The sequence below is a fragment of the Lutjanus erythropterus genome, chromosome 24 (genome assembly GCF_056507025.1).
Source record: "Lutjanus erythropterus isolate fLutEry1 chromosome 24, fLutEry1.hap2, whole genome shotgun sequence".
Taxonomy (NCBI): Eukaryota; Metazoa; Chordata; class Actinopteri; order Lutjaniformes; family Lutjanidae; genus Lutjanus; species Lutjanus erythropterus.
Window position 1 is genome coordinate 5,105,136 of NC_139340.1, and position 72,089 is coordinate 5,177,224.

Below are 72,089 nucleotides of genomic sequence, written 5' to 3' on the forward strand. Positions count from 1 at the left end.
ATACACAAATAAAGATGTAATTGTAAATAAAACGCCTCATATTCATTCTGTTCTGTGAAATAAATGAAAATTGGAGCATATTTGATTGAGTGAGTGGGTCTCCTCAGCCTGAGACTTTTGAGAAATCCTTTTCTGAAAGTGCAGGTCCAAGGTGACTCTGGCCCGCTCAATGGATATCACAAAGCCCTGCGCTGATCTCCAGTCACTTCATAAGTCGTCTTACAGATATCCATCATGTCCACACTCGGCCCCTGACGGCGCAGAATGAGGCCTCATGTGGAGGGCGGTCAGATAAATCACCACACTTTCATTTTTTTTTTCTGAGGCTGCTGTAGCATTCATCAGGCTCTCTGTGGACATAAAGAAAGGTGGAGAGACGCTTGGTGTTTTCTAAAATCCTGCAGCATCTGGGGCGTGATTGAAGCGTGTGAGTCCAACACGAACGCATGAGCTGAATAAGATAACAGTTCATGAATTAATGGTGAAAACACTGAAATGTGAAGCGGTAAAGTGAAGACCCTGGATGTCGGTTGAGCGTGGTCTTTTGAGATTTCCACAGTGAGCATAAAATACAAATAATGAGCAGAAAAAAGGTTGGAAACAATCTGAACTGAATTTGATCCATTGTTCAGAGGCGTAGCTGCACTGACACCTGATTTTTACCTGATTAATTAGGGCGATGCATTTTAATTACAGCGGTAAAAGGAGCGACTCCTCTCCTGTTGTCTTTCTCCAGCTGTTGGTCTAATTAGCTGCCTTGTTGGAAACTTTCGGTGCTGCCTTGAAAAAAGCTCCCTGAGGCATGGCTGAGGGCGAACAGAGAGGCAACACATGCTGCTGAGGACTGATTTTACAACTTTGCATGGTAGAGCAGATCAAAGCAAAGTTTTCTTTCAGCTTTGAGGTCAATGCATTCGGGCATCTTAAAGTGTTTGATTTGAAATTTCTGTATTTGATGTTGGATTTAGTGGGTTGCATCGAGAATTAAGTCCAAACTGTCAGTGGAATACAACAGCGTCACTTGGGATTTTCCAGTTGTTGTAGCTTCCCTAAACAGACAATGTGACAGTCACACAGCCATTGGTCACGTCGGACGGGTTGAAACTCTTCTGTCACTTTTTACTTGAACAGATGAATTCAAAACTGTGAGTGCCTTCGAGGGGTTACTGGCTGTGCTGGCATGATTAATTCCTTCAAAATAACAAAAAGCAAAGAAGCCAACCAAATTGCATCACTGACGTCCAAGTCATAATTACGACTTGGAAACTCCAGTTGTCTTGATGATGCTTATAAATGATTAAAATTAGACTCTTGGATAGATGTGTTGGAATGGGAACAAGAAGGTAGGAAGAGTGTCCTGATGAAGGTCTTGTCTGCCCATATCAGGGAGGCAACATAATTTATTCCAGGTTTTATCTCTAGTGACCCATGTTCAAAAAACAATGCCCTCTTGGATGCCCCTAGAGGAGACAAAACATGATAAAATATCCCTTGAGAGTAGCTCTCCAGTGGACAAAACATGACTGGTACCCTTCCAGTGGATAAAAACATGATAAAGTGCCCTTTATTGTGGCTCTTCAGTGAGCAAAACTTGATTGTTGCCCTTCTAGTAGACAAAATATGATAATGTGCTGTCTAGGGTGCTTTTCCAGTGGAGAAAACATGATAAAGTGTCCTCTACACACCTGATTCAAATGAACAGCTTGTCATCAAGACTCTGCAGAAGCCTTATAACAACCTGATCATTTGAATCAGGTGTGTTGGAGCAGGGAAACATCTAAAACATGCAGGACAGTGAGCTCTGAGGATCAGGGTCGGAAAACACTGCTAAGGTACCCTTCAAGTGGACAGAAAGTGCACTTTGGGGTGCCTTCCTTGCGGAGAAACATGCAAAGTGCCCTTTAGCATGCCTTTGGGGGTGCTTTTTCCAGTGGAGAAAACATGATGATGATGAAGTGCCCTAGGGTGCCATTCCAGTAGACTAAATATGATAAAGTGCCCTCTAAGGTGGCTTTGCAGTTGAGGAAAACATGGCGAAGTGCCCTCTAGGGTGCCCTTCAAGTGGACAAAACATAACAAAGTGCACTCTGGGGTACCCTTCTACTGGAGAAAACATGCAAAATGCCTTTTAGTGTGCCTTTGCAGTGGACAAAACATATCCAGTGAACAAAATGTGATGTAGTGTCTTCTAGGGTGCTCTTCTGGTCTGTATTCCCACACACTCTCCCCTCACTTTACCCAGCAAATCCAAAGGTAAAATACATTAAAAATACATTTTGCTGCTGACTCTGTTCACAGCAGCATGCTGGGCTCATATACCCACCCAAAAAATTAGAACTAACCCTTTAAATAAGTTTCAATCACTACTGACACTGTGGTTTAACAAGGTAACAAATTAACAATGAATTGTCTTGCAATTCCCACGTTGTGAGAGGGGAAAAGTCATTTAAATATCAATATATCAAATAAAACAATTTCAGTTTAAAAATGAATAGGAGGTAATGACAGTGTGAGGTTCAAATAGCATCATAAATAGTTTCCAGCTTTAATGAAACTCAGCACTTTAGTTCAGCCATCACAAATAAATCTTCACATGCAGGGAAGCTTCTCTCCGGGGCTGCCTTTCCAATCTTCTGCGTATTTCGGGACATTTTGTCTTCCTCATGTCGTCTTTTCAAGTCAGCTGTAGAACAACTTCACCCTCTCACGCTGACAGCAGCTTTACACAGCTGAGAGGACAAATCGTTTGAGTGGGTTTGTCAATGAGATGAAAGAGGAAGGTCTATTAGACTGATGAAAGCTGTTTCTCTCCATGTTGGAGCTTCTTCTGAGTCTCAAAGACCCCTGTTTCATATATATATCTATACTCCCACACAGCCTTTTTATGCTTTTGAACAGTGTGATTATCATTTAAATCTCCATCAGATGAGCTTTCATCAAACTCAATAATTTCTTAATGCATTTTATTGATGGAAAATTCACTTTTTGGAACATTTTACTGTGCAATTATCATCTTTTTTGCATGCATAAGATTAAACAACCTTCTCTATTTCAAACAAGCTCAAACTGTTTTTATTATTAATGGTTCCACCCAACAGACCACAGCAGTTGCAGAGGGAGTTCAGCTCGCTGACAGCATTTATTCACCAAACCCTCAATGAACCGCAGCTCATTAGCGAAGGGCCGTCCTGCTGCATGAGCCATTTCCCCCTCAGCTCCACTCAGATTTATTTATAGGGTCTGTTAAACTCACACGACGTGTTGATCATTACTGACTCCAAAGGCAGTTTAATTGCCTTTATTTGCTGTTTTTATGAACGGTTTGTTGAAATGCAGTTTTATTTTCATCACTGATAATGGAAGCAGCACCCAAAGCTGTGAAATTTGATTTAATTGCAGCTTTTAGTTATACTGTATGTGTTGCCTCTGTTGGAAATGTGACGGAGGTATGCAATGTGTCCTATTAAAGTAAATCAGAGATGAATTTAGTCAATCAGTCAGTGCATACTCCCCATTTAGATTATTGCAGAATAACTGGAAAACATCAGGAGCAACAGGAGATTCAGTAAAAAGAAAGAAAAGGTTGAGAGTGAAGACATTCTCATATCAGGATTTCATCTAAAATGGTCAGGTGCCCACAGGTACCCAACCATAAAACAATGCATGCAACACCATAATATGTTTCCTTGTGTGGTGAAATGATTTTGTAATATTTTTAACATGTATATCTACAAATATAGTAATATCAAGCCAAATCAGTCAACAGGATTTTTTTTGTGAAAACCTGCAACACTACCTTGAACCCCATTTCCTGCCAAACAGTGTGACACCACGGTTTGATTTGGCAGTGATGTAGGCGGGCTGAAAGATGAAGCTGGTGACATAAAGGTGAAAACAGCCAGAGGAAGACGCCAAATTGTGTTCAACACATGGTCAAAGGCTAAATCGGATGTCTGGGAGGATTCTGTTGTGCTCAAAAACGGTGAGAATAATGTAGTCAGCGACTCTGCTGCTTGTGAAAAGTTTCAAAAAGTATTAGCTTTTGGTACCCCCTGTTTCACTATGGAAACAGATAGACGGCTGCAGTGTTTTCACATCACTGGTGAGTACTGGCTCAGCTGGCTTGCGATACCAAATGAAGTATGGTGTACCAGGGACTATCTGTAGTGGAAATTTTTTAAAAAGTGAGTCGAGTGGAGTCTTACTCTACATCATGCATTTTTGTGCTCCTTGATTAATGTCTTTATATAGCTGCAATTTATTATAAATCTGTGCTAGACTATATGTTATGTAACCTACAATATGTGATCCTGTTGTTCGGGCCAGGAAAGTCCTGTGGAAGAGACTTCTTTCCTTTTTATTATCAGGCAGAAAAGGCCCATAGATGGATGAGTAATGGTTGTGTCATAGAATCTATCAACCTAGAAAGAGAAGACTATAAAGAAAAGAAATTGTGATATGTGCGTCTTTCTGTTAGAGTCTCTTGAGGAATCTAAGACTCAAAAAGCAGCCATCTGTTGGATCAGATCAGCCCTAAACCCACGCGAGGGACTTCTTTCTGCAGCCATGGAGCATAAAAACAATAAAAACATATTAAAACAATGAAACAATAGATAGAGTTGAAAGGTTTTATTAAGTGTGTTTACTGCAAAAAAACAAGATTTTCCTTTATTTGTCCCACAACAGGGAAATCTTTGGTGTTACGGCAGCAAAGTGGATTGCAAAAATATAAAGATCATCACCCATAAAAAATAAAAATATAACCAAGAAGAGATATAAAAATATGAACAATTTAAAGGAACGGAAATTTAAAAAGTTGAGCTAACACTATTGCACAGAAGGAATATTGATAGAATGATGATTATACACCTGATTATTGCTCACAAGAGGAAACTTTTTAAACACAGGGTAGTCTGGAAAATGACTTTTGGGATATCTGACTTTTCTGCGTTCCCATGAGGTTAAAATGTCTTTTTTTTTTTAAGACCAAACGCTTGCAAAACTAATTACATTTTTATCTGTCTCATCTGTACTTCTTGTGCTTCTTAGCAAATAACATGTTGTTGTTTCATGTTACTTCAGTCTTAGTGTCAGAGCTTAAATACTCAATCTAAGTAGATAAATATCTTAAGGTTTTGGGAAAATTCAGTCTCAGAAAGTGCAGCAGACTTATTTCCTTTTGTTCCGGCCAGTTTTCGGGCTGTTATCATGTCTGATCACGGCACAACAGTTTGTCGAAGTAATGAGCTGACATCCATCTGTTTTCATCCATCTGTCTATCCAGTTTGTGCCACTTCTCTGATCCGCCGCTTTGTTCTGGGGGGAATATGATCCCTGCAAAACAAAACAACAACAAAACACAACCAGAAAACACAAGAGAATCACGAGTAATCGGTTACTCAGATCCTTTACTTGAGTAAAAATACTGATACCACACTAAAAATACTCCATTACAAGGAAAATTCCTGCAAGAAAAGCTAAGCAGAAGTAACTTTTTAGGATTTTACTGTAGTTGGTTTAGATGGAGCTCAGTCCAAACCTCAACATTATGAATAAATGAAGATAATACAGTTGTATACCTTTCTTACAGCACAGGTGTTATCAATGATACTAATTAAGGTTCCATGAGGTCAAACAGAGTCAGGATGCTGCTAATTTGCATGTTGGCTCTGCTGCACTAAATTAAATGGGACATTAATTAGTATCATTGGATACATCTGTGTTAACTCTAATATTTCATATTAAAATGACTGCTGTGAAAAAGGTTTCTGGAAAAAAAAATCATCACATTTGAGAAGCTGGCACATGAAAAAATGAATGCAAGGACGCCCTTCTGCATGTGCGTGTTGCACCGGATATTTCTGGATCCTCTGTCATTTGCGTTGACCTGCGGCTGCTAAGTCAGCAGCAGTTGCTGTTCGGTGTGTGAGCCTCGCCCACTGCACTTTCACAGGGGGTTTCTGAGGTGGAGGGTATGTCAGATTCTCTTGCTTGTGATTTAGCCAGTGATATTTTGCTTTTTTTTCATTTAGCACTATAAACTGTGGAGTTCCAAAGGGTAGTGTTTGGGTCCACTTTCATTTTTCTGTCAGCTGCAGCACCCACTAGCAGTTTTTCAGAAGCGTTTCACCAGCAGTGCACTTTCACGTTGACTTGCTCAGATCGTGCTGATTTGCTCCTCTTTCCTTGCCTTTTATGCTTCTACCATGGATAAGTAGGTTGTGCAGATAAATAGTTTCTTTTGTGTCTGTCTTTATGATCGTGAGTCTGCACAGGATCTTTTATTTTGAAAATTGACTGGATTCTTTTTGCTTTTCTCTGTCTGACTTCCTGCCTGTGCTAATTGAAACAGCGTCTGTCAAAAATAGACTCTGCCACTATCATAAATGGTGTTAGATTAGTCTGAAAAACTGAATTTTCAGAGGGAAATATCAGTAGCATGTAGCATGATAACAGTAGCATGAAATTGAAACTCAGGTTAAGTACAAATACCCCACACCTGCACCTAATTAGGCTACAGCACTTGAGTAAATACAGTACAATAAAAATGCAGCAGCTGGGGCTGATGTGGTACATGAACAGTGTTTGTGGCCCCGCCCCCACCTCGTGACGTCACTCGCTCTCCTCCAGCGCAGCGGCTCTCCTCCAGTCCTCCGGCAGACCGGAGCAGAGACGGACGGGAGTCTGAGTACTATCGCGTTTTTCACCGTTAAAAACTTCTGGGACTGGAAACTACATCTTAATTTAAGCTTTCTATACTTTTGTCCTTTTTGTTTTTTGCATTTTTAACTCAAATGACGCGAGAAAAAAACAGGAAAAAGAAGAAGAAGTGACGGCATCAGGTCTTGTTCTTCACCTTCTGCTCACTTCGCACCTACTCTGAGCGTTCGGGCTTCCAGCCAACAGGAGGTCAGTTCACCCTGCAGTCAAATTTACACTTAATTACTTGAACTTATCTTTTAAACAACTCATTTGCTGATTCTGATCGATAATTTCACAAAACAATATACGGAGATAAATTCGGCTTCATTCAAATTAAAAATCACTGTAGCATTCGTATTATATCGCTGTAGTTATTTATTTATGATGCTTTACAGTGTTTTTATGGTTCGGGCTTCCAGCCAGCAGGAGGTCAGTTCACATTACAATCATATTTACACTTAATTACGCCTGATTATCTTTTGAGCAACTCATTAGCTCGTTTCTTCGCTCATTTTCGAAGAACAATGCGCGGAGAGGAATTCGGCTTCACTCCAATGAAAAATATCTGTAATATTTCTGCAGTATGTATTCTCTTGTAGTATAATGATTCTTCATGGTGTTATTTTGAGTCTTGGCTGCTTTACAGTGAGCTTATAGTCCCATGTTTTGTGCATTATGACAATTTTTTGGTAGTTAATGACATTTGATGGTTTTCTGTAGTGATGATTTAATGTTTTATTCTGATTTAATGTTGCCTTGTATGGAGGATTTCACTGGCCAAAACTAAATATTTAAACAGTCATAAAATAAATAATATATAATAATTAAAAGACTATAGATAATACAAATGTAATTAAAATAAATATGTAATTGAAACCACAAATTAAATGAGACATTAAATATATAAATGTATTATACACATTTGTATATTTATTTATTCTGTGTTTATTCTGTCTTATACGGAGGTTGAGAAGGCCCAAAACTGATTGTATGAATAATTATACAATGAATTGCTTTGTATAGTCATTTATTTAATTAATTATACAAGCATTATTTAGATATTTAGATATCTGTTAACCATTTAATGACTTTATTTATTTATTTATTTATTTAGATATTTAGTTTTGGCCTTTTAAACCCTCCATACACCAGTAATGAGCCTTATAGTTCCTTTTAGTGTGTTATGGTGCTTTATGTGGTATCACTCTCATATTAATTCCACTAAAGCTCTTGTTGCCATATTTGACCAATCTTTCTCCATATTTTATTAATCTATGTAATTATGTTGCTGTTAAAATGTATAAATATTCATACATTGGCACGAAAACACAAGTTGTTGCAGATGAAGGGAAAAAACAATACAATTGGAGTGTGTTTGTCACGTGTGTGTGCCTCTCCGTCACCTCCTCAGCCCTGCCAATAAGGTCATCTGATAAGCTGAAAATCCTCCCTGTGTCCCTCTATCAGGCAGCCTCAAGGTTTGCACACACACACACACACACACACACACATTGTCTTATAGCCCGCAGTCATCCGCGACTCTATTTAATTAGATGGAGCCTGATTTTCTGTTTTGTGTGTGTGTGTGTGTGTGTGTGTTTTGCTGTGGCAGGGTATTTTCAACACACACACAATTACACACACGCTCTCAGGGACTGGGTTTAAGAGGAATGTTGGTTTTTCCGATGGCTCTATTTTCCGCGTCTTCTCCTTTTTTTTTTCTTGTCCTCTTCCTCTCCTGTTGTTCCTCATCCCCTCCTCCGTCTGGTTTTCTCCTCTCCATCTTGTATTCCTCTTCCTCCTCTTTATGCCATCTCTTTGCGCCTCATGTGCCTCTTTTGCTTCCCTCTTCCTCCTTCTTGTTCATATATCCTTTCCTTCCTCATCTTCCTCACCCATGTACTGCCGCCTCCTCTTCCCCCTCCTCTTTTCCCTCCTGTTTCCTCTTCCAAACTCCTTATGAAGACTTATTTTCCCCTTCTCTCCTCTTCAGCTGCCTCCTCATCCTCTTTTTGTCCCATAACAATAATTCACTGTGCACACTCTCATACACACACACACTCAAACACACACTCTGTTGTCTGTTACTTCACCTGCCCTCCCTGCCCTCGAGGCTAAGCCTGAAAACTAGCTTGTCATCGTTTTCCAGCTCTGTGCGAAGGTGCACTCCATTTTGTAATTAATGGCCGCTCAGCACAACACACAAACACAGTTTTTAACTTAAAGGGAGAGTTCACCCAAAAATGAAAATTCTGTCATTATCTAATCACCCTCATGCTGATTGAAGGTCAGGTTTAGTTTCTTAGTCCACAAAACACTGCTGGAGTTTCACAGGAAAACAGTGTTGCAGAATCTCCCAAACAACTGAAGTGAATGGTGACCAGTTTTCAAATTAAATAAAACAACTGAATTTGCATTTTTGGGTGAACTATCCCTTTAAGTAAAAGTCACAATACCACAGTGTAGAAATACTCTGTTACAAGTAAAAGTCCTGCATTCAATATAAAAGTATTAGCATCAGTAAAATGCCAAATTATTTATTCATCCAGCGGCAGAAAATAACTTTTTAGGGGGACTAGTAGTGTGTGTGTGTGTGTGTGTGTGTGTGGTGCACTAGCCTCTCATCTCACTGTTAAACAGCAAGCAGCAGGCTCTGAACCCCGGGGATGCTCTCCTCTGGGGCGCTCTGGGCTCATGAAGCGTTTGAGACAAGTCATGGCGGCGAGAGGGGCCGCAGTCTTGGCGAGGCTTGCGCCATGGACAGGGAGCGCTGTGTGGTGTGAGGTTTCGCAGGGAAACGTGCCTACTGCTGGAGCTTTGCTAGTCTCACATAGCCAGACCTTTTTCCATGGCGCCCAGCTCTGCACATGCTCATTCTGCTTTTGAGGAAAAAAAAAACCCTCCTTGTTTGCATTTCTTTAACCAATCACAAACTTCTCGTGCGGAGTTAAGCGCAGGATTGTGATCAGTCCTGACAAAACATAGCAAAAGGTTTATTTAAAATTATTTTAATATGACAGTGTTTATATACACATCGCTGAATCTAGAAATCGTAGCAAAATGGTGCACAACATTGTCAGATTGAACGTAAAGGATGCAGCGATGGTGCTGCTGCAAAATAGTGCAGATGAGGAACATTTGATGACTACTTCCCTGCAAAAGATAAGGTAACAGCTGCTAGCTTGTTTACCTGTGTACGATTAGCATCCCAAGTGCTAATTTGCCATTTTCAGTGTGTAGGTTGCAGCTTAAAAAGCAGATGCTGCCACGCAGCAAACCAAGCAAAGAAACTAAGCAAACAATGACAGGCTTTTACCAGAACTGTGAATCTGGTAAATCAGACTAGAGCTTTGCTGGAGTTTTGTAACAGGATGCTCTAAGAACTTGGTATTTTTCCTGGGTGGCGGTGGTTTTGCAGGATGTTGCAGTGCACACTTCAGCAAGCTCATGGACAAAAAGTTGGCCTGAGTGGCAATGTATAGACTAATTTTATCTTTAAAGATGGGAAAATTAGACAAACTAGACAAATATGACACGCATACAATATGCGATCAGTTTACTTGATGTTTGTTAGCCTTTGGGTGAGATACTACATCGATATCAGCCCACACATCTTAGTATAGAGATGATGCGGTTCTTGCAAATAGGTGGTTTAGTCTGATGAGTCGTAGATTTTTGCTTTGGATATGCAGAAACTGCACACTACACAATATAAATGTAATTCCTGTGCAATACAAGGCTGGATATTAGGAATCCTCACTTCTGGTTTTTATTAGTGAAGTCAGCTCAGTTATTCAGCGAGAAGTGTAAACTAACATATGTTTATCAGAAGATTTGCACGCAGGATCTTGATCATGAATGTCTAGTCGTCAGGAAAATGTAGTGTAATCACTCATCAGCTGCCTCTGAGGCTTCAGAAATCACAGTGGGAGCTCAGGATAATTACTATAATCAGGATGTTATACTTGTTATAATGAGTTCAGTCTAAATAATTACTGTACATCAACACAGCCAGCAACAAACTAAAAGCTCAATACTGCATGAGAACAAGATGTTGATTCTGGCCTGTAGTGCTGTTTATCCATATAGATCATTTTGGTGTGTGTTGCAGAGTTTTGGAGATCAGCTGTAGAGATTTCTGCCTTTTCTGTAAAATAATGAGATCAAATTGCACTCAGCTTGTGCAAACCAAAAAAAAAAAAAATAGATTTGAAAAAATTCCAGAAATCAAGATAATCTCAAAATAAGTATGGGTCCCCAGCGTTATGAAACAGCTGGACACTAACTTGCATAATGAACATAATTAGCAATAATTAGGATAATCACCTAATCACCTGGACAATATTTCAGTAACTGTTTGGCTGAGTTGGGGAATAATGGTGTGGTTTTGGGGGTTATTAAGGATGCTGAACATTTTCAGAATTCAAAATGGTTGTTTAAACTGTAAGTAGCCTTATTCCAAAGCTTGAGAACGCTGAACTCAAAGGTTCTTCTGTTTGAAACCTGTTGCAGGACTCATGTGTTCAACTTGTTAAACATATTTTACTCGTGTTATACTCCCTTTTTCTCTTTTTTGAGGTTATTTAGTATTTAGTAATCCCCTAATTCACCTATCCAACATATGCAAGTTGGCATCCAGCGGTTTTATAATGCTGGGGATGCATACTTTACATTTATAATCCACAGACCTTGCTGTGGCAATTTAGTCCCATTATATTTGAGAGAAGGCAGACATCTCTTCAGCTGATATCTCCAAAAATCTGCAACTCACACCAAAAAAATCCAGGTGGATAAATAGCACTGCAGGCCAGGGGAAAAATACTGTATATATTTTTCAGTTTTGGGGTGAACCGACCCTTTAATTATGAAATAATTGATTTAATAATGTCATGTAGAACATAATAATGATGTAAAATATAAAATAAACATTATTTGTAGTCCCTCAAACACCATTAAACCTTCAGTTTTGGAAAATTTTTTTGGAGAAATAAGTCAAACCGATGATGTAATATACCCTCATTATCTAATAACGCCAATAAATGTCCCTTTTAACTAGTTGAAACGTTATAAAACTGCATCACATTAGCCATAATGATTTAACAACACTGGCTTGTGTTCTCACTTCATTAATCAACATTATTACTTCATCAGTCAGAAATATGCTAAACCCCTTTCATGGAATTATAAACGCCGGATGATGTGACAATTAGCTGCTTTTGCATTTTCCCTGAATTTATTACATTAATACATTTCCAGCCCATTTGCAGAGTTTTATCACATCATCCATCTGTTAATGCTTTATGAATCGCTGCTCGGCTTTTTTCCTTGCCATAAAAAGAGGCGTTGGAGGTAAATGATTGCATTCAAAACACTTAATGCTCAAGATGAAACTATCTGCTGCCCTGAAGTTGAACTGTTGACGTGTTCAAAATGCCGCTTCCGCTTTCTGAGGGCAAACGTCTCTTCTTAAACCGTCTGCCGCTGAAGAATCTCCTCCAGCGGCACTAAAACTCAGCACTTAGCGGGCTCATTTACCTGGAAATTCTTCTTGAGGGGAGAGAGGTAGCGATTGTAATATTTTACGGATGAATTTCTCCAGCGATGAACGGTGGCGGTCGGGGGGCAGAGCGGTGCTGCACACTAATGTACTTGACCACGTGCCAAGACGAGCCTTTTTTAGTTGTTTTTTTCTGCAGGTTTGCAGGGTAAAAAAAAATAAAACTATGAACATGTAAAACAGCCACAGGAATATGATGTTCCTCTGTGTGGGAGGGAAGATGGGATCAAGTCAGTCAAAACTATTTTATTCACTTATTCTAAAAACTTTGTCTAAAATGTGAGGAAATTAACTGGAAAGCTCAACATTAAGCACCACTTCAAGCCCTTTAGAAGTGCAATTATGTGACTTCATGTTGCCTCTTTGCGAGGAAAAAACTGTCAGCTTCAAAGGAAAAACATTTTTCATAACTCATCATAAGCTTGAACTTTGATAATTCAGATATTTCCTGACTGGAAGGCATATCAGCGCTTTCTTTAAAGAAACGAGCAAAGATGCTGCAGCATCACTCTCTGCAGTAACACCACTGTCTCCCTGACAAAATACTCAGCTGCATGCATGTGTACCATGCAGATTTCAAAGTGATCTGGTCTGTGGTCTGTCTTCATTTTACCTCTGCTTACTCTCTTTCCATCATAGTTAAATTGCCTTTCATTTATCTCGTATTTTAAGCATTTTAAATGCGTGCTAAAGGGTTAAATTAAGGCATGGATGCATCGCCATACAATGAAAGACAGAACTTGTTTGCCTTCTTTTCCTCTCTTTTGTTGTATTGGTATTAAAGTAAAAATAATGTGGTATTTAACTGTAGAGTAGAAAATAAATGGTTTCATTTACAGGACAGTTTTGCTCATTAATTATATTTTGGTGGTAATTTCGTCCTTTCCTGTGCCGAGATCTGATTAATTAAAGTTTTGTTTAATTGCAAAAGCTGCCCTGGCATTCTTGAAAACATGTACAGTGGCCTGCAGAGGACAATCATGAGGTGACTCCACTCATCATGGGTCTCAGTCCCGCCATCATTTCTACTTTCGCTGTGGTTTAACAGTCTCCCAAGGTCATTCTCCCCCTGAGCTCCTGTTCCTTTCTTCTGCTGGCTCACCGCCGCTACATCGCAGGTGTAAACAAACACATGTCCAAATGCATGCTGGGAACAGAGCTGCATCGCTGCAGGCCACAAACAGGGCAGGGCGGTTCAGTACCAGCCTGACTCAAGTAGACCTAATGTGTTTTTGTCCCTGAGGTCAGGACTGAATTAAGGCTGCACTCAGTTTCCTGCAAAATAGATGAAAGAGCTGACCTTTAATGGAGTTTAAAGTCACAACAAGGCTGAGCTGTGATGGTGTTTTGATGGTTTTTTACTTTTTTTGGGTTGAAAGAGGCCAGAAGGAGTCTGTAGCAGTACAGAAAAAGAGACTTATCGGTGATCAGGAGTAGACCTGCAACGATTAAATCAGACCTGAGCAAAATGCGGCCCGGGGCTGGATGTGGTCCACTGAAAGGTTTCATGTGATTTCTTAAATATGAGGATTTGCTGATTTTTTTTTTGTCTTATATGACAGACAATGAAGAGTCTTCGGTTTTGGACTGTTGGTTGGACAAAATCTGGAGACATTCCTTTGGACTTAAAGAAATTTTGATGAGTATTTCTCACAATTTTATAGACAAAATCATTCGATTAATCGTGAAAATAGTCGGCACATTAATCTATAGTGAATATAAACATTAGTTGCAGCCATATTATTTTAGCCACTTAAAAAAGGTCCACCTAAAAATCATTTTAAGCGTACGTAATATTTAGAATATTTTCAGCACTTTACCTGGCTGTCAGACAGCCTTTTCCAACTGGAACCACTGTTATAAGAGCCAAGTATCACTCTCTCCAAACCAAACCAAACTCCAGAGGCAAAATCAATCATTTTACCTTGCAGAACACAGCTCTTCTACTGCCTCCTCAATCTGTTAGTTTTTTGTGTTATTGTGCAACTTTGGTGAATCTAAACTATATTCAAAGCACCAAAGACACTCAGTAACAGAGAAACTTAACAGATTGAGGCAGCAACTCTTCTTCTTCAAGGTAAAATAAGTGATTTTACCTATGTAGTTTGGTTGGTTTGTAGAGAGTGCATTGCTTAACTTCCTGCACCACTTCTCCTGCTGCTTCTCCAATCTGGGGGCATGTCAACCGCCATCTACTGCAGCTCATACACCGACTATCAATATGTACCTCATATAACCCCACTTCAAATAATCTGAACTGTCCCTTTTATTGTGAAAATGGTCATTAGTTGCACAGGAAGTCGCATAACGTGCAAGAAACGCATTATGCAAAGAATAAAGGAGTCAGATTTTGGAGATTTCATCAAAGGATCAGGATTTTTAATATTAAAACCCTCAACAGAATCAGCTAACAAGCCTTTAAAGTTGTTTTCATTTCATTTTATTAAACTCATCGTGAGGAATCGGTACTCAGACTGAGTATGGCGCTGTCTTTGGGGTTGTTTGATCTTGATTTAAGAGACTTTTAGCCCTTCAGCCTCCCTCTTTGATCAGGGATTAGTACCCGTTTGAATGCTTGCACAGGATATTCAGCAGTAGATTAAATTTAAACTTTACATACTTTTGGTTTAAGGTTTGACATGATATGTTTTGTTTTCCAGCCACACACTGGCAGGCCTGTGCCGCCGCTGCCTCCTTCTCTGTCCTGTAATCTGCTCATTTTAAACAGCTGTGATGGAAAAACGATAAACTCTCAGTGAGCATATGGCTGCTGGAGACGGTTATTATAGCAACATTCATCCAGGGATTAGGTCCGTCCGACTCTCGGCTAATTAAACTTTCGACTCCCTGGCGTCCTCACCGCTCCTCCACTCTGTCAGCCTGACTGAAATGAGTTAATAACGCAGAGTATTTCACCGACTCGGATGTTAATGCACCAGTGGGGGGAAGAAACGTTCCAATTTTGAGGAAGGCTAACCCACAAACCCTCCAGCAGTTTCCTGAGATCCCCTGAAAGTTTCCTTTTCAGCGTCTCCTCTCCCTCTGTTATTGAAATTTCTCCGCTAACGTGAACTAAAACAAAAGCAAGGAGGAGTTCATTTCCCCAGATGCTGCGTATACTTTATCTTGTTATCCAGCGTCTCTAAAATATAAAGCATCTTGTCTTGTTTTCTCAGAAAAAGTTGCATGACTGCATCACAGTCGTGTTTCACTTTGGTCGCACTTTATTTTACAGTACGCCAATGAAATGTAACAAGCTGTACTTTATATCAAATTAGACAAAAACTATCAATAAAACTATATGTTCTTTATACAACAGTATGAGACCCTATTGGAAAATAATAACAGTGGAAAACACTTTATAGTACAGTTCTGTTGTAATGTGTCCCTAATTACCCTCTAATAAACTGTAATAAGGGTCCAATAACTGGCTAATACTGTTTTATACAGATCATATTAGTTTTTGTCTAATTTCATACTAAATAAAGCGTGTTCGGTTCTGTTTGTGTACTGTAAAATAAAGTGTGACCAGTGTTTTTATAATCGCCTGTATCAGTTTTCCTTCTGCAATACAGGAGCCGAAGTTTTCAGCCTCCTGGAGGTTCGGCCTTGATCTGCAGGGGTCGTTTGGAGGAACCCAGTTTGCTCTGAACTGAAGCTCCTGCTGCGTCTCCCGTCGCAGCGAACAGCAGCTTCCAATTCCTCGTTTTCTCTTTTCTTTTTCTTTTTTTCCCTGCTTGTATCTGTCAGAAGCCGTCCTCACCTCCTGCTGCATTCAGCGGGTCTCGCCTCGGCGTTATATCAAAGCTGGTGACAGTGTCTTTGTCTGCCGGCTTGTTATTGATCGCAGCCTCGCTCCCGCTGCCCGCTGAGTGCTCATTTTCGAGCGGGAGGAGGGGTTTTTATCGACGGGGCGACTCGCTCCCCCGATGAGCAGAGAGGGTGCAGGAAAATGAAATGTCACCTCGGAGGAGTTTGACTGGCTTTCAGCACGAGCTCCCAGGTGAACAGATGCAGCCATTAAACAAGCCACACTTTCTCTGCACTGCACGCTCTGCATCCCAGAGTGCACCTCTACTACAGTTTCCTTCAACCACCGGAGAGGAAGAGCTCTGAAGCAATCCTAGTTTTTCACTTTTTTGTCATTTTTAAGGCACAAGAGACAACAGCAGAGGTTCAAATAAAAACTAAACTTCTGTCGTGCAAAACTGGTTCATAGTAAAGCAACGAAAGCACAAAAAGTAAATCAATGCTCACATTGTTAACAGAGTGGAAAATGGAATGAAGCAGAAATTCAAAGTGCAGAGAGAAGTTTTCACTGTTTTAAAATATTTTAAAAAATACTGTAAAACAGCACATGTCGCACATGTTTTTAACCACCCAGCTGAATTTGCATGATTAAAAAGTCGAAAAAAGTAATTAAAATTGGGTCACAGTCAGACGACGGTGACAGGATGGAACTGAAGTGAACTGAAGTGAACTGCTGGGCTGATTTTGACTGCGAGAGTTGCAGAAGGTTAATTAAATAACTTCCTAAAGCAAACTATCGTTGTTTGCCTTTAAAAATCTACTATTGGCCACCTGTTACCAGTTGATTCTCCTTTGCACAACACATCTGCGGCTACCAGCCGCTTGCTTTTAGTGTTTCTATCATGGATAAGCGATTATGTTGTGAAATAGTGTCTTTTCTGACTGTAAATCTGCACGGGGTCTTTTATTTTGAAAATTCATTGGATTCTTTCTGCTTTTTCTACATCTTCCTTCTTGCCAGCTTGATCTGCTCAGTACATTCCAATTTTAGCAGCTGTCAAAAATAGATTGGGTGCATATTTGAAGCAGAGTAGCTGCTGGTGGAATCATAAGCATTGTGTAGACTGGCAGTGATCAGCTCAGGGTGACCTGGCAGCCATAACGCATCACGGCTGTGCCCGGTGGAAACTAGCCATCACTCCTTTTTTATGCCTCTGTGTCGGCGACAGCTGTGGCCGGAGATATTACGTTTTCAGGTTGTCCAACCATATGTATGTCCATGCCATCTTGTGAGCTTGATTTCTCAAGAGCGCCTTGATGGAATTCCTTTAAATGTTGTGCAAGTTTGGTACAAATGTCCACTTTGACTCATCCACTTGGACCTTATGATCAACCTATTTGAATTTGGAGGTCAAAGGTCAAGGTCAGTGTGAACTCACATTCTCGTGATCATAATGTCTCAGGAACACCTTGAGGGAATTTCTTCAAATTTGGTACAAACGTCCCCTTTGCTTTGGACTGATTAGATTTTGATAGTGACCTCACAGAACACGTTTTTGTTAAGTTTTTCTCTCTTTTTTCCTCTCACATATCATAATAAGTCTGGACAGACATGGATGTAAACCAAAACTTGTCTGCTTTGCGGAGGCATGCAGCCACGAGGCAGTAATTCTAGTTTCCTTTTTATTTTCCGTATGTAAATTAGTAAGCGCTCATATTTTCATAGTCCTACTCTGCCCTCCTTTCACTGGCTTGCATATAAACACATTTAACAATGCATGTTTTTATTTACATATGAAGGCACATGCCCCAGTTTTTCATAAAAGTAACAGCAGTTTACTTTGCACATCACAGCTGTTTTCTTATGATAATCAATTTTTTCTTCATTTTTCTTTTTAAATTTATATTTGAAAGAAAAATACATGTGGATTATTCTCAGCCCCGTCTTCCTATCCATGTTGAATAAGATGAGTTACAATGAGGCTTTTTGTCAAATGACACAAAACAGAAAACACTAAAAAATAAGCGGGTCCTACTTCCAGAGTAAAGTGTGGAGGACGGCAAGAAATGTGATTCCTAATTTACTCCACAGATGCTCCTCTTAGTCCATGTGCATGTGAACCCACTCGCTGTGATATCTATAATATAGTTTTCCTTACATTTCGCTTTTGTGTTCAGATTCAGCTGAGTGTCGTTCATTTTTATGGCTGCTGCTCAGTCCTCAAGAAACCAAATGAGAAGTTTTATCTCATCTCCAGATAAAAGTTGTCCTTGGGGACAAACATTAGCTGGACTGAAGAAGATAAAAAAAATGGCAAGATTCTGCCTATCACAGTGTTAAGAAATTATATTGAAAATAGACCCACAACCCACAACTATTTGCCTTATCTTAACAGTAGTTTTCTTTGACTTTGGGTTGTGGTTACAGTCATGTGTCTGGAGATACACAAGTTAGCACATAACAATCTTGTTTTTGTGTGTAATAAGAGTGAAGACGGTGTTGTGTAGCTGGTGTTCACCCCCCAAAAACACTTGTATATGTATGATTTTAATAGGTTTATTTTTAAATTAGCACAATACAATAATATCTCACAATGTGGCAAATAATTTGAATATTTGTTTATACTGATGTGTGTTAATTTAAAGGGATATATTAGATTTGTTGAAGTGGGGTTGTATGAGGTATGAGCAACAAAAGGTATTTTAGCCACCTAAGAAAGTGTGTGCTATATTTAAAATATTTTTACCCTGCTGTCAGACAGACTTTTCTGACTGGAAACCGAAGTAACATAAGTCAAATATCAGTCTCTCCAAAGCCACCAGACTCCATTGGCAAAATCAGTCATTTTACTTCAGGAGTTCCTTGTATACAACTGCCTCGATCAGTTACTTTGCTTGTGTTATTGTGCAATTTAGGTGTTTTAAAGGGTTAGTTAAGATTCACATAAATCACACAATAACACAAACATACTAACCAATCAATCACCAGTCAATCCACAGCAGTACATTGCTCAACTGCCATCTACTGCAGGTAATACAAACCCACTTCAAATAATCTGAACTATCCCTTTAACACTTTTCTTGGAGGACGTTCTGACAAGCTGTTCAGAGCCAAATCAGCCTTAAATAACCTATATGCCTGCCATCTCTGACATCAAACCCTGCTAATACTCGCTAATTTGATATGTTATAATTGTTTTTAGTGAACACAGTGTTGTCATTCATGAAAACGAACACCTGCATCTGAATCTAAATCCTCAGCGCCTAATGTGAAAATTCAGCTGCAAACATTAAAGCTCTAATGAAGATAATCAGTGAAAGGCATTTACATGGCAGCGTCTACAGTCTTGTGTTGCTTTAATCAGATTAAAATGGCATCATTAGTGTGCGAATGCAAATGTTCGCACTGCTGCCGCTCGCCACATCCTGCAGGAATAATAAAGTCTCTTGTGACTGAGGGGAACAACGTTTTGCTGCAAAATAATTTCTTGCTGCCGCTCTAATCAGATTACTGTCCTCTGCTGACTGTGTGTTTTCATACACAAATTGAATCACAGTGCAATTCCGACAAGGAAATTGGTAACTTGGTCAATACAGTCAGATGTAAATACTCAAAACACACATACAATGTTGTAGACAGCCAGAGCGAGAGATGCTTGGTTCTGAGGTGAAAAGGTTGCTGGTTTGAATTCCCTATAAGAAAAGACTGTGACTTCAGACACCCTGGTCTCAGAGGTTGTATGAGCTTCTATGTTTTATGCTCCAAAGTAATGGATGGACAGAGACGTCTGAATACTTGATCGGAGGATGTTTTTCAGGATTTAAGCTCAGACCCTTTGATGCTACAGTGTGCAATGATATTTTAAACTATAGCGTGCTTCCAACTTCGTGGCATCTGTCTGGGGAGAGTGGTTTTCTCTTTCAACATTGCAGTGTCTCCGTGCATTAAGTCAGATCCATAAAGAAATGCTTCTCTGAGTTTGATGTGGAAGAACTTGACTGGCATGATCTGAACCCCATTAAACAGAATTCTTTCAAGATTAATCGTTTCTAAGTATAAAATGTCAAAAAATTTTGCTCATCAGAGTTCCCCAGAGTCCTGAGTGATGTCTTGAAGTTTCTTCTTTTGTCCAACCAACAGTTCAGAACACAAAGACTCTTGATTTACTGTCATGTACAACAAGAAAGCAGCAAATCTTTACATTTAAGACACTGTTTCCTTAAAAAAAATCATAGGAACCTATAATATGTAATATTTCTGCATTTAAATTTCTAAAAACACTCAACATGATATATATTGTGTTGAGTTGTGTACTACTTCTGTCTCATAACTGTTTGCAGACCCTTCCTCTTTTGCTGAACCCATTTTTATTCCAACAGAAGAGGCTAAATAAAAGTGCACGGTGCAACAATGCTAATAAGCTCTGCTGGCTTCCTTCATCTTGGTCTCTGTGGCTCTCCACACCCTCAAAGGTCAGAACTGTCAAGATGGCTGACTTTTGGTTGAAGTTCTCCAAAGTTAAACTTGACGTGAAAAAATAGCACGGATTTACTTTCTCTCCTTGTGTGATTCCTCTGATTTGCTGTAAAAATATGATATTTTAAATGTTGTTGTGACTGAACATTAGAACCAACTACAGGCCAAACATCAATGTTCGACGTCTCGCACATTCTTGTGGCTTTACAGGAACAAAGTCCTGCAGACGGGTTCTCAAAATCTGTCTGAAACCAGAAGAGTGGAGGCTGTTATAGCAGCAGACTAATAACTAGAAGTGTCACTAAATCCACAATTTGATTTGACTTTCGATTTCATGGTCATGATTCAGAACATTTTTTTATGTACTTTTTTTGTACTGTCAAGTCTTTATTTGTAAAGATCAAAAGGTAATTAGTTTTCTGCCCTGGAACCTGTCATTTTTATCAAAAGTCTTTAAAAAGTGTGATATAACGGCCGGTAAAGCTGGGCTGTATTGTCTCAGAAGTGTTCTTTTCTTTAGACATGTGCTGGATACCACAAATAGGCACGGGCAGAATTAAATAAATTACTGGGAGAATTGCTGATTCTGCCTTTTATTTTGATCATTCAGATAGATTTTCAGTTAGATATTGAAATTGTGACACTCCATTTAATGACCATGATTTTGGAATCAGATCTTCAAAAATGTTTTACTTCAGCTTCTGCTTGACATTTTGCTTCTGACCTTCTTCACTGTCACGTTCACGTAGAACTTTTTTCTTTTGGTTTCACTTCTTTATTGCTTTCCGATTGTTCTCCCCATAAATCACATTTCACTTCCTCTTGCAGTTCAACGCTCATGAGCTTTGCATTGATTTTTAAAAACTCTCTCTGTTCAACTGGAAGTCAATATTTCCTCAGCACATCCTTCACGCCGAGTTCCTTCAAAAATGCAGTGATATTTATCAACCTTATTTTCTGTTGCAGTGTCTTTGACCTCTGCAGTCTTTAACTGTGTTAGTGATGTAGAAAATTAAGCGTTGCTTTGGGAAGCCTCCGTAAATGTGAGCATCAGCTAAATGCTTGACTGCAGATGTGTTTAAAATTGGCTTCCACCCTGAAATCCATTTCGTTGTTTCCCATCCAGATGAAAATCTGCCAATGAGCGAATGCCACGATAAGTACCGGCCATGGCTGCCCACCGAATCATCAGAGTGACGAACAACAACCACATCCTCCCTCGCTGTAAGTCTGAGGGGACGCTCATCGACCTCAGTGAAGGGGTCACCGGAGCCAGTCTCAACGATGTCAAAGGTCAGTTTTACATCATTGTCATTTAAAATTTATTGTCCTGCAAAGTAAAGGACAAATTAATCAAAATTCACTCAGTATCTCTAGAATTTAAGTATTTTGTTGTTAATCTAGTGATTTACATCTTTTTTATTAAACTATTCAGTCATGTTGAAAACATTATTCTTTCTCTGGCTCTTTCACTTCACTGGTTGCACTTCATTACAGCTTTGCTTACATGCTCCATATACGCTAATGAGGTGAACTAAAAATAGTAAATTATGCAGTAAATTATGCAGTTCATCTTCTCATACATTTACCTAGTGATCTGAAAATTTTGTACTTGAAGTCAGAATGATTAAGAAAAAGGTTTTCTCTTATTTGGGGGGTGTTTTGTCTGTTGTCTCTCAGCTTTCATGAAAGTCTTGAGGCATTAATATGAACAGTAGAACCATTTGAACACAAAGCTTTATGTCTGATCTGTGGCACCATCACCTCATTAGTGCAACTGGATCTTTATATCTGTGTCTGATTAAGAGATAAGCACCATTAACTGCTGTGTTGTAAATTATCAGCTAATGAGTGATTTAGTGCCCTTAAATAAGGCCAAGCCAGTTAAAATACTTCTTTGTAATCAAGACAAATAAAGGAATATCTTTATCCTTTTCAGTGCCTTCTCCCAGTGCCTTAAGGTTGGACACTTCGGCCTCCTATGGAGCTGCGCAGGAAGTGGTTGCCATAAAGGATTATTGCCCCAGCAGCTTCACCACACTGAAATTCTCCAAAGGTGATCACCTCTATGTGCTGGACACGTCAGGTGGAGAGTGGTGGTACGCCCACAACAACACGGAAATGGGCTACATTCCGGCCGCCTACGTCCAGCCTGTCAACTTCAGGAACTCTTCGCTTAGCGATAGTGGGATGATTGACAGTCTTGGGGAAGTATATGAGGATGGGTCAAAGGAGTTTGGAGGCTTGGGGGAGTGGACAGGGGTGGCCAATAAGCCCTCCCAAATTTACAACAACAGTCCATTTTCTGTGAACCCCTTTATTTGTCCGTTAGATCAAAACTGCAAAGACTTGGGTGTGAGGAACTCAGCAGACCTTATTCTGTTTGATGCACTGGCATCTCCGTCATCTTGCTCCAACTTTAACAGCAGTACAATCATGACCAATGGGTTCAGCAGCTGCCACATTAACAATACCACTCCCACCAGCCCAAACCAAGAGATTTTACCCAACCTTCACAGGGATAACCCGTTTTTCAGGAGTAAACGTTCCCACAGTCTCTCACAACTCTCAGTCCTGCAGGCGCAGTCGAATCCAACCTTACCCTCTTCGGGATTCTTCACAGGCCTTAAGGCTCCTTCACCGGAGCAGTTTCAGAGCAGGGAGGACTTCAGGACTGCTTGGTTGAACCACAGAAAGCTAGCCAGGTCTTGCCATGACCTTGACTCCCTGGGCCAGAGTCCTGGATGGGGTCAGACGCAGCCAGTGGAGACCAACATTGTGTGCAGGTTGGACAGTAACGGAGGAGTTGTTCAGCTCCCAGACACCCATATCAGTGCACACATCCCCGAAGGCCATGTCAGCCATGGAGACCAACAGCAGATCTCCATGAAAGCCTTACTAGACCCTCCTCTGGAGCTCAACAGTGACCGCTGCTCCACCGTCAGCCCTGTGGTGGAGATTAAGCTCAGCAACATGGAGACCAAGTCTTTTATCACGTTGGAGATGAAGATATTGGTAACTGTCAAGAAGGAGAGTTGTCATACTGCAGAGGTGCTTTGTGTTAGAAGTGACTGCAAAGAAGGGCCTTACACACCCATCCCTAATGCATACATTTACAAGGATACAGTCCAGGTGCAGTTGGATAGTCTGGAGCCTTGTATGTATGTGGCTGTTGTGGTTCAGTCACAGTACGTCAGCCACAATACAACTGTTTGGGACCACATGCAGAGGAAGGTTACTCTGGGCGTCTATGGACCCAAGCACATCCACCCTTCCTTCAAGACAGTTGTGGCCATGTTTGGACATGACTGCGCCCCCAAGACCTTGTTGGTAAGTGAGGTGGGACGGCAGGCTAGCTCCACCCCACCAGTGGCCCTCCAGCTGTGGGGGAAGCACCAGTTCGTGCTGGGGTACCCTCAGGACCTCCAGGTGGGATTGTACTCCAACATGTCCAACTACCAGGTGAAGGCGAGCGAGGGTGCAGGCGTGATTCGGGGATTTCAGGTCAAACTGGGTAAAGTCAGCAGGCTTCTGTACATGATCACATCGCACAACCCCAACAGCATCTCAGACTTCACTCTCAGGGTCCAAGTCAAGGATGCCCTCGACTGTATCCTCACCCAGTTTTGCGTCCAAACTCCGCAGCCGCCACCAAAGACCGGAGCAAGGATAACGGGTCAGAGGAGGTTTCTCAAAAAGAAAGAGGTGGATAAGATTGTCCTCTCGCCACTGGCTGTTACTTCCAAATACCCAAAGTTTCAGGACCGGTGCATTACCAACCTAAAATTTGGAAAGTTGATCAAAACAGTGATAAGGCAGCACAAGAGCACTTATCTGTTGGAGTACAAGAAGGGCGATGTTATTGCTTTGCTCAGCGAGGAGAAAATCAAACTTCGAGGGCAACTGCGGACCAAAGAGTGGTACATGGGATACTATCAGGGAAAGATTGGCCTTGTCCATGCCAAGAATGTTTTAGTTCTGGGTAAGGTCAAGCCTATTTATTGGTGTGGACCGGACCTAACGACCACGATGCTGCTGGAGCAGATCTTGAAACCCTGCAAATTTCTTACTTACATCTACGCAACAGTGAGGACAGTTTTAATGGAGAATGTGGGCAACTGGAGGGCGTTTGCGGATGCCCTGGGGTACGGGAATTTGCCTCTGAATTATTTTTGCCGGACCGAGCTGGACAATGAGCCTGAGAAGGTGGCGTCGGTTCTGGAGAAACTCAAAGAGGAGTGTACGAACATGGAGAACAAGGAGAGGAAGTCCTTCCAGAGGGAACTCATGATGGTAAGACCCAGACATTTAAGACATGTTTTCAGTTAAGAAAAGGTGTGATATAGATATATTGTCCAGCATTCTTTATACAGATTATTCATAAACAATTTTTGTAGTGATCCCTTAAATTTTATCACAAACACCCTCGGACCTATGGCAAGTTCAGGTGATGTCTTAAAATTGCTTCTTTTCATTAATCAACAGTCCAAATTGTGATATAGTCAATTTGATGATAAAACAAAAAAGTGTATAAATTCTCACCTTTCAGAAGTATGAAACAGACATTATATTACATTAATGTGTAACAAAGCTTTTCACAAAGTTGCAGCCATGTTTAGTGCCACTGGTGCTGCTAAAAAGTGTCTTCTCCTTGTTTTTGAGAAAGAATGGAAGGAGTTCAGAATGACTTGTCCTTAGAGAAACACAGTACATAAAATCCTACAATTGGAGCCATTCCCATTCTCCTATATCTTCTAAATGGTACATTATTCAAAAAACATTCATGCTCAGCAAAAGCATTTACTGCACAGATAAATGTTGAAGAAAATTGTCAGGCATTATCATAACACTGCGGGTTTTATTCTCAGATGATGCACATCATTTGCACTTTTATCAGTGTCCCTCAGATGGTTGCTGCATCATTAGTTAAGCTTTGTCGAAGCTGAAAGGAACAAAAATCTAATTTCCTAAACAGTCAGTCACTTGCTGTCTGATTGATTAATGCCTCTTTGCTACATCTGCCCTCGACATAATTTATTTCCACCTCAGCCTGTGTTGCAGTTGGACAATGTGACACAATCTGAGCGTGAACTGGAAGGATTCGAGTCCGTATGCTCAGTCACATGCATGGTAAACAACTTGTCTTACAGCCTGAGGTGACGCACAGTGGGAACAGCCGTCATATGAAAAATGAAAGGGACGGTGGGAGGAGAAAATCCTGTGAAAGGAAGCATAGAAACAGAACTTAACATCTGCAGTTTGAGCGAAAACAACTCTGTCAAGCAAACGCACGCGGGCCTCGTTGTGTTTTTCTTCTCCGACAGCGCCGCCGGCACCCAGGGGGAAGCAAAATTGTCCCGAGACATTTCCCTCGCCAGACGCCATTATTCAAAAAGTACTTTAGCAAAGTACATTTTCCAACTGATGTTTATCCAGGCAGAGTTGATGAAACGTGCATGCACTTCTGTTGCAGCGACATGCTGCTCAGTGTGGTTTCTGCTGGCAGTTACCAGAGCAGCTGGAGGTAAAAAGCCATGCTAAATGGGACTTTGACAGAGGCTGTAAAGGTAAAGGAGAGTGCTTGCTTTTCATTTACTTGTACTGTTACCCACCTGCAACCAGAGGTGGGAAGGAATTAAATACAAGTATTTACTGAGTTTATGTACTTCAGTAGCATTTTCAGGTATCTGTTTTCAGGTAAGCCCTGCAACTGGCGACTTGTCCAGGGTGTACCCCGCCTCTTGCCCAGTGTTAGCTGGGATAGGCTCCAGCCCCCCGCCACCCTTCGGGAATAAGCGGTTACAGAAAATGAATGAATGAATGAATTAATGTAACTTTTTACTTTATTCCTAACATTTAAACACAAATATCTGTACTTTCTACTCCTTATATTTTCAAAAAAGGCTCATTACTTTAATTTTAATGTATTTGAGGGGAATTATTGATTATTCTTATTTTGCATCATCATGCCACCTCAAGACTAATTTCAACCTTAATGGATAGGACAATAACGCATAGAAAAGATGGTTCTTTGATGCATCCAGCAGTGCATATCACACGCACCAGACTAAAACAACGTAAAAGATGTGACAAGACATAAAAAGCCTTAAAATAACAGAAAGGACATTAGACAAAAACAAGGAACAGGACATAACAGATGAAAAAAGAAGTAACAAGCTGTAACAAGATGAAAACAACATAAGACGAAGACAACATAAAAGATGTAACAAGATGAAAATGAAGTTAGAAATTTCCTTCAGAGGGAAACTTTTTACCTTCATGCTTTGAGTCCAGAACCTGTACTTTTACTCTTTTCCTTGACTAAAAAAGCTTAGTCAGTACTTCTGCTTTTACCGGAGTGTTTTTTGACACATGTATCTTATACATGAATAAAGAATGTGTACTTTTTCCACCTCTCCCTGCAACTACTACATCTCCCTGTTTGGGTGTAAGTCATGCGACCTCCGCATAATCTCACCATGTCTAAAGCGAAGGAGGCATGCTTTTATGTTCTATAAAAGGTTTTTATTCTGGCGGCTACCTTCAACTCCTGCCGAGGCTTTAAACTCGCGCCGTGCACAAAGAGCAACTTGGCTTTCTTATCTCACAACCAGGCTCCATCCTTGACTCCACTGAGCTCCAATTTTTTTTTAAATATTTACCCAGAATGAAAGGACACACTGAGTTGTCCTTCATTGAAGTCCAGCAATTCAAACTCTATCATCACCAAAGATGATGTGGAAATTTGTCATGTTAACCTTGATGGAAAGATTTGACCACAACATGCAACTGTTAGACCCATATATGATTTAACTCTGATATGATCCAGAAACAGAGAAAATCAGATTCTAAACCCTGAAATAATGTTTCACCCTGCGTTAAAGGGCCAATTGCCTCAACGTGATTTTATTACTCCATCTCTCAGCCAGACAATCAGTGTCTCACGTTGCTCTGCCAGCTGTTCACACCAAATCAAATTTAAAGTTATTGTTTGTTGACAGAACCAGCAGGTGACAGTGAGACAGCGTTCTCAATGTTTGTGCAATGGAGCAAATACTCAATTTAACATCTATTTGAGGTTATAATGCATTTAGTGAATGCATGAAAGAGCTGGTTCAGGCTTTTTAAGTGGGGTTGCATGAGGTACTTAGTCTGTGTATTAACCTGCAGTAGATGGCGGTCAACAGGCCCCCAGTTTTCAGATATCTAAGTTTACTCTATATTTAAAATACTTTTACTTCTTTATCTTGCCAACAGACAGCTTTTTTTGAGGGGAAAATGGCAGTTACATAAGCTAAATGTCACCGTCTCCAAATCAACCAAACTCCATAGACAAAATCAGTCATTTTAACTCATAGAAAACAAGAGCTGCTGGTCTACCGAGGCCTGATTGGTTAGTTTTTTGTGTGTTTTTGTGTGTCTTTTGTGAATTTAAACCAACCCTTGAAAATGCTGAAGTCACACAAATAACACAAACCTATTAAGATCAGACCCACTGGATTTAAGGCTGTTTTCTGATTATTAATGTGTTTGATATTTGGTTTGGGTAGTTTGAATATAAGATCAGTAACTTCAGCACTCAGTCATCCTATTTTTTGCTTTTTTATCAGCAGAGGTGGCAAAAGTACACACATTATGTGCATATTATATTTATGTGCATAGCTAACTGAAACTCATCATTTCTCCATGGTTGAGTCTCCCTCTCTGTTGGGTTTCGTCTTGTAACGTCTTGTCCATCGTTTTTGTCTTTTTACATCCTGTTACATCTTTTATTTTGTTTTTGTATTGTTAAATCTTGTTGCGTCATTTTTGTCTTGTCATGTGTTTTAGGTCATTTACATATTCTTACATTTTGTTGTCTTTTTCGGCATCATGTCATTTTATGTCTTGTTACGTCTTATACATAATTTTCATCTTGTTATGTATTGTTAGTTTTACAGAAGTACAGATATTTGAGTGAAAATGTAAGGAGTTGTAAGAAAAAGAAATTTATCAGTTTTCAATTTAAAGTAGACTTTTTTTTTTTTTTTTTACGACAGGTTGTCTTAAGCTGATTTCCTCCTGGGTTTTATGTCCACACACATCTAAAAACTTCTTGTTCCTGCTGTAGAAAGTCACTGCTGAGTTTGCTGCTGTAGTTAAGTTGTAAACCTCTCCAGTATGTTGGTGAATGAGTCTGTGTCCCCTGCGACATTTTCCCTTGAGAGCAGTATATTGTCATCAGGCTGCAGGAACAAGGTCCAGTGAGTCACACGGGCTTGAATTACTAAATCTTCTCCTCAGGGGAAAAAATAACCCCTCTTATACGAGTGTTACTCAATAAAACATTCGTACGTTGAGAGCTTCTGGCTTCAAAATCCTCGATTAGCAAACGAGGCATTCACTGCTTTTTCTGAGGCTTTTATGCAGTCGAGACCTGCTCTTTTTCAGGAAGAAAATACCCAAATCCACTTTAATCTGTGAAACGCTCCAAGTAAAAGTGGCTAATTGAAGCATCATAGAGAACAATATACGAGTCCAGTGTGTCCAAGATTTGAATTTAGGTGCCTTTTTTGAGGCCACACCACTTATGTACGCATCTATGTTACTAAGGCCGTCTTTCATGGCGAGGAACCCAGGGTGGAGGAGATGAGGTAGCCTCATTGAGCTCCCTGATGTTTCTGTAATGAGAGAGGAGGCAAAGAAGCAGAGAAATGGGTTTGGTGGGAGGCATGTTTGAACTGATACTAGTGGGAATGAAACACCCCTATGAACTGTGGGTAAGAACCACATAGAAATATACCTTAATGTCGAACCTATAATAAAATTTAAATTAGAAAAAAAGAAAAATAGAATGGTTTACCTTTGGTCTGTCTACTTGAGAGGAAAATGCCAGGAGCAATTTTTTTTTCTTTTTTTTTTTAGCATGAATAATTCACATAAAATGTGATCTAATAATGAACCTGTGTATCCTAAATATGCAAGCAGAAGACCATGCAACATTACATGTTTTGTTACAACATATAAGTTGTAGTTGTAGTAATAGCCTGTTGCATGCAGCTCACTGTCACGTTTTCTTATTTTAACAGTATTTAAAATGACATAACGGCACCCAGTGTATATCTGTCAGTTTAGACCAGTTTTAATTGGACAGTAGCACCACAAACAAAGCTCTGCTAATCTCAGTGTCTTTCTGGCACAACCACACATGTGTTGAGCTAATCAGCTTAGCAGCAGGACCACAATAGCACTGGTCAGTGCAGTTATCCCTAAATATCCCCTGTGTGAAACTGTGCAGGATTTTCAGCTGTGGACGGAGAAGTGAAGGTTTATATTTAAATGATACAAAGTGGATGGTAGAGAAACAGATTACATGTAACGACATTACGTACAAAAGCAGCACAAATTACAACACTTAACAAGTCTCACAACACCACTCTGGGCTCCTCGAAACCTGCTAATCTGAGAGCTTTCAATTCATTATTCTTATTATAGATGTTTCTCTGCTCCAGCACACCTGATTCAAATGATCAGCTCGTCATCAAGCCTCTGCCTGATCGCCTGAAGCCTGATAATAACCTGATCATTTGAATCAGGTGTGTTGGAGCAGAGAAACATCTAAAACATGCAGGACAGTGAGCTCTGAGGACCTGTGAGCTACACAGACCAGCTGCATTATTAAGAAACATGCATCCACACATAACAAAGGAAGGAATATCTGGATAAACAATTAATAAACCTACGACTAACATAAAACGTATTAAGCAAAGAAATTTAACCATATTTGGTATTGAGGTAGTTCAAAAGTAATGTAAAGGTAATCAAGTCACATCACCTTAATATTGTGATACTTGAATTAGGTTACTAACCACATTTTTTAACAGGTAATTAGTGATTATATCAGAATATATCTTTAAAGTAACCCTCCCAACCCTGACTAGAAAAGCTACTGTTTTCTCTTGTAGTTTTGAGAATCTATAATCTGAATCTAAATTCTGGCCTCTGCAAAATTGTAAAGCAAAGAAAAGCTGTGGGAATTTTCAAAGCACAAAGACGTTTCATCTTTAACCTTCATGGTTTTAATTGCAGCTCTGAAAAGCCTGAAACATAAAATATGAAAGTGTTGCAGCAGCATGAGCGCTGCTGGTTTGTCTTCAGGGTTTTAGAGCAGCTCATCAGGTCTCCGTCTCTCTTTTCCACACCAGCCGACAGGTGTTCTCATGTGAAATGTGAGCAGGCATTGATCAGGATGGACTTGGAGGCCTGGGGGGGCATCTGACACCGCCCCGGCAGATCTTTTAACGTCATGTCTCGGGTTACGAAGGCAAGAGGACAAATGAGAGAGCCCCTTGTGCTTGTCAGCAGAGGAGAGTGGCTGAAAGGCCGGGAGAGTGTTGTTTAATAATAGATCCATGTTAGAGAGGCGGGACGAATCACTCCTGCAGGAGACGTAATCAATCCCCCCGCTTGTACTCCCGTCTAAACCAAGTCCTTCAGTCGTAAAACTCAACAGCCTTGGAAAATTAGACTTCTTTTTGAACAAATTGTTGCCTCGGTCCCCCGTGACAGCCAATAAAAGTCAGCATTTTAATTCAACGATGAATATTCAACAGCCGACCTTATTATCTGGACCTGACTGCTGCAAGATTATTGGATCACAAACTAGAAATATGTCCGAGAAACATGAGCTCCCCCATAGCTCTTTGTTAAAGCTGATATAGTTGCCTCTTTGTCAGGTGAAATCAACAGAAAATAGTCTGAACTGCACAGTTCACACGTTTATGAAGTAGTCTGGCGATGCTGGGTTCGGCTCAGACCCTTTGTAGTTTTCTGTAGTCAAAGTTCAGGAGTCTTTGCTGAAAACTCCCTGCAGTCAGAAAAGGTCAGAAGTAGCATCTGGGTTTTGTCCAACACGACCTGCTACATTCACAAGATGTCATCATTTAGTTAATAAAGTCTTTCAGATGATCACAAATCTAAAAATGCAACCTCTTGCTGTGACTCAAGGCCACCAGAGAGCTTCAGAGAGCACTTCATTGATCAGAACCTTTAATGAGAGCCATTTAAGAGAGCCAATCAGTGATTGTTTTTAATCAGGACGCTGCGAAGCTTTGGCCTCAACCAACACATACTTGACATGCACACAGAAGAGTGGGGCTGAAAACATCTTATCATTTAATATAACAGCCTGGTACAACAAGATGAGTGCAAAGCACAAACACAAGCTCTCCAAAAATGTGGAAAATTATGCAGGGAAGGAAATGGGCAAGTCACAAAAACAACTTAGCAAAATATTAGACAGTACTGTATGTAGGAAAGCGAAATGTGTACTTGCAGACACCTTCCATCCATTACACTCAGAGTTTGAGCCGCAACGTCTCTGCTGTCTTTTACTTTTCTAATTGTGGGTGATTTTGAGCCTTCTGGAGCCTAGTTTGACTGAATATTAGAAAAACACATTTAGTTACCTGTGTCAGGGCAGATTTCAGTGCTTTTCATGCAAGAGTTTTTGCTTATTTGATGATAATCTGTCCCCTCTGAGCTTTATTTTGTCACTTTCTGTGTTGGTATTCATTGAAACCTCCTTTATACACATTCACTTTGCTTATTGAAGAGGCGCCTCTTTACTCAAGAGGCTTTTGATTATACTTTAAGGATGTCCGTGTATTAAAGGAGGTATTTTTTCTTGGTGATGGCACTTATTGCATTCCAGCTCTGTTTTTCTCAATTTATGAGATAATTGTTAATTCTAACAAATTTGACCCAGTTTTTCTGAAGTTGTGAGAATTTCTTTTTTTTTAAGAATTCATGACGTTTTACTGAAAAAAATCATCTCTGTTTCTCTGAATTCATAAGAATTTATTATTTTTTTTAAAGAAGACAAATTTGTCTGTTTCTCTGAATTCATGAGATAATATTTCTTTGAAAAAATCATCTTTTTCTCTGAAATTATGAGAATTTCTTATTTTAATAAGAAAAAATGGTTCTGAATTTCTGAATTTATGAGATAATTCTTCATTTAAAAATAATTTGGCTGTTTTTCTTAATTTTTTTAGTTTAAAAAAAGGATTTGTTCTTTTGAATCTATTAAACAGCTGCAGATTTAAAAAAAAATCCAAAATATGGAAGCATTTTTTCATGAAAACTTATCTCATTAATCCAGGAAAACAGAGAATTTTTTCCTTGAATGCCTCCATAATTTGTTTCTCTGCATAATTTATTTATTTATTTAATTGTCTACTTTGTATTTTGTGGCTGTGGCGTGTTTCTCAGTTCTTTACAACCAGCTTAAATCTGTGGAAATGAAATTTTGACATTCGAACATAACCTGAATATAAACCATGTAACTGAGAGGCAGTTACATGGTCTTGCTGCAGTTATCTTCTTCTTCGTCCATCTTTATTTGCCCTTTTTGCGTGTCTTTTTTCTGTCTGCCAGCCTCTTTTCTCCTTTCTCTCTCCTTTTCTCTTGTCTACCTGTCACTGTTATCACATCTCCCTCCTCTCCGTCCTGCTGAAGCCTTTGGAAGTGAAGCTCATTTAGCTGACAGCCGCGCGGTCAGCTGTCAGCTCCGCCTGTCCGGCTGCTCCGGGGGCTTCCTGCAGGTCGCCGCTATCTCATATTTTCAGACACTTTAGTCTCTCACGGAGCAGGCGGCTTCCTATTTTTAGAACAGAATCGTCTTGTTATAAATGTGGAGCCATCAACTAGACCGGAAACAGAAATCGATAAAGAAAACATATCCCTCTGCAGCTGAAGAGTCATTTCTACACTCTGGCATGACACGGAGAGCACAACATGATCTGTACATGTAATAAATTTGTTTTAAATGTTGAATTTTTAACAAGTTTTAAAGGGATAGTTTGAATTATTTGAAGTGGAGTTGTATGCACTATTGCACTTATCCATAGTCAGTGTGTTACTTACAGGAGATGACAGTTTTTTCTCAAACTGTATCGAGTAAACGAAGTGCGTGTTTTGGTCTGAGATGCTTCTGGTCTGCTGTGACCTTTAGAGGAAGTAAATGTTGCATACAGCAAGGAGTCTGATGGCTTTGAAGGGTGATATTTGGCTTATATAACTGTGGTTTCCTGTTGTAAGAGGCTGTCTATCAGCAACATAAAGCGGTGAAAATAATTCAAAAATAGTGGACACTTAAGCTGATACTGACTTTTTGTTTTGGTGTCTAAAATATATCGGAGGTCAGAATTTCGCAGTTCAGTTTTTACGGCAAGTGTTCAATGAAAGTGAATGATGGTCAGAATTCCAATTCCAGTTTTCAATTAGAAACATTTCATTTTCAGGCAGCAAAATAATGACAAATCAGGTTCACAGCTCACTGTTTATCTCAACTAAAGATTATAGGTCATCAAAACTTTTTCAAGTTTGTTTCAAAGCTCAAGAGTTTAAGTTGGGCTCAAAACTCAAAAATCTAATGCAAGTACCTTGCCTTGAAATGTTGAGTTGTCTCAACTATTTTTTTCCAATGCAATATGATTCTTAGGTCCATTAACTGTAAAAAAAAAATAAAAATAAAACACACACACACATATATATATACGTATAAACTGTATAGCAAAAAATAGTTTTCATGTCAAATCAATAAAAAAAAGTTCTCAGGGAAAAGAGAGATTTTTTTTTTTTTTTTGGGCCAAAAATGTCTCTTTTGATCATGAAGGTTGCAGACCCCTGCTTTAAGAGAAGGATTGTCCGGAATTCCTGAAAAAGAATGAAAAAAGAGTGCAAACAAACTGTTCTGAATGAGGTCAAAAATCCCCAAAATGAAGACGCTCCATGAATTAAAGTGAGGGACTGAACTTTACATGTAAATGAGTCCATCTGGAACAGCTGACAAAGTGTCCTTAAGCAAGACGCTGACCTTTAACCTCCATCTGTTGCAGTCTGAGCCTGCGATATGTGTCTCGGGAGGGATGACTTCGCATTTTCCCCAAAAAAACATAATTCAGATTTTTTTTTTCTACCTTAACAGGATTATAAACTCATGAGTCTGCACTCCCTGACCTCCTGACCTTTTTTTTTGAAGCTCCTTCCTGTCGTGTCTCCATCTTTAATCCTTTCCGGCTTAAACGCCACGTACAGGAGCTCCCTATTTGCATTTGAACACATCACGCTCATTTCCAGACAACAGGCTCAAGTGTTGGACCCTCTGTGTGTGTGTGTTTGGTCTATATTTAGACCGGGACCTGTGTGAGGCCTGAATCAGCAGACGGAGGACATCACAGGAGAGGGCCAGAGTGCTCCTCGGCCAGGTGGTAGAGAGAGATAGACACAGACACAGGGAGAGAGAGAAGAGAAGCCGATGGGAGGGGGTGAAAACAGATAAACTGACTGGACTGTTTCAAAAACCAAATAATTCATCATATCAGTTGGGTTTGAAAGGAGTCGCCTCGCTGCAGGTCATCCAGGTTAATTCACTTTATTATAGAGCTGCAGTTCATTATAGAAGAGATAAAAGAGATGAAAGATGAGGGAAGAGAAGAAGAATAGGGTGTAAAAATAGATTATTCCAATAAATGGAAATGACGTGACCTTGTAATTATAAGGTTCTGCATGTCTTTTCTTTTAAACTCTTTTAAAAGTAAAACTTAAACGTTCCTCTGCCAACACACACACACACACACACACACACTGATGTACAGGGTTAGGAGTATTACTCTGATACAATTATCAATTACCTGTTAAAAAATGTAATATTTAAATTAAGTTACTTGATTACTTTCAGTTATTTTTGGATTACCTCAGTATGAAATGTGGTGAAATTGTTTAGCCTAATATAGTGTTTTTAGGGCTGCAATGATTTATTATTTTCATCATTGATCAATCAGTTGATTATCTTTATCAACTAATCAACTCGTTTGCTCCATAAAAAATGATGAAAAGTATTGATTAAATATCTTCATAACTCAAAAATATTCAGTTTCATGTCAGAAGTGAGTGAAGAAACCAGAAAATAATTAAATTTAAGAAACTGAAATCAGAGATTTTTGACCTTTTCTTATTAAAAAAAAAAAAAGACTCAGATTGAGACTCAGAAAGATTCAGATTAATTTAATAGTCGATTAATAATAACTTGATCTTTGTTGTGCACAATTGATTGGTTGATTTAAAGGCAGAAAATTGGCCATCCAGTTGGTTTGGATGGGGTTAGAAATAGTAGGACACACTTGTTTGTTTATTAATTGTCAGTTTTATGTTTGTTTGTTTGTATTTTGCAAGTTAAAGAGAAGCGATAGTTAATTTAGCACAATTTTTAGATTTATCTTGTTGAGTCCTGGTAGAGTCCATCTTATATTCAGGTATATTCAGATTTTACTCATAAATACATGATTTTAAACAACATGTACCCAAAGTATCAAAAGTTTACTGAGTTAGTGTCATCTAAAATATCATATTTTATAATATGACCATATGTTTAAAAAGCATACTCTGCAAAGAGTAACTGATTACTACAACTATTTGAGAGTAAATGTACTATGTTACGTTCCACTTCTGTCTATTTTGCTCATTAATTAGCACCAAATTCCACTAAAATAAAAGGCACGTCTGCAGTCCTTTGCTCAGAGATGTGAATAATTCATTGCTTACTGGTCAAAATGGATGAATAATAAATAAGTTGAATTGACTCCATTAGTGCAGGTGTTTTGAGCAGATCAGTGGGTTTCAATGGAGACCACTTTGCAGGAGCAGCAGTGTAATAAAAGCCGTACTTTACCTTGATTACTGTATGAGGTTTGTTTTCATCTAAATCTAACCAGCAGCTCTGTGACAGCAGCTGTTTCCTCCTCCCTCTGCAATATGATCCTGGAAGCAACTGATGCAACTCATTTTTTATCAATAAGTTGCATCAAAACAGACAAAGTGATTCCTTATCACACTTTGTAGATGATTCTTTGATTTTAAATTTAAAAAAGCAAAGATGTCAGCACATTTTATTCTTCTCTTGTCCGTCTCGAGGCTGCAGTTCTTCTTCTATAGAGTGTTTCAGTGTTATAGCAGTGTGACTGGAAACTTGTTATTGTGCCAAAATGTTGTTGCTTATCATGAGTTTGAATGAGTGCAGAGAGAAGAAATCAGTGTGAAATTTGGTCTTTTTGATTCAGATAAGAGTGTTTTGGTGGCTGGAGACTGTATGTGTGTGTGTGCGTGTGTGTGTGTGTGTGTGTGTGTGTGTGTGTGTGTGTGTGTGTGTGTGTTGCTTTGAAGCTGCAGCTGACTGGCAGAGAGGCTGATTCACCAGAAACCACCGGAGCTCCATTAAATGAAGTCGAGGCTCCACATTTGAAGATTCTGACATGTGTCTAATTTATTCTTTACTTTCGTTTGGTCACATACTCTTCCTCAGAGGGCGTCTGGAAAATCTCTGACATCATTTACATAAAAGCACAGAACCTGAAATACATTTACAAACTTTTCTATATTCTGCTGGATGTGAGCCGTAGGAGCCAGACGAGAAGAATCCTGTCTGTCTGTCTGAAGGCCTTTAAGATAAACAGGCTGACGTTCTACTCAGAACCTGCATCTGCTGAGAAACCCCTTTTTTGAGGAAAATCAGGGGTTCTTTGTAAAACTAAAGGTGCCATTAAGAACCTTTTTCATTCAAAGAACCCTTTGTAAGAAAGTTCTTCATTGGATTTTTGAAATACTTCATCAAAGGCTTGTCAAGTGTTCTTTGTAGATGACATTCTCACTAGAACCCCCTGGATGGGTTCTAGATAAAACCTTTGGAATATAAAAAGATTTGGTGGAACCCCTGGGTGGGTTCTAGATAAAACTCTTTGCATATATAGATGAATGTAGAACCCCCTGAGTGTATTCTAGATAATACCCTTGAAACACAAAAAAGTCTTGTGGTAGAACCCTCTGGGTGGGTTCTAGATAAAACTCTTGGAATATATAAATGCCCTCGGATTCTTGTTAGCACCTATTTACGATGGAAAGGTTCTGGATAGAAGCCCTGGAGAGGGTGCTGGTTGTAACCATTACACCATAGAAAGGTTTTCAGTAGAACACCTGGTAAACGCCTCAGAACACATAAAGGTTCTCAGTAGAACCCTCTTTGTGAGTTTCAAGATAAAACTTTTAGAATATTTAAAGGTTCTCAGTAAACCCGCCTGGGTGGGTTCTTGATAAAAGCCTTGGAATATATAAAAGTTCTTGATAGAAATCACTGACTGGGTTCTTGTTAGCACTGTTGAGAGGTGGAAAGGTTCTGGATAGAACTGGGAGTCAGACTCTCATAGTGGGCTCTGGATGAAACCTTTTACAGATGGTTCTAGGTATAACCCTTTATGTTGAGTTCTAGGCAGAACTCTCTGAAAGGGTCCCAGGTGTAACCTTTATAAAAGATTCTACGAGAAATCAAAAAGGGTTCTCCGATGGGGACAAGCTGAAGAACCCTTCATGATTCTAGCTGGGACTTTTTACTTCTCAGAGTGTAGTTGTTCTGCTTCCTGCTTGGTGTTTATTTGTAGGATTTTACTCGACTCTGAGTGTAATTTGAAGTATCTTGTGTAAACTTGTGTCAGAGCTTGTTTTTGGTGAGAGCAGCTCTCTGGAGCTGGCAGCGATGAAAACTCCTCTCCTGCAAAGAGCCTGAAAGGTATCACCACAGGACAGTGCATCACTCTGAACTGTGTGTGTGTGTGTGTGTGTGTGTGTGTGTGTGTGTGTGTGAGGCACTGCAGTTGCTGAGACCCCTGCCTCTCTCAACCAAAATCTTATCTCTGGTTAGACACACACACACGCACACACTGCACTTTTTTAGCCTCGCTGAAAAGAAAAAACTCCTCAGTGTCCGTCATACCTCTTTTCAAGAAAAAAAAAAGAAAGAAAATCTTGCCTGCGGTGTATTTTCCAGTCAGCTGCTTTTATTAATGCTCAGTATTTTCTAACCCTCATTTAACCGGGTTAGCTGAGTAAGAACATATTTACAGAAGCTGCCTGAGGGACGTGACTACTTACAGCAGGGGTTAAGGATTATATTCATACACTCACCCACAAAGAAGGTTTATGTTGTGTTTTTTCAGGTCTTGATTTAGCCCTTCAGCCATTATGTGAAAGAATGGATATTGTACCCCATTAAAGCTGGGGTAGGTAGCTTATTTTTGTGAATCGGGTTCCATAATAACATTTAAGCATTATGTACTTCATGTTAGCGACCTAAAAAAATCTATATCAATTTGTGTAAGTTATATTTAGAATATTTGAACCTTAAGACACCCTTTTACAACAGGAAACCATCATTATTTAAGACCGATATCACTGTCTACAAAACAATCAATCTCCATTGGTGAAATCAATAATTTAATCTCACAGAATATGTGAGCTGCTGGTGTACTATTGCCTCGATTGGTTAGTTTGTCTGTTCACCTAATGTGAACTAACATTTAAAGAACTGAAGTCGCAAGATAACACAGTGAAACTATCCTAAATGGAGCGTACGTTTCAACTGACCGGTTCTGACAGTCTCGACAGTTTCAGATCAGGTCTACTTTTTAGAAAATTACTGAGCAGCAAGTCTGGACCTTGAAGACTTTGGGAGTACAGATTCAACTGTCTAATTTCTTTCAAGATTTCCAAAGAATGCTGAAAGGATTTATGAGCAAATACTTTGATTTGCCCTTTTGAAACTATGCTTTTTTAAGCCAAAACCTGAGGGTCCTGAATTTCAGTTCCACTTTCCTAGCTTTCAGCTGCAGAATGGGTCGAACAACACACAGTCAAAGCCCCTATTGATAAATTTTTTATATGATTAGAGCATCCCTCAAAACATAAACTTCCTTTGGAGAAAAAATAGTACAGTCTTTGAGAAAACTGATGCTGTTTTTATGTTTTCAGCCCTTCAACTCAGGTTCTCAGGGACTTTTTTGGTTTAACCACCAGATGTCATCGAAGTCAGAACTTGTCAAATCTTGTAGAACACAGAAATATATCTGCTTTAAAGAAAACTTACTGTCTTTACCCCATCAGGCATTGCTGAAGATGGACTGCCAGGGTCTGGTTGCCAGACTGGTCCTGGACTTTGTCTTGCTGACCACAGCGGTGGAAGTGGCGTCCCGGTGGAGGGAACTGGCCGAGAAACTTGCACGGGTGTCCAGACAGCAGATGGAGGCTTACGAGGCTCCGCACCGCGACAAGAACGGCCTGTTGGACAATGAGGTGAGAGACCTGAGAGAATGTTGCACAAAGGTTTTCATAGTCTGACAAAATAGAGACACCTTCTGCCAAATTTTTAAAGCTCCTGCAAGGAACTTTCATATTTTGTTGATTTGACTTCCTGCTTAGGCTACAACCACCACTGATTTTGTTTTAAAATGTACTAGTTTCGTTTTTTAGGACATATAAAACTGCTTCAGTACATTCCTAAACCCTTCTTCTCTTCCCCAACCCTTCAGTGCATGTGGAAGCCAGCCTACGACTTCCTCCTGACCTGGGCCGCCCACGTGGGGGACAGCTACCGAGACGTGATCCAGGAGCTCCACCTCGGCCTGGACAAGATGAGGAACCCCATCACCAAGAGGTGGAAGCACCTGACCGGCACGCTAATCCTCGTCAACTGCCTCGATACCCTCCGCAGTGCCGCCTTCTGTCCCACGGGGTACGGAGATTTTGCAGTGTGAACTTTTTCATCCACCTGGAGAACATTTTTAGGGTCGTCTTCTGCTCATGGAACTTGGTCTTGGTCTTAAGATTCACCTGTGGAATTAAGCTGCTGGTGAAGAATAGTTGTTTTTGTCGTGGACGGTTCGACAGGACACAAAGTTTGGAATGTATGTCTTTGATCGTCCAGTTCAAGGTGTAAATCTCTTGGCTTTCCTCAACCTTCGCCCTCTTGTTTGGAGTCTTGGATCAGTATCATGGCACCAATTGGTTCTCATGAAGCGCCAGATGTAGAAACACCACTGGACGATTTCTGCCATTGGATAAGTCAATGTGAAACTGGAGGATCTGCCACTTTCTGTTTTTTTAATGCCTCTTCTTGCGTTTGTCTTTGTTTCTGTATATCTTTTCTCTTCTCCATAGGTGTTTTTGGACCAAACAGTTTTGGGGACTCAGAAAGGAACTACCCCAGGTTCCCCTGAGAACTACACACACCTTGGTCCAACAATTCTGAGAACTATGGAAAAGTTCGACTGGTCCAAAAACACCTCATCTCTTCTCTACCTCACCCTTTGTCTTTATCACTTTCTGTCTTTGTCTCTTTAGACGTACAGTATAGCATTCTGTCTTTTGTTATCCTATGCTATTACATTTTCTCTTCCCGCCCCCTGTCTTTTCTCTACAATTTTTTTCTGCTGTTTGCTTTTCATTTTCCCCTCCATTACCACTGCTCTCTGTCCACTCTTTTTCCCTCGCCCTCAGGACAACATTAGAGACCTCAACCACTGCAGTACATAACCACACATACTGTGAACTATGAGCACTGTCTTTGAAAGCTAATTTGACCCCCAAACCTCTGTTTGCAAGCCACATTTTCAACAACTTTTCCTTCGATTTCTGTTGAGCAGTTTCTGTGCTTTTGCTGCCTCTCACTGGTATCTTTCGCAAAAGAAGGCAGAGCAGATGTTTTTAAAATATATACAACGATAATGAATCGGAAATTGTTTCAGATTCAAACATTAAGACAGTAATTAGCTTGCCAAAAACAGTTAGCCCAGTGCTAACTTTACATGTGACTCAGTGTAGTCCATGCAGTAAAGGTATAGTATATCTGTTTAAGATAGATATACTTCTATTTTTATACTTACAGAACAATACAGATGACGTATTATCAGCAGTGTTATTCTTGTGTACTATTCTTAGTTTGGCTTTTCCTTGTGTGCAAGTCATTTCTATCATATTTCAGCCGGTATAACAATGCTAAAGTCTGTCAATTTAGAAATTTTGGACTTTAAAGTGAAAATGAAAACCTCAGCATGTTCTGTCCAGCTAAAAACAAGCAAATGAAAAGAACAGTGACACTTCAGTTTTTTAGCCAAAGATCCAAATACAGTCTGCTGTGCAAAAGCAAATGAAACATACTTCAATAGACAGCATTAGCTTGCTAGTCCATGAGCTAATTAGCAAGCTAAAGCTAAGGATTTTTTCACATTACATTAAATGTGTCTTAATTTTTAGTTACAATTTTTTGGAGGGGGTGTGCATAAGACTAACACAACACCACCATAACCAGTCTTAGCAGGTTTAGCTCCTGGCATCCTGAAACTGAATCAGTGGGCAAGCTGGCTAACTAGCTAACGCTAACTACACTTAAAAGCAGATAACTGCTAGCCTACTTAAGCAACAAGTAACCATATGACATTTTACAACATCTTTATGTTCACTTAAGTTGAGGTCACATGACATCATTACAGAAGCATTTTCAGAATGTAATAATACTTAATGATGTCTTTATGACAAGTCTGAAATGTACCACGAGTTGAGATCAATGAAAATATTCATGACACATTATAATGTCTCACGACAGGCAATGTCAAAACCAACCACGTGTCATAATATTAGCAGATAAAGATAAATAGTTTCTTTCTTTCTTTGTCATAACAAAGACATTGTTGTCTTTATTAATGTCAGATTGTCATAACAAAGACATTATTGGCTTGATTAATGCCAAGTTGTCACAACAAAGACGTTGTCTTCATCAATGTCAAGCTGTCATAAGAAGGGACAGGCTGTGCTGTCTTGGTTAATATGAAGTTGTCATAACAGAGACATCTCAAACAGTGTCAACTTTGCATTAAAAATGACATAATTGACCAAATGATACTTGATGACAGCAGTCATAAACATTCATAAAGACTCTTCATGTTCATGACAGGTGTCATGACATGATTATGGAGGTGTAATGTCAGCCTTATGCACACCCCTTCAAACAGTGTTAACAATTATTGTTCAGAAACTGTTGCACACGCAAATATTTTGATTCATAAAAAAGTTTTTCACATAAATAAATATGAGAAATATTTGTGCACGTCGCCATGAAAATCAGATAATTTTATAGTTGAAAATTCATAATTTTAACTTCCAGTTAAAGGTGCTGTTGTCAGTTTGAAATGTTCTTAACTTTCTGACAACATGCAGTGTAACTATAATTACTTTCTTGCAGTATCTTTTACTGAAGGTGTTAAAGACACATCAGCTATTACAGTCCACGACAGTTTACCGCTTAAATGAATGAAATGTGACTTTAAACTGTGAAAAGTATCAGACAATATTTAGTTTTTGTTAAAATTATATGTTTAAATACGCCTTTTGTCTCTTATTTTGTGATCTCAGCAATTATAATCAATCAGTTTTGATGCTTTTATTGTTCATTTCTACATCTGTTTTCATGTCAGTCTTTCACTCAGTGTTTTTTCTTCTTTCTTTTCGATATGTTTTGTGACTGCTGCAGTGTTCCTCTGTCTGTTTGGAATATGAACATGGTCTGAACAGAAAACGTGCAAGGAGTTTATATATTTGTACCGAACGCCGATTGAGTATTGACACGCATCACCTGTGACAGGTCGCACATCTGAAATCTGTTCAGCGTTTCTGTTCAGAAAATTTCAATAAAACTGAACATTGAAAACAGCATTTAATGATGTTAGAGTGTTTAATATTGGATTGAACTATCCTAACTATTTTTTTCACATATCCTTGTATTAGGCTGGCTTATTTTTTTAGCTTCACTGTACTTCTTTTCATCACAGGCCTCTGCATTTGCAAGGGCAAACTTCAGCAAACACACCTGGGGATTCAATGAATGCAGGACCAACACTGAAATATACTTTGTAAGACCACAACTTTGAGTTTTAAGAGTTTTTATGAGTTTTAAAAGAGAGCAATATTTGGCAAATTCAAGAACAGTTTCTCTTCAGAAAAGAAGTTAGCAAGATAGAGCGTTGAAAAATTCTAAATACAGCATTTATTTGTTTTTGGGGACTGCTGACCCTGGCTAAAGCAACACATTGCTTAGCCAAACTACCCTTTTAAAGTTTTTTAAAGTTACAACAGTGGAATACTCTTTGTGGCTATTTATTTTATAATTTGCATTATTTTTGCAACCATTTTTCATAGTGTTTTAGGAAATAATTCTGACAAATATTTTGATATTAATGTCAGTCAGCCTTATACTGCACATCCAGCACATGGTATTGTTGTAATGTCATTCTTATAAGCTAGGCTAGCAGTTTCCCCCTGCTTCCAGTCCTCGTGCTAAGCTAGGCTAAACAGGAGCCACAGCACGTCTGTACCAGAGGTGAAACTGATCCATCTTCTCATCTGACTCAGGAGACAGATTCCTCAGAGATGCAGCAAAAGGTTGATGAATCCTTTCCACCTCCATGAATTTGCAAATCATGATGCCCCGACTGTGATTCTTTCTGCATAAGAGCGCTCATTAAACGTCTGTGCACCGTGTGTGATGAATGCCGCACAGACAATACAGCGGATTCCTTCATGTAAACACATCCAAATATCACGCGTGAATGCACAAACGAGTCCATGTGCTAATGCATGCACAAACACCACACATGGGTGCACACAAATCCTGCTTTGTATGCTGTGTTTCCACACACACACACACACGCTGTAATGTGCTTTAATTAAAGCCGATAATTATTCACCCTCAGAGGACGGGCCACCTTGACAGAGTCGTCCTTTGCCTCTCGATGAGTAACCCTCAACATTCCTGCTCGTCGCCTAGAAACAACTCAAAGCTCAGTATCTTTTTATTATAGTGTAGCACTATTGTAGTGAACAAGGTGATAACACTCTTTATTGAGCTTTAAAGGAGATGATATTTTAAAAAGAGTGTATAAATGGTAAGCGCACCCACTCATTGTCATGGCACGCATCTGATTTGCGCAGGAAGAAACACTCACATGGATATAAAACAGATTCATCTCCATAGTTGCCTAAACTGGTGTTTTCTTTCAACAAGATTATGTTTGTGGCCCCAAAATACTCCAGCACAACCACCAAATCACAATCTCTTCTTTCCCCCGTCCTCTCTGTATGTCCACAGAGTCACTTTAAATTACATGTCTCAACATTGACAGAGAGACTAATTAGCGTGCAACAAAGAGTCGAGGACAGTTGGCTCATTTGTGGGACACTGCTGCAGACAGGTTGAGAAGCAGGAGTGAAGATGAATCCACTTTTTAATCCTAAAAGTTTGAAACAAACTCTGAACTCCTGCCAGTAGAGGAGTCGGCATCAGAGCGAAATCAGCGTGACTCTTAGTCTGTCCCCAGCTCTGTCCCCCAAAGCTCCCTGGCTCTCTCTCTTTTTTTTTTGTCTTTAAATCAATCAATAAATCAATAAATTGCACTAAACAACAGCTGGAAAAACTATTAAATTGTATTATAAATATTCATCTGTTACATTATTAAATCTGCATTTAAGCTTCTTAAATGTGAATATTTTCTGGTTTCTTTACTCCTCTCTGACAGTTAACTGAATATTTTTGAGTTGTGGACAAAACAAGACATTTGAGGACGTCATTTTGGACTTTGATCAACATTTTTCAGCATTTTCTGACATTTCATGGACCGAACAAATAATTAATCAATTGAGAAAATAACTGACCGATTAATTGATCATGAAAATAATCATTAGTTTCAGCCCTAAAAACACCATATTTGGCCAAACAATTTCACCATATTTTATACTGAGATTGTCCAAAAGTAATAGAAAGTAATCAAGTTACATTACTGTTTTATTACTTTCTTATCACCCTGCATGACTCCTGAAGTTTGACATCCTGCATGTAAAACAAAATTTGAAAGACGCACCTTGTTCAGACATTTAGATTTGAACAGTCTGAGTCAATAACTGACTGATAACAAACTGTGTAGCCTATAATCAGAGGACCACAGGTGTTATTTTGCTAATATACGAGTCTGTCTTCCTGTCCATCAAAACCAGACAATCACAGAGATGTGACAGGAAATCAGCAATTTTCCACAACGTTCTTTCCTTCATTGATTTGGGACAAATTGGACAGCTCCGAGGCGCTGTTGAAAATGCAAAACAGGTGGCGAGATGAGATGAAAAGCTCCGGGATGAGCCGGCCCGTCGGTCTGTTTCATCTGCTGCTGTTGTGGGAGATTTTTGGAGAATATGTGGAAACAGGCCAGGCTGCTTTCACCTCGTGGGTCTGGAGAATGTGAAGAGCCCTCGAAAGATAAAGAAAGCACAAAAATAAATCACGCCTCGCTCCTGCAGAATCTGCATCGCTCCGGAGCCACAGGGGTGTTTAGTTGTTGTCATGTGGAAGCCTCATGAAACCCTTGGTCATGGTGATAATCACAACCTCAGCTGAATGAGTGTTTGTTTCACTGTAAAAACCAACAACAAAACACTATTTGCTTTAACTTTAAGAAAAAAAGTTAGTGTTGGGGCTGCCTTAAAATTTTAAGTTGACTGAATCTGAAAATACAAGTTGAGGTAGTTTTGTAATGACAAAAAACAAAAACACTTTTCTAGTCAAATAAACTTTTGCAGTGTTTGTTGTGTGGGTAACATTAGTGGTTTGTCTGTGTAGATAAAGTTACAGGTTGGCCTGCGTAGCTATCAGTTGGTTTGTGTAGCTAACGTTAGCGGCTGTTCTGTGTATGTAATTTGAATGGTTGGTCTCGTGAGTCGAGTCCAAGTCATGTGACTCAAGCCCACGCCTCTGGTCTTAACAAAAGCAAAGGCAAATTTTTTTGTACAGCGTGTCTGAGGAACAAAGACAATCCTTTACTGTACAAAAGTCAAAGAAAACACCATATACTTTAAGAACAAAGTAAAGAGGAAAACATAAATGAAAAATTAATAGGTCGACAGTTGCATTGTTGTAATACATTTCCTTAAATTTAATTAAGGAAATAGGATCGAGGTAAGGAAAAATAATCAGTTGCAGAGGAGGAAAACAGGCCAGTTTATGATTTCAACTATAAAATTTAAACTCTTACTCTTCATTAAAAACACAGAATCTGAATTTCTCTCTTTTTTCATTGAAATGCTGAACTCTTGTCACTTCCTCACCCTTTTGCAGATGGTTAAACAGCTTATAAAGAAGCATGTTTTCTTTTCTTTTTAATCTTTTGTCTTGTATCCGAGGAACAGCGAGGAGACGCTGGAATAAATTAGAGGTAAATCAGTGAAGGAGGACGAGGAGGCTGTGGGGGCGTCAGGCGAGGGACGTTCAGGTGACTCAGCCTTGTTAGAGACAAAGAGACGAGGGGAATTAGAGTGGGCTGTGGTCTCATAAAGCCAGGTTGTGTGTCTGTGTGTGTGTATGTGTGTGTGTGTGCATGCATGTCCACACCCATCTTATAATTTGTTTTATTGATCTCACACACTCATTAGCAGGGAAATCAATGCAGGAGGAGGTCAGGGAGAACAATTAGTGAGGTCTTGATGACTCAGGTTGTGTTGTTGCCGGTGTGTATTTGTGGGTGTTCAGGGACTGGTTTTCCCTTTTCTCGCTTCTTTACAACAAATACTAATTCTTCCTAAATGCTTTCCTTATTCCATTCTGGTGTTTTCACTTATTCTGGCAAATTAGACTTCTTTAATTTGTGTTTAGCTTTGCTGGGAGTTTGCTGAGTTTGCCGAACTTGTGCAGATAAAAACAGCTGCAAAAGCAGTGAAACCTGCTGAAATGGGCAGCTGCCTTATATTGAACTAGAATAAGGTACTTTTTTTTTTTGAAGAGCTAAATTTCAAAGATGTTAAAGGAATAGTTTGGTTTATTTGGAAGCAGCTGGAGTGCGGGTGCAGGAAGTTAAGTAATGTGCAATGTGGACAGGGTCAGCAGCAAAATACACCTAAAAGCACAATATAAAGTGTACTTTATCATATTTTCACCACTTTACTTTGCTGTCAGACAGCCTTTTTTCTTTTATATAAGCCAAATAACTCTCTTCAAACCAACCAAACTCCAGAGGTGAAATCAGCAGAGGTGGCAAAAGTCCACACATTCTTTACTCAAGTAGAAGCACAGACACTTGAGTTAAAAAAAAAAAGACTGTGGTAAAAGTAGAAGTACTGATTCAGCTGCTTTACTCAAGGAAAAGTGAGAAAGTCCAGGCGCTGAAATGAACTCCAAGTATAAAAGTAAAAAGCTCTCCTTTGAAGGACATTATTACTGACTCACTGAAGGTCAAGTGTCTTTTTCACCGTGTTAGTTTTTTGTTTTGATATGTCTTTTCAGGTTTTTTTTTTAAAATCTTGTTGCATTTTTATGTCTTTTTTCTTTTTATCCTTGTGTTGTTGTTTTTTTTAATCTTATTATGCCTTTTTTGTCTTATCACATCTTTCACATTGCTTTTCATCTTGTCAAGTCTTTTATGTAATTTATTTGTATTTTTATGTCATTTACATCTGGATACATCTGTTGTTTATACTATGCACTGATGGATACACTAGGAGTTGTCTTTTATGTGTTACTGTTTCTTCCATTTAGGTTGAAATCAGTCTTGGGAATGTGGCGCACAATGATGCAAAATTAAAAAAAAAAAAATCAATGATCCAACTCAGATGCATTAAAACTAAAGTAATTAGCCTGTTTATAAAATGTAAAGAGAAGAAAGTACAGATATTTGTAAATGTAGGGAGTAAAAGTAGCAGGGACATTTGGATCCAGCTGACCATATTTTTTCCGATGTTTTTTTTTTTTATATTTTGCTTCCGACCGAGCCATCGATTCAGTTTGGCATCAAAGGCCACGTTGTGTGTCAAACTGAAACAAACTGGAGACGTTAATTAGCTGTGAGTTGTGTCACAAATCCATACTACACACCACGGATGGATTACTGAACAGGCCCAGAGGGACACAGACCAGCTACAAACAGACACATAACAACGACGCTAAATAACCACAAAGAGATGCACCATGGGAAAAATATGGAGTGAAACTAAGTCGAATGAGTATGATCTCATTTTGGCTTCTGAGGGTCCTGCATGTTTTCCTGCCTTACTGATGAAATACATGTAACAGAAGAGTCAGGGGGCCGTCAATCAAGTCTGATCTGACCACGCCCACAGAGGTGTAATCAGCTGCCAGAGGTGAAAACACCTTTGTGTGTGGACTGTTGGTGTTAATGACAACCTCTCTCTTCAGACCTGAGACCTGGACACGAACAAACAGAGGAGGGATCCTTCATCCAGGCCTGACAGACCTGCAGTAAGTTCTGTACAGACTGTTCAAACTTTGAAACTCTGAACTTTAGTGCATTGATGCTGCTTAGTTTGCAGAGAATCTGATCTTTTTGTGAAATATTTTGCTGCCATCTAGTGGAGGTCTTGTTACAGGACCACATAAAGGACCATGCCACTGTCAGGGCATGTTTTACCTGATACACACAAATAATGAACACGAATCCTTTTTCTTTTTGCTCTGTTGATTTGTGATTTATTTTCACATTTCACTTGAAAAAGACACTGGCCATTATTTAAGTGTTGTATTTTCATATTTGGGGGACTTTTGGTTCAGAAAATTGCTTTTTACTTATTTATTTTTTAAAATACTTTATTTATTGACACATACTTTGCTCACAATGCTACAAACTCTTATCATTGGGCAGTATCAGTTACATCAAGACAAAGAACATGCTGAAACATAGGCATCCCCCACAGGTTTGATATCAATATTAATCAATTAATTAAATTATAACAAAAATCATTAAACTAATAATCGTCATTACAAAAGAAAATAAATGTAGAAATAAGAAATAGAAAATGTTTTTGTTGAAAACCAATGAATTACATTAATATACTTATAATATACTTTAATGAAGAGAAGGATAATCACTGCCAGATATTATTACAACTGTATGTTTTGAGGCTTATACGGATAATCAATAATATAAAGGTGTAAAATACTGTTTTCTCTTTATTTTAAACTTAAGTATGTATCATTGGTACATTCACAAGTGTTCACAGTTTCTGCATCATCACTGGTGAAAGTGTTTGCATCTTTTTCATATTTTTTCAGCTTCCATTGATGATGTACAGGATATTAATCACAGGACAAATGGTGGTATAAAGATGTTTTGCTTAAAAATGTTAAAAGGTTGCTGACCTTTCAAAGATTAGATTTGTTTGCAGCATTAAAAACAGCTGAATAAGTGCTGTTCAGTTTTTCACTTTTAAAAACTTTGCATGAAAAACATGAAGTAAAGGAGATAATTAGTTGTTGATAGAAAAGTTGGCACATATTTTAAAAAAGGGGGGAAATGTTTAGGTTAAACCCTAAATAGGCAGAGTGAAGAGATTTTTTTGCTTTTCAGAAGACATTGCAATGATTGTGTTTGATTGTGTTTGCAGATTTGTGGTGTTTTGGGTTTTGTGTGTGAGTTTTTGTACTGAGGTTTGGAGTTTTAAGAAAACGCGTCATGCTTTTTCATATGACAAACTATCATTTCAGCATGCAGTATAGCAGTTGGGTAGTTAGTATGCAGTTAGGGAAGGTAGTTGTCTGATTTCACCACTAGGTGTCATAGTTTCAGCAGGTCAGACAGCTCAGTGCGCAGAGGAAACACTGAAATCACAACATCAATGAACATCTTTCAAAATAAGATCCTCTTTCTCCTCTCTGGCATGTTTTTTTTTTACATATGATACTTTTATTTTTGAGGCTCATTGCTTAGCAGGAAGTCTTATTTTGTATTTTTCTGCCAGAGCTTAACGTATCTGTTATGACCCACGCGTCACACACCATCACTCGTGTGTGTGTTACTACATGAAGGCAGCCGCTGCGCACTTGTGGGCACATGCGCCGCTGCAGAGACACGATGTGACATTCAGCCGCGCGTAATTTGCGCATTTGGAGAGCGGTGCGCACGGTAGATGCACCGCCGTGCGTGTGATGATTTCGGATGTTTCTGGACGCCTGATGCTGCTGGAGTGAGTCCAGGGATGCTGCGGCTTGTCTGGCTGCCGGAGTGCCTCCGCGCAACGAGGGGCTGCGCCCTCCACATCTGCTGAGCAGGAGCGGAGAGGATCAGGCGTTTATTAGGCTCTCTAACCCGCGATGGAGCCCTCCTGGGACATTTAAGCAGTGATATCGCTCGCTGCCGGAGCTGAGGGAGTGCGCACTGTTCTCCTTCACACGCTGCAACATGGGGAACAGTTTCACCAATCTGGGTGCCTTCCAGTCCCTGCACATCGTCATGCTCGGCTTGGACTCTGCGGGTAAAACCACCGTGCTGTACCGGCTCAAATTCAACGAGTTCGTCAACACGGTGCCAACCATCGGCTTCAACACGGAGAGGATCCGGCTGGGCGGCGCAGGGGCCTCCAGGGGCATCAGCTGCCACTTCTGGGACGTCGGGGGCCAGGAGAAGCTGCGGCCCCTCTGGAAGCCCTACAGCCGCTGCACGGACGGCATCGTGTACGTGGTGGACTCCGTGGACGCCGAGAGGCTGGAGGAGGCCCGCACCGAGCTGCACAAGATCACGCGGTTCTCTGAGAACCAGGGGACCCCGCTTCTGGTCATCGCCAACAAGCAGGACCTGCCCCGGGCGCTGGATGTCGGGGAGATCGAGAGGCAGCTGGCCCTGGCCGAGCTGAGCCCCTCCACCCCGTACCACGTCCAGCCGGCCTGCGCCATCATCGGAGAGGGGCTGGACGAGGGCATGGACAAGCTGTATGAGATGATCGTGAAGAGGAGGAAGTCACTGAAGCAGAAGAAGAAGAGGCAGTGATGATGATGATGGTGATGAGGGAAACAAAAGCTATGATCAGTATTCCAGGATGGACTCCAGAGGGATTAAACAGCAGATAAAACCACCATGAAGCATAAATATCATTATTGATCACCATAGAAACGTTGCAAGTCTTCATATATGACGGTAATATATTTATAGTGATGCTACATGAGCTAAAAAATACCAATATTGTCACTGAACTCATCAGGATCTGTATGATAGTAGGGGAGACCGGGGACAGTAGTAACACTTTTGAATGATACTGGATACTTTTTCCTCAAATGTCTTGTTTTGCTTAAAACACGCTGAGTATTCTGTCATGAAGGAGTAAAGAAACCAGAAAATATTCACATATGAGGAGCTGGAATCAGAGAATTTTGCCTTTTTTTCTTTAAAATATTACTTAGAGTGATTAATCAATTTTCAGAATGGGTGATTATTAATTTAATAGTTGTTTAATGATCAATTAACTGATGTATTGTTGCAGCTCAGAGCACTGATTAGTCCATAATCATCATTTTTGATCAAGAAGATCCAAGAAACCAGGAAATATTCAGATTTAAGAAGCTTGAATTAGAGAATTTGGACATTTTTTCCTTCAGTATGGCTCAAAACGATTAATAGTTTAACAAAATAGTTTGCGATTGACTTAGCAGTTGACAGCTAATCGAATAAGCAAAGCACTTCCTCAAGTAAACTTGAATTCAGAATTCTCAGAGTCAGCATTAGGGCTGCATCTAATGAGAATTTGCATTTGCATTTCTGCTAATTCTCAATTAATCGATTAGTTGTTTTGGTCTATAAAATGTCAGGAAATGGTGAAAATGTCAATCAGTGTTTCCCAAAGGTCAAGATGACGTCCTCAAATGTCTTGTTTTGTCCACAACTGAACAATATTCAGTTTATTGTCAGAGAGGAATAAAGAAAACAGACAATATTTACATTTGAGAAGCTGAAATCAGTAAATTGGGGTATTTTTTTTTCTGCCAATTGCAGTTGATTTAATAGTTGACAACTAACTGATTTATCAGCTATTCATTGCAAAATAAGAAAAAAAAAAAACTGTTGCAACTGTTCCTACATGAACGGTTTTAGCATGTGGACTTGAAAGCAACAAATGCAAAAACATCAATAATATCTACAGTATAATGAAGGCTAACCAAAAAATAATTGTGCTAAAAATGTTACTTTCTTACCTGAAAATCCTGTGGATCATAAAATCCACAATGCAAAATTGAGGACATCGCTGCAGCACTTCTGTTACAACTAACCCTTGTTACAAAACTCCCTGGTCTCCCCTATATGAATGTTATAGAGAGGCATAATGAAAGAAAATCTGCCTAAACTCCATTTAACATTTTTATTTGCAGAGAATAGATAATCTTATAATATATGAATGACATAGATTAACAAAACAATCATTATAATCTAAAATTTATGGCAAAATATTGTAATATTGATGGCTTGTCTCTATAAACGAGTCCCTGATGTAGGAATATAAATAGGACTGTTGGATTAGGGACGTGTAGATGTTTTATAAAGTGTATGGATGTACTGGCAGAGCCTCCTGTTGCTGCCGAGTCGTGCTGTGCACAGACAGACAGGCTGGTGTAAATGTGATTAGGGATGCACTGATGCACAGACTGGCGTTCAGAGCTGTGAGATGGTGTTACGCCAAAGATGATTCCCCTGAGAAGACGAAACTCTCTCCCTCTTCCATCCTCCATTGTTTTGTTATTTACCCATTTCTGCCGACGTGATGAAAGAAGGAAAGTCCTTTCTCAGGATAATGGCTTGCTGATCTCAAAGTGATGAGTAAGTTTTTTCATTATTTTGGGATGGTGACTCATTATTTCAAGATACCAGCTCATCATTTCTAGATAGAAACTCATTATTTTAGTTTTTTTGTTATAATGACTAATAGGATCTCCTTTTTTTCATCACGCTGGTTGAAATTGGCTTCCATAATTTGCAGTTTAATTTATTTTGAGGTGAAAAGTGTTTGGTTGAGACAATGCTGGAGGGTTCAGTCTATAGGAATATTTTTTCAGTGTCCATCTTTGTAGCATTGTGACTCAGCAAAGCAGATGGAGGATAAAAAGGGCTCAAAGTTTGTTGCTCACATGTAAAGACAATAATAACCTGTATTTAAAAAAAAATGTCATGTTGCATTTGCAGAAATATGAAATTTTAGGAAGAAATCTGACTTATTTTGCACTTTTTCTAAGTGGCGTGTCTTAACCCGAGAAACCATCTTTGATCATACCTTCTTCAGAAGCCATATTGGAGGTCTTGAGCTCTGTGAACAGCTGACTTTGTGCGCACAGAACTCAGCAGATGTCTGTCTGATTTTGACTGTTTCAACATTACACGTACATGTAGCTCTCTGTTTTTAGCCTGGGTGCAGCATGACCGCCTTTCTTCCAAGAAAAGTAACACGTAGTTGCTAAATAAGTTGCCAGTAGACACCGTGGGTTAGTTTGGAGCTGCATTAACAGCATTTGCTGCAGCCAATCAGAGCTTATAAATGTCCAGATGCAGTGATTTGGTGCCAAATACTTACAGAGAGCATATTAAGAATTCTCTAGTGCCAAAAAATGCTGGATTTGTTGCTAGCAAGCCAAGTGATAAAAGAAAATCTTGTGAACTATTCTTAAAATCTTTTTCTTTTCATTGGGAAACAGGTGGCAAACAACCAGATTTTTTTTCATCACTTGCCTCTTATGACTCTCTTATTTAGATCAATGTAGCATTGGGTTTTTCTGCATATTGTTTGTGCACCAGACTACCACAAATCGAGGTGCAAGAGTGACCTTGCTTTTCTTTTCCTAGTTCCTGCACATTTTTTTCTCACTAGCAGTGTTCAAAGATAATTCTCTGCTTCAAAGACTGTGTCATTTTGTAGCTTTATGCCATAATACTACAAAAAAGGAGATTTGCCAAACAGATTAATGAAACAAGTGACAACTTCTCTCCTGACCGCTTATAACAAAACACTATGTAGTCGTCTGCATAGAAAGATTTGGGGCACAATACTCAGACAAAATCAGATCGTCATCCTTCGGATCTCCAAAGTAAATTGCAGTTTTGGTATCAGCTGTTCCTCAGGGTTGCTGAGAAAGTGTCATGAGTGCATCCCATGTGGTGTCGCCCTGCTGGCAGTGACAGGACAGAGAGACGAGGAGCAAAGTGTCTTCCTGTAACAATGATGTAGTGAAACAAACCGACAGGCTGGAACCTGTTAAGCTGCTCCTAAAAATGACTTTTCCTCCTTCCTCTTGAAGGATATTTAACCAGAATTGTTTTCTCTATTTGAACAGTGAACCAAAACATGCTGTGTGGGGGAGATTTTTTCTTTTTTTTTTAAATCAAATTATTAACCCTACCAGTTCAGCCCCCATGTTTACACAATGTTCCACCCACATGAAGACAGCTTGCAGAATAGTTCATAAAAAAGTAACTGAAATTAGCATTTTGTCTTAACTGACAGGACTGTTGAATGTCTTACATGGACTGTTGTCTAATGCCACGTTCACGTCCAAACAGAAGAAGGGTTAAATTTTGCTGCAGAGGCATAATGTCCACAAAATAATCAAACCTTATGGATTTTAAATGAAAACTGCAGCATGATCCTCATTTCCTCACAAAGTAGAGATGAATGTGTTTCAAAGGTTATTTTATCATCATTAAATAAGTTGGAATGCTACAAAAAAAATCCCCTCATGTCATACTTATAATAACCACCAGGGGTAAACATGATTTGTTTTTATTTTTCGCAGATATTTAAGACATAAATGCGACGTGAACGTGGCATCATTTTTCTGCAGTAATCAGTCGAGCTGTGTTCAACTTTGCATGACAGCCACTACTTCAGACAATGTAAATTATACAGTATAGTGTTACAGCCAAGATACAGCAAGACCAAACAATGTATTACATGCCAAAATGGAAAAAAAAAAAAAGAAAAAAGTATTTTTGGGATTAAACTCTTTGTAATTGAACTTGTGTGTCGTCTGCTTTCTGAAGCTTTAATCAGTCTGGGAAATACCCAGCAGCTCTCAGCTAAGTGCCAGTTATAGTGTGTCTTTTTGTGAATTACGAGTGTATCCCACTTCACCAACCTGCTCCAAAGGGCTCTGAAAAAACTTCAACTTGTTGCTTGTCACTGAAAAGTTGTAAAATTTGACTTGAGGCAGCTTCTCTATATCGTCTATATGTTTATCATTTTACTTAAAGTATCATTTGAATGATATTTCAACGTGTTCAAGAAAATTTGGCAACACTTTATTTGAAGGGGTGTGCATAAGACTGACATTGCCCTGTCGTAACCATGTCATGGCACCAGTCATGAGCATGAAGGAGTCTTCATGAATGTTTATGACTGTTGTCATGAAGCTGCATCTTGACATTTATCAAGTCATGAATGTTTATGTTAAGATACTGGACATTAATCAAGAAAAAAATGTCCTTGTTATGGCAGCCTGACAGAAACCTAGAAAATGTCTTTCTTGTTACTATTTGACATTGACCAAGTCAACAATGTCTTTGCTATGACAACTTGACATAACCAAGAAAAAATGTGTTTGGTATGACAACCTGACATTGATCTAGAAAAAATGTCTTTGCTGTTACAATTTGACAGTGACTAAAGTCAACAATGTCACTGCTATGACAACTTGACAATACCAAGAAAAATGTCACTGTTATGACATCTTGAGAGTCTGACCTGTTGGCAGATAATAAGACTAAAGCAATAACTAGTCTTCTCGCTGATGGTCTTGTTTGTTTATGTAGCCTTGGTCATATAGAAGCATCAGTATTAAACTAAGACTGTTTAATAAAACTCCTTGTAGTACATTTAACAGTAATTATTGATTAAATCCCTTTACTTTCCTTTAATGGATCAGTACTTAAAAACACGTAGTTAATGAAACTGAATTTCAGAATAGTTGTTTAAGGTCGTTTTTAAATAAGTAAGTAAATCTATAATATTCACTTCCTCCACTGTCTCGCCTCTGTCCAGATTTGAAGTCATAAACACGTAAAAGGAATAATGCTCGGAAAATTAGATAGTAGTTTGATTGTGCTTTCAATTAAACTGGCAAAAACACTATTTCCAGGAACAGAAAGTACATGCAAAGTACATGTTTTCCTCCTTGATGTTGACTGGCTCTTCTCTGTCTGGTACCTCTCTGTACTTAGTGTGTTTACAGCTACACTTTCTCCCACCTTATTATTATGGTTTGTGTAACTCAAAGCCGCTGTCATGTCAAAGTGTAATCACTGATGAGGAGAATGTTACTTTACTTCTTTTATTTTCCTGGTAACTGTAGCATGTACTTTATGTTTCTGAAATAAGACCAAGAAAAATCTGGTTTGACGCCACAAGAGCAGCATGTGACGCATTTTACTCCCATGTCGCTCATGTAGCGAGTATGGTGTGTGCATCTTTGGGGCATTCAGAGGACGTATGGATATGTGTTACTTTCTAGCATGTTACTCCTTACAGTTGTTTGTAACTAAGTACAAATACTTTGTTAAGTAACATGCTTTTGAAGGGTTTTTATTCTAAATGAGAATTGTGAGTTTCAAAAGACTGACATCAGCAGCTGGTGAAGTAATCATTGAATTGTTGGTTTTGTTGATCCATATTCTAACCAACCCCCACAGATGTTCTCTGTTATGATCATGCTGTGGAGGGAAAACCCGACTTATGGTCCAATTAAAGACTTGTTTCCAATTTCTACTCTACAGCACAGTTTCTGTTCATAAATGTGCTGCAAATCCAGACCGACAAAAGCCAGTTTATCTCACAGCTACAATAAAGTATCTTCATTCCCAGTGGAATATGATTCTACATGCATCTCCTTTTCAAACCGCTGACAGAGCACGGAGGTTTCCGCTGTCTCTTTGTTTCTTTACCTTCTTCTCTGTGGGTTTCTGTGGGTGGGCGTGAATGGGATTTTATGTTTTATCTGCATATTCTCCAGGATGATGATAATCCCTCACTCTTCCACCCTTGCTGTCCAACTAATAGAGGACTGTCACGTTTCCGCTGAGCGTGCAGAAGCTTTGAACGAAGAACAAGAGCAACGTGAACGTGCTTTAAAATCCATTCAGCACTGAATGTGCGGGAGTGAGATTATTTTATGGTTTTAAAGCAGGTTGTTAGATTTTTTTGTTGGTGGCACAAATGCTTTGCCTGATGGGAAGAACATGTGCTTCGACAACGCCCACATTACTGCTGACAATTCACAAGGTCAACAAGGTCAACTTTTTCACCTGGGGCAGCAAATTGATTTCTGGTATCTTTACCCAGCAGAAAACCATGGCAAACTTGGAGGTGGTCTGATGAAACCAACAGAACCGTATCATCTTTTAAAAGCTAAGACACAATTCTGAGGTTCTCAAACCGGACACTCTTCTCACCGCAACTGCATCTTGAGATCTTGTCCATGAACAGAGACATGACTATGAATCGTTTTGTGTAAAATCTTTTGACTTTTTTGTCATTGCTGGGCCAGATACTGGTGTATAGGTGACGTACAGCACAAGAGATGTGTGATAAAAACACTTTAACATCAATTTTGACTTTGTGGAACCTTTTACATGAATGGAAAACCCACAACTTGACTCTCAGGACCCAAAGCCAGTGCATGTTCCACATGAACATCGACCAAACAACTGCGTCACATCCGATTTTAATAACAGGATGTTTTAATCGTGTTATTAAAATCAGTGAGATTTTTATGGGAGGACAAACATTGGTTGCAGATCCAGTATTTTGATCAAGGTCAGGCTCGGTTGTGCTGCAGACAGATTTTGTTGTTACATAAGCTCAGTTTACTGTTTAATGTTGGTAAGGGCAGCCTGTGTTGAGTCAACAAAGGCTTTAAGGTCTAAAACCAGTCCGTCTGATGAGAATAAAGCTGCCCTTATGTCAGTTTCTGGCCACTTTATAAGCTCTTGTTTTAGATAGTGTTAGCTCTTGTTTTTGATGGTCTAAGTTCTTGGTCTTTGCACTCACTGGTCTTGATTAAACTCAGCTTGAGTCTTTCTAAACTCTGGTCTCAAACAGAAACCAGGCCATGGTCTGGTCTTTCTGTGTTTGAACTTTACGATATCTTGCACTAGTCTTTGAAAGTTCAGGTCTTGGTCATTTCGGCTTTGATTTCAGCCTTTCTCCTTGACCTTTCTATCCCCCTGGTCTTGGTCTATGTTCAGGACTTGGTCTTTGTAAGCTCTAGTTTCTGTCTTTAGCCATGCTGGCAGTGTGGGTGTCAGGTCTTGGTCTTTACACTCTCTGGTCTTGGTCATTTTCAGCTTGGGTCTTTCTAAGCTCTGGTCTTATGCAGACATTCAGTCTTGGTCTGGTCTTTCTGTCTTTTGAACTTTCCAATTTCTTGCTTTAATCTTTGAACAGTCAGGTCTGGTCATTGCAAATTTGATTTCAGCCTTTCAACTAAGGTCTTTCTAAAGTCTTTCGGAGATCAACTGGTCCTGTTTAGATCTAGTTTATTTCTAATCTTTGGTCTGTCTGCTGTTGTCTTGACCTTTCGACGGTCTTGGTCTGATCCAAAAGTAACAGAGAGTAATCAAGTTACATTACTGACTGCATTTTTAACAGTTAACTAATAATTATATGAGAATACATTTTTAAAGCAACCCTCCCAACACTGGACCTAAGACATGGACTTAGAAATGAGACAATGCTGCTTGTAAATGTGCAGAGTACATCCTTCATTCAACACTCCACTCAAATCCACTCTGACTACATCATCATTTCTATTCTTCTGTGCAAAATGGATCAATAGCACTTTGGAAATGAACTCCTCTTATTAAAATGCAAATTCCACCTATGTTCTGCTGCAGTTGGTGTTGAATCATCCCTCCTTCACACATACACACTCTCGGAGGTTTGCAGCGCTGCAAGCCGGTTCACACGGAGGCTAATCCGGCTGTGTTTCCTCCTGCCCGCAGTATGTCGGGGTGAACCAAGAGTCACTGCTGACGTCACGGCCGAGGCTTCGTTTGAAACATGGCTCATTATCATTTTAATTACAGGCTGGGAGTCTGAGAGAGACGGGTCGGAACGAGAGAGAAACTAGAGCAAGCAACAAGTTATTTAAAGTTGAACTAAGCGTTTAAATTAGAAATATTTTTCTTGTTTTCTGGTCTGTTTGTGAGTCTTTTGATGTCAGAAAAGAATCTGTCAGAGGAACTCTTCCATAGGGGACCACGTTTTCTATTGTTGAGTAAACTGATGATCCCTGAAGACATATTTTATTATATTTTATCTATATTTCATGTTATATTCAATAACAATAAAAATAAAGTGTGACTTGCATTCATTTTGAGCAGATTATTTTACATCAGATATGAGTTTTCCAGATATATTTAGGAACTCTGTGTACATTTTGTTTTTTTATATATTTTTCTTTAAATTTTTATCAATCATACATATTTAATAGGCACCTTTTTAATTATTTTTTATTATTATTTTTTTTTTTTTTGCAATTTCAGTGTTCTCTTCTCTCTGATGCTTTATTCTATTAATGTAGACTAGCTTGTGTTCACATCTTCACTGTGCTCTTATCCTGTGAGATTTTTTAAGTTTATATATAACAATGAAAACTCTAAAAATAACACCTTTATTTAGTTTTCGTAACATGTATTAATAAAATGCTGAGATAGGCCTATACTATATTTAAAAAACGAAAACTTACATTGCTTAAAATCAAGAAAATCTCACAAGATAGCTTGAACAAAAATATACATAAAATATAATTTAAATCTAATTTATATATCTGAGATGAAGCAGGAGCAGAAGTCTAAAGAAAAGAACTGTAGAGTTAAATGCAGAGTTGTGCCAGATTTTTAAGTCTAATGACAGCTGTTTGGTGGAGCGTGTCATCAACATGTTTAATTACACAGCTCACCTCTGTAATCCAGAGGGTGGGTTCCTCTTCACCGGGACTCTCCCAGAGGATGCTGGGAACTGACGACAATAAACAGAAAACAGCCAGACTCCACCTCAGACACTCTCAGATTATTTTCCAAAAAGTGAATTTGTCTGGTTACTTTTCCAGTACAAATGGGTATTATTAGCAGGATAACAGTTTTTTAAAGAAGGAATGATATACTGTCATGCACAATTCATTATCATGGCCTCTAATGCTTCAACAAAGGAAGGACAATAAACACAAAGTACTGACAGCTGCAATTAATAATCGACTATGAAATTAATCTGCATCCATTTTCATAACTGATCAATCATTCTGAGTCATTTAAAAAAGTCTAAATTCTCCGATTTCAGCTTCTTACATGTGAATATTTTCTGGTTTTTATTTTCTGGCAGTAAACTGAATGTATTTCAGTTGTAAGAGTAAATTTTCATAACAGTTCAATTGAGCAGCATGTTAATGGAGTCGTGCAGGTTGTCACTGAACTCAGGAGTGTGTATTTTCACAGCAGTGGGATTTTGTTTTCAGGAGAACGGCCTGAGTTTTACATTGAAAGACAACTGATGGAGTTAAAAAGCTGATCTGCTTCGAAGTGTAGAGCTTGTTGTACTCTTATAACTATTAGTGCCAAATGAGCACTATTACAGTAAGCTTGTTTTAGACCCATAAAAAGTTTGAATTATTTCTTTTTCTAATGAAAGAATGTTTATTAAGGTGTTTTATTATGTTCAAAGGCTGAGACTTTATTGAATGTCATATTGCAGCAGTTGTTGCTCTGAAATAATCAGCTTGTTGTATCAAGTCATTTTGTCCAGGGACACTGCAGATGGACAGATTGTGTCAGTCTCAGTCCTGCTGTATGTCAGTGAATATCAATGGTCTCCTGTGCAGCTCGTGTGTCTGCTGTAGCTTCATGCTGCCATCTAGTGGACTGGTCGTAGAACTGCAGCATCTGATGGCAGCTCACACCGACACTGATATGAAACAGGAAATAACAACCAATTAGTGGAGGCACAACTGATAATCTTACAGGAAAAACTACAGCAATTAATTGATTATTAAACTAACTAACTATTCTCTGATTTCAGATTTTTAAATGTGTTTTCTTTTTACTCCTCTGTGACAGTAAACTGACAATGAACTATTTTTTTTTAATATCTATTCTGTTTTCAATAATCTAAATATTTCACTTTTTAGACCAGACTGTCATTGTGATTTTAGTTTCATTATTTCATTTAAATAATGTTCTGATCCAGAACAAAACATAGGCAAAAATAAATAAATCCCCTGAAATTTACACAGCACCAATGTGAGACTTTATTTTAACATCAGTCACTTGAAATTGAACTTTCCCTTCAAAATGCTGGACTTGATTTATATAGAAGTGGTAAATAAAATGCACATTAGAATTAATAAAAATATATGCATGTCTTTTTTTAAGTAGTAGTGGTAGTAGTAGTTAAATCTAGTACTCCTTTTTAAAGGGCTAGTTCATCCAAAAATGAAAATTCAGTCATACTCACCCTCATGCCGATTGAAGGCTGGACTACTTTTGGTACAGACACAAACAGATAACATGAAGTCTGGCAAGATGGATTGTGAGTCTCAAACTGCCGTATTGACACAGTGTGTCATGTGGACGGAAATATTGTCTGGGGTTGTTTTGGTCCTGGGGGAGTAAATCCCAAGTTTCATCCATGATGTGCAATGGGAACTTCAAAATAAAGGCGCATCTTAAAAGTGGGAATGCCTGAGATGTGGTTAACAGGTGCCTGACAGGTGGATGTTGATGAGTTTATGAAAAGAGCAGTGAGGTGAATTTAGTAGCATCTACTGGCGAGGTCGCAGATTGCAACCAACTGAACGTCCCTCGCCTCATCTTCCCTTTCCAAGTATTTAGGAGAAACTACAGTGACTGAAAAATGAGCAAAAACCAAGTATCTGGAGCAATAAAACAATAGCAGTATCGATAGCAAATTAGCTATGACTAACATTTTTTCAAGTGCATTTTTTAAAATATAGCAATAAATATCATGTTGTGGATTTTTTTTTTTATCATACCTTGAGTTTCTGGTATCATAACATCCCTCAAAGAAACATGGCGGTGCAACATGTCCTCCTCCATGGAAAAGGACCCACACTTTCAAAGGTTGAGATTGTGAAGATTGCTGTCATAATTGAAATATTTATCACATAGAATTTTTTTGGTAATGTATTTAACATTTTCTTTTATATTTATCTACAGCATTTGGATCGCTTTTTAAAATATGAGCAGAATTCTCAATGAACTGATGAAGTACTTGGGATATAAACTGCAATTCAACATCTTTGGCCTTGACATTACATACCAGCAGGAAGTGTTTTGTCTATGGAAGAGAACAAACTTTTTTATTTACACATCCTTGTGAAATGTGTTGTGTTTTAGATTTTGTTACTCATTATTCCACCTGGAAGCATGTGTGTTTTGTTTCTTTTTTAAAAAAGTGTCTTTGCTCTGCTGCTGCTCATTTCTGATCTGTCCACCAGAGGTCCTCACACACTAGTTTACTTCATGGACTACATGCACATGTGTAAAGATGAACATTGAACTACTTGAGCCTTGTCTTCTTCTTCTTCTTCTTCTTCTTCTTCTTCTTCTTCTTCTTCTTCTTCTTCTTCTTCTTCTCATTATTATTATTATTATTATTATTATTATTATTATTATTATTATTATTATTATTATTATTATTGTTGTTGTTGTTGTTGTTGTTAACACATACTAATAAAAAAATTTTCAGGATATTTTTGCTTCACCTCTGTGGAGGTTTCATGTTATCTATCTTTATACACAGTCTTATTTTTTTTTATGGACTCTGACAGACTGTTTTTTATAATCATAATTAGTTCTGTTATATTTGTGTCTCGTGAAAAATGATCCTGTTTTTTATTTTTTCATACCTTTGAAGCTCCAAGCGCAACGAGGCCCCTTTAAAAGCCTGGAATGAAAAGTTTGTTTGTTTGCGGCTCATCTGTAAGGATTGTGTTAGCAGTTTGAACAGGCTTAGTAAACCCTGGTGGATCAGCAGCAAGACGATGATGATCACTGCTTGTATAAAAACAGACTTAACCAGCAGGAAATGACACATTAACAGCTTATATTTGATGTCTGGTTGTGTTGCTTTACTGTTTATTGCACACTGAAAGAACACTGCAGCTTCAGGTTTAAACACAAGCAAAGTGACTGGTTGTTCAAATATTGTCCCAGCTGAGTTTATAACAGGATAAATGGGACACCACACCTACAGGACAGGCGCTCCATGGTCCATTGTCACAGTGTCGCTCGACACACTATCATATTAACAGCGTGGACGTCTTTTCTCACCTGCAGGCACATACAGTGGTATCAGTTTGCACTGTGACATGCTGTGAAATCACCTGTATGATCTGTGCTGTAGCTGGTTACAATAGAGGATCTGATCAAGTTACTGATGAGGTTATTGCAGATCATTTTTAAGGTGCAGCATGTGTATTTTTGCTGTTGAAACAAAATAAATTAGTTATCATTAAAAGGATACTGTGTGACTGTGCTTACAAGCTGCATATTCCAAAATAAATATGTTCTTTTAGCCATTTACAGTATGAGGAATAAATGAGATTCTTATTTTGAGCTGACTGATTTCTCATCCATTTCTCCTAAATGTCCCCTTAGGAGAAAAAAAAAGAGCAGAACAAAAGAAAAGCAGGAGATCTTTGCGAAAGATCGGTGCAGTGAGACAACAAAGTTTTAAGATCTTCAGTTTAGTCTTGGGCTGAGACAAGACAAAGGCTGTTTGTCAGGGGCCAAATTTAAGAAGTATGTCTCATATTTGTCTTAAGTTGAAGTAATTTATGTCTAGGAGACACGGACTAGATAAAACAAGACCTTATTCTATCTTATTGCAACACATCTTATTATCATATTTTATCCTGTCGTATTATATCTTATCTTCTTATATCTTTATGAGATTTATTAGATCTCCTATATAAGACAAACAAGTTTTCTTTTATATCTCACTGTTGTTTCTTTATATAAGACAAATTTAAGATCAGTGCAGTGAAGAAAAAGAACATTTTAAGATGTTCAATTTGGCTCAAATTACTCTCAGGCTGAGATGAGACAAAGACTATTTCTCTGGGGCCAAATTTAAGAAGTATGGGAAATTGATTTCTTCTTATTTTGGACCTTACCTTTCCTCTGCAGCTGACTGTCTCCAGCGTTATTTATTGGGATCAGACTGTGTCTCACAACTTTCAGTAACTCACCTTCCTGACATCCAGGTGGGACAGTTTATTTCTCCTGGCAGCTTTTTGGAAAGAGACACAAAGATCAATATTCTTCTCCTCGCTGGTGGGTGGCAGGACAACAACCTTCACATTGTTTGTTCAGACAAAAATGACAGCGTGTCGCCCTCTTCTACAACATAAGTGCTACCTTCTAGATGACTCTTCCTGAGCTCTGACAGCTGAGAGCGAGAGAGAAGATGGATGGAATTTAAATTTGAAGTGTGCGAGGGGGTCGGAACAACAACACATGCCCTGAGAACACGGCCGATGGCGGAAAAAGTGGGCTTATCTTCACGTGTGCTCACAGGATTAACAGTGAAATGAAGAGCCGGGGGATCCAGACTACAGGGAGGGATGTGTCAGAGGGATTCTTCTATTCAGTCGTATGGAGGGCATGTTCTGACAAACCCTTTTACTCTGACACTCACTTTCATTCTGCCTGCTGAGCTGTGAAAAAAACAAACAGAAGCTGCTTGCCTTTTTATGGAGGAATCCTTATGAATAAAACTCAAACTTTGGCTTGATTTCTTGCAGAGAGGTTGTGCAGCTTCCTGCAAAAGGTGGATTTGTGGGTTAATAACATGCATGTATGTGTTATGTGTGTACAGGCAGTGGCGGTGGAGAGGCGGTTATGGAGAATCTGTCATCACGTGAAGCATTTCTCTCTTTATGGAATGCATTTTTTAGTGCGGACCACAGACAGGTGCCACACTGCAGACCGACATGTCTGAACAGAGACAGTCAAACACATGGAAAACTTATATCAGCCCGAGTCTATGATGCTGAGTTTCTCTCTGGCACCAGTTTACATTTTTAAAATCCTTACTGAGAACTAATTTTTAAGTAAAATACTGGTTGCAGCTTCTTAAATGTGAGGATTTACTGCTTTTCTTTGTCATTTATGACAGTAAAAGAAGAGTTTTTGAATTTTGGACTGTTGGTTGAACAAAAGAAGCAATTTAAAAATGTCACTTCTCACACAGTGTTTATAACCACCCACTTCATGTAAAGTAATCTACCTAAATTTGATTGTCTTTAGCTGTTTGTCTATTTCTGTGTGAGTGCAATAAGAGCCTTAATGTAAATGATGATTCCTAGTTTGATTAAAGTTTTAACTCAAGAGTTACAGGTTTAATAAAATGTATTTAGGGATATTTAACTTTTCTTAGGAGAAATGCACTTTTTCCACATGAGCACGCTGAGGTGTAAGATAAAGTTTAACAGCTTTTTGAAACCTGAGGGGAAGGTTTGTGAAACTTCATAAAGTCGGTTGAGTTGTGAAGCCTCCCAGGCTGAAAACTGACTGGTGGCAGATTTGTGAAGTTCGCAAGTAACAGGAGGAGTCCTGCAGGAATAAAGGTGTCTGCTTTCAGGATAAATGCATTTTCTTTATCACAGAGATAATTAATATAGTATGGAAGCTCATATCCCCAATGTTCTCATAATCATGAGATTAAAATGAGAAATTATGAGATTAAAAGTCATAATTATGAGATTAAAAAAAGGCAGTAATGAGGTAAAAAGTTAACATTTTCAGCTAAAAAATCTTAATTATGGGATTAAAAATTATTTTTATGAGATAAAGTGAAAACTATAAGCTATAAAGTCATAATTATGACATTAAAAAGTCTAAATTATGAAACAAAAAGTCAGAATTATGAGATAAAAAATAAAAATTATGAAATAAAAAGTTATCTTTATGAGACAAAAAGTCAATTATAAGATAAAAAAGTCATAATTAAGAGATAAAAGTCATAATTATGAAATAAAAAGTTATTTTTGTGGGATAAAAAGTCAATTATAAGATTAAAAAAGCCATAATTAAGAGATAAAACTACAATTATGAGATATTAAATTGAAAGTATGAAATAAAAAGTTGAAATGTTGGGGATAAAAAGTCGAGATAATGAAATAAAAAGTCATCATTACAGGCTAAACAGACTATTATTAGATAAAAAGTTGAAAATAGTACAAATTATTACAAATTATTACTTTTTATCTCATAATTTCGTCTTTTTATGTCATAATTTTCGAAGATTATGGCTTTTTATCTCATAATGATGACTTACCATGGGGGTATATTTATTTTTTTTCTTTCACTGGCGGAAATGGGAAATATCCTTTCATTGAATTTCGATTTGGGGGGTGGGGACTCATCAGCAGAGCTTTTACTTTGGAAAACTGACGCAGGAAGTGGTGATTCCCTCCAGCGTCTCTCCTCTCCCTCGCGTGTTGGCACATTGCTGCGCGTCAAGGTGCACGCAGCCTGCGCAGGTAGACGAGAGGCCGTCCAAAGTGTCCTCACAGTGATTTCTTTTTGTCCACGAGCTGCTGAAAGTGTCCGCCGGAGATGAGAGCTCCTCCTCGCAGCCTCTGAAAGGATTTTATTTGTTCTTTCTTTGCCAAAATCATAAATAATCACTTCAAGGATGCGTCAACGCGACAGGTGGTCGATACTGAAGCTGCAGAGCTGCATCCTCCTGCTGCTGCTGGTCACACAGATAAAATCACAGCGCAGTGGTAAGTGGATGCTGCCCTTTTAATTCATCCGGCAACTTTTGAGCATCTTTAAATGCTTTATTTAGTTCAGTGGTGTGTTTTAAAGAAAATGTTACTGCAAAACTTACATTTTCATCAGGAATATTATAGGAAAAGTGCAGAAAATACTGTAAAACTGTTGTGGAAATGTTCTAAAATGATGGTTTATATTCATGCAGCTTCTCATTTCTGATTACCTCAGCACATCTTACTTCAGAAAACTTGCATACTTTCATTTAAAATTTAAATTCTGACATTATGATTGTTCCTCTGAATTTGTGCTGAATGTGTGTGAATAATGAGCGGGCTGTGTGCTGACACATGATCTCAGAGCTGGGGTTTTTCAGGCGGAATGAGGTTGTGGTTGACGTGAATGTCTGGACTTGTCTTTTGGAAATGATGAATAGCTCATCACATCCCCTCCAGAGTCAGAGGCGTACTGTACTCTCCTGTCTGTGGCCTTTGTTGGGCCGATTTAAAACAGGAGCCTCTGCATTAATCCTTTCATGCTTTGACCTGTTCTTCCTGCACTGAAATAGTGATAACCTCTAATTTGATGACTTTGCATTTATTGTACTTGATGCCCTTTATCTTTACTTTTGTATGTGACTGTGGGCCCCCGGGCACAGACATGTACAAGAAAAGAACATCAGATTTATAATTGCTTTATGATAGCATTATGATAGCGTCTTTTGCAGTGTTTTGCATCTTTATATGGTGGATGTGCGTCTCTTTGTGGTAATTTTGCGTCTCTTCATAGATGACAGTGGGCCCCTGGGTGCAGACATTAGAAGGCCCCCCACCCCTCCTACATCAGAGACACAAAACAAATGCTAACAACGTGCATCTCTTTATGATCGCTTTAACCTTTTTTTTGTGTCTCTTTGTTGTCATGACTGTGTTTTTGTATCTTTTTGTGGTAACTTTTCTTCGTAGTTGTTTTGCATCCCCTTTTTGTTATTTTATGCCTCTTTGTGGTTCGTTTTTCATCTCTTTGTAGCTGTGATTCATCTCTTTGTCGCTATTTTATGTCTCTTTGTGGACATTTTGTGTGTTTTTGATTTGCACCTCTTCGTTTGCTGTCTCTTTGTGGTTGTTTCGTGCCTTTTTTGGGTCATTTTGCGTCCCTTTGTGGTCATTAAGTGTCTTGTTGTGGTCATTTTGCATCTTTTTGTGGTCATTTTGCACGTCTTTGTGGTCCTTTATTGTCCCTTTGTGGTCATTTTGCGACTCTTTGTGGTCAATATGCATCTTTTTGTGGTCATTTATTGTCTTGTGGTCATTTTGCATCTCTTTGTGGTCAATATGGTTGATTTGTGTGTGAGTGATTTTGTTATTGTGTCACTTTGTCATCTTTTTACATTTCTTTTTGGTTGTTTTGATGCTTGTTGTGAACATATTGTGTCATGTTGTAGCTGTTTTGTGTCTTTGGTCATCATTTGATTGATTTTCCAGCAAAAAATGTGAATGATGACCTCACCAGTGGCTCTGGTCCAGTATAATACAATATACTATAGTATACTGTGTGTGTGTGTGTGTGTGTGTGTGTGTGTGTGTGTGTGTGTGTGTGTGTGTAGGCTGGTGATTTGCGGTTCGTTCAGATTTTCCCTTCTTCAGGGCTCGATGGTCCCTCCCAGAGAAATAGACACACTTCATTTTCATTGCTTTAATTTACCTGGCTGTGGTTTCCCTCCTCTGCTCGCTGCACACAGACACACACACACACACACACACACACACACACACACACACACACACACAGAGACTCCACAAAAAAAACACAAAGATTATGCTGACAGTCAGACATGCCCACACATTCATGTAGAGACATATGCAGAAAGAATTTAGAAGTTGTGCATTGTTTAATCTGAATCAACCTTTGGTGATTCATTTATTTCTGTTACTCTTGATGTTTTTTGATCTTAATTTGAGCTCATTTTCGTCAAGGAGACACCGGCTGGACAAAGACGAGATCTTTTACCTTTTCCTTTCCTCGGGGCTTTGACACTTTATACTACATGCATCCTTATTAGTTCATATCCATGCACTCAAATCTATAGATTACATTTAAGTAACTACTGTAATGCAGGGCTGGAGAGCAATAACTGAAGAAGAGGAGGGTGAATCCGGTTGTGGAAAAGTGTGTCCACCAAATAAAGTAATTCCTGTCAAACACTGAGCATCATTAATTCATAATTTATTGTCTAACAGTGTCAGAGAATCTGAGGTTGGATTTTTCCTTCCTCGTCTTTGTTTTCCCCGTATTTACCACATATAACGCCTCTCAGATTTACAGTGTTTACACAGCATGTAAACTTTCAGAGAGTATGCTGGAACATAAGCGGCAGGCGTCTCCCCTGGGTGGCCAAACAGCCCCGTTTCCTTTATATATGATGCTGTATTTTACCAAAGCAGACAACAAATGGGGCTAATAAAAACTGTGCACTGTGTCGTGCAAAATTAGTAGCTGCTCACATAACTGTGTGGTGTAAATTCAGGATGTAAAGAGAGTATAATAGTGGGGATAATTACATCAGAAGGAAATGTCAGGCTGATCATTTCTCATGTTTTTACAGTTTCTTTCCCGGATGCACAGCTGATTCAGCCGTCATGGGGAAATTTTGAACATTATCGTCAGCTTCAACGCAGCAATTCCACTTGTATGAGTTTGTGTTATAGCTGCAGGCCAAGTTTAAAGGGAGAGTACGGACTATTTGACGTGAGCTTCTTATCCATAGTCAAGTGTATTACCTACAGTAGATGGCGATTGACACGTCCCAAGTTTGGAGAACCAGCAGGAGCACTGGTGTAGGAAGCTGAGCAATGGACTGCTGTGGACAGGGTCAGCAGCAAAACATATTTTATATTTTATATTTTATTTATATCTATATTTTCACGCCTTTACTTTGCTGACAGACAGCCTTTTCTGATTTGAAGCTGAAGTTATAAAGGTTAATATCACTCTCTCCAAATAAACCAGACTCCATTGGCAGAAACAGTAATTTTACCTCTCAGAGCAGAGCAGTCGCTGGTCTACCACCAGCTCGATCTGTTAGTTTGTGTATGTTATTGTGTGACTTCTGCATTTTCGACAGTTAGTTTAAATTCACAAAAGACACACAAATACACAAAATAAAGCTAACCAACTGAGCCATGGTAGACCAGCAACTCCTGTCTTCTGTGAGGAAAAATGACAGATTTCTCCAATGGGGTCTGGTTGAGCTCAGTTTCAGGCTGTCTGATGGCAAAGTAAGCCCGACATGTTTTCCGGTCAATCTGTCTTCATCGTGACTTCAGTACAGCATGCAGGTTTACACCTTAATTGCACTTCAAACAGAAGAAACCACAATGGATGTTTTCATAAATTGCATTCCAAGACACCAGACTGACTGACACACTAAGTAATTATCTGACTTGTTTTTATGTAAATAATTGTCTGTTTTACTTCTGTCTAATCTGGTTCATTTCAAGGTTTAAAGCTGATCCAGCTCCTGAAACCCAGCACTCTGGAAATAATGCTGGTTTAACTGTTAAGTCTATTAAATGACTCTTATTTAGCCCTAGATTTTGAATTTATCATGACATAAAAGAGAAAAGCAGCACTTTTTCACCTTTGAGAAGCTGGAACCATTCAGTCACATTTTGCATGATAAATGATGTGACAGGGTTAATTTTCTGTTGAGCCTCTAAATGACTGATCTACAAATTGATTAAGAACTAGCTTAATTTATAAAACACATACATATTCTTCTGTGAGAATTCTTCAAGCAAACTTACTAATCACACTGACCTAGTTGAATAATAAGAGAAACTATTTTGAAATAGTGACCTGAACCAGACAGAGTATTGACTCCTCTTGTGCATCACTCTTTGAGATTAAAGGTTTTAAAGTGTGTGTTTAAAGAAGGGTGAGTGGGTGAAATGAATGGGGACTGGACACTGGACACAATGACTGCTTCAAAGAGCTTTTTGACAGGAAGCAGGCGGAGGGCTGAGTTTGTTCCCAAACATGCTGGTGTTGCAACAAGGGGATGCTGATTTCAATGCCGCTCTTGTTTCGACTCCACATTAATTGCAGATGTAGTCATTTCATATGTCAGCAAACATTAATGTTGACCATCAAACAATCTGTTGATTATTTTCTCGATTGATCGATTAGTTGATCAGTCTATGAAATGTCACAGATGTCTTGTTTTGTCCACAACCATTCAGTCCAGAGGTTCAAACTAATGATTCATCTGCCGATTATTTTTTCAAATCAATTCCCTGAATCGATTAATTAATCCTGTCACAATCTATCAGTTGAAAAATAGGTTCAAACATATTTGGACCTATTTTTCAAGTCTTTCCTGTAACAATTCATTATCGATTAATCTGTTTTATCGTTTTCTTGATTAATCAATTAGTTGTGTAATTTGGAATTTATTTAAGAACAGCCCCTTGATATGGGTGGATTAATAATGGTTAATAACTGTAACTTGATGTTCATAACCACAATAACTGTGAGTGGTTAATGAAGGGTAATGGAAGTTAATGATGTTAACTGTTAATGATGTTAACTGTTCATGACAGTTAATAACTATCAATGAGTGTTAATGAGCGTTAATGATGGTCAATAACAGTTAATGACAGTTATTGACTGTCAATGATGTTTATAACTGTTAATAACTGTCAATGTCTGTCAGTGTTTGTCAATGAATGTTAGTGACGTTAACTGTTCATGACGGTTAATAACTGTCAATGACTGTTAATGACTGTTAATAACTGTCAATGACCGTTAATAACTGTCAATGTCTGTCAGTGATGTCAGTGAATGTCAGTGACCATTAATGACAGTTAATAACTGTTAAATAAATGTTAATGACTGGCAGTGAATGACAGAATTTTATTGAAACATGGCTCAAAACGAATATCAAAAAATTGTCGATTAATTTAGTAATCGATTAATTGATAAATTGTTGCAGCTTCAAAAGAAACTGGGAAATATTCACATTTAAAAAGCTGGAATCAGAGAATTTTGACCTTTTCTTCAGTTTAGTAATCAACTCATAGTTGATTCAACGTTGCAACTCCAGTAAAGTGAACCGTACAGCGTGTCGGTGCTTCATCGCCCGTGTAATGGT

At 38.9% G+C, this 72,089-nt stretch overlaps 2 protein-coding genes across 2 annotated transcripts; both read left to right on the forward strand.

Moving 5' to 3' along the window:
- Window positions 1-6,668: 6,668 nt before the first annotated feature.
- On the forward strand, window positions 6,669-43,058 carry LOC146304568 (SH3 domain-binding protein 4-A-like). Its single transcript, XM_084713858.1, has 5 exons — window positions 6,669-6,909; window positions 21,613-21,779; window positions 22,426-24,779; window positions 39,456-39,644; window positions 39,881-43,058. Exons 2-5 carry the CDS (start codon window positions 21,656-21,658, stop codon window positions 40,103-40,105), a joined length of 2,892 nt encoding a protein of 963 aa, XP_084569984.1. The 5' UTR covers window positions 6,669-6,909; window positions 21,613-21,655; the 3' UTR covers window positions 40,106-43,058.
- A 7,006-nt stretch (window positions 43,059-50,064) lies between these two features.
- On the forward strand, window positions 50,065-51,435 carry LOC146304569 (ADP-ribosylation factor-like protein 4C). Its single transcript, XM_084713389.1, has one exon. The coding sequence runs from the start codon at window positions 50,576-50,578 to the stop codon at window positions 51,158-51,160; it is 585 nt and encodes a 194-aa protein (XP_084569515.1). The 5' UTR covers window positions 50,065-50,575; the 3' UTR covers window positions 51,161-51,435.
- Window positions 51,436-72,089: the final 20,654 nt, after the last annotated feature.

Coding starts and splice junctions, on each gene's coding strand:
- LOC146304569 (XM_084713389.1), top strand. CDS start 50,576: ATGGGGAACAGTTTCACCAATCTGGGTGCCTTCCAGTCCCTGCACATC.
- LOC146304568 (XM_084713858.1), top strand. CDS start 21,656: ATGGCTGCCCACCGAATCATCAGAGTGACGAACAACAACCACATCCTC. Junction 21,780..22,425: donor CAGTCTCAACGATGTCAAAG/GTCAGTTTTACA, acceptor TATCCTTTTCAG/TGCCTTCTCCCAGTGCCTTA. Junction 39,645..39,880: donor ACGGCCTGTTGGACAATGAG/GTGAGAGACCTG, acceptor CCAACCCTTCAG/TGCATGTGGAAGCCAGCCTA.